Source organism: Pezoporus flaviventris, unplaced genomic scaffold (genome assembly GCF_033815535.1).
Source record: "Pezoporus flaviventris isolate CSIRO_AGI_PZ_B2104156 unplaced genomic scaffold, CSIRO_AGI_Pfla_v1 ptg000081l, whole genome shotgun sequence".
NCBI lineage: Eukaryota > Metazoa > Chordata > Aves > Psittaciformes > Psittacidae > Pezoporus > Pezoporus flaviventris.
Genome location: NW_026892629.1, coordinates 1,629,706 through 1,700,937, shown reverse-complemented (window position 1 = coordinate 1,700,937; position 71,232 = coordinate 1,629,706). Strand labels below are relative to the sequence as shown.

Here is a 71,232-nt window from a genome sequence, read left to right as displayed (position 1 = left end):
TGTCTTAAAGCCACAAAAATGCAAAGGATTAGCCAACAAAGGAACAGCACAGAAAGAGATATTCAAAATAAAACAGTTATGTCTGCACTTGAATCCTTCAGTGATAATTTTGCATAAGCTATATTAGTTTTTTTGCATATTTCTCTTTTGACCACTTCATAAAAGAGTCTTCAGTTTACAGTGTCAACTATTTAGCAATATTTCAGAGATGCATCCTGGAAGCAGTGGATAGCAATAGTGCCCGCATGAGAGAGGAGGAGGGTATCTCTCCTCACTGTCTTTGAGTCTCCTTTTGTATAGGAATAAATGTGCATTATAAAACAAACATGACTCAGCCACTTAGGTTTGCTTCCTACAAGCATCCAGGAAAAGAAGATCCCCTTACATTTCTTTGAAAAGTTAACTGAAAGCTTGGGCTCAGTGCTCATGTTGAGGATGAGCTCTCTTGTTTCTGCTTTGATAACTTCTACAGCTTACGTGCTTCATGTTTCTGGTGTACTCAGCTTGTAGCTGACATATCCTTCACAAGACATTGCTTAACACAGCAGCAGTACCAGAAACCCTCACCTGAGATCTGGTATAGGAGGCAGAAGTGAGTCACACTAGGGTTTGATGCAACCTTCATGATTAGGACACTGACCGCTTTGTCGGTATCTCTCTTAGCTGTTAGGATACTTAATCATGACTTTGTTTCTGCAGAGGCAGCTTTTGCCATTCTTATTCATACAGTCTGGTTTACTCTGTGGACAGCCCTCCTGATTTTTGTGAAGCTATGCAAAGGAAAAGGTATCAGATGGCATAACTCAGGGTGGTAGAAGACATCTAGTTATTACACGTATAGGTGCTCCCTGAGATAGACAAGAGCACTAATTATATGTGTCACAGATTTTGTCATCAATGTGATAAAAGGGTTAAAACATTAAAATCTGGGATTAAATAGTTTTATTTTCATAAAATATGTTTTCGAATAATTTTTTTTTGGAACTCCATTTCCAGAGTTTCTATGTTTTGGGGTTTGTGATATTTCAGGGTTTAAAAAGTCACATGAAATAGAATTGTGGGTGCAGTATAACTTTATACATAAATTTTTTGAAACTGCAGTTTATTTCCTTTTAAATTTTCAAATTTGTAATCAGCAATACTGAATATTTTCCATCCTCGGTATCAGCAAAACCATCATATATTTCTAAATGAGAATAGAAGGAAATATTGCTGGGTTTTTTTTGCCACATTCTAGAGAACAGATTCTGAAAAAGCTCTGATTTCTCAGGGCTTTGAAGCAAGACATTGGGATTTCTTGGGGAAGGGTAATAATGCTGGTATCACATACCTGTTCTGGAGAACATAGGCCTCTCAGGCCAGTTCTCCAGAACAGTCTTTTTATTGTCTTGGCAACGGCATTATTTTTTCTCTTTGTGCTTTTTGTTATTTATCACAATGTCTTTTACTTTTCAAACCATAACTGTGACCAGAAACAGACACACAGCAATGGAAAGGAACCGTGGGAGGGTTTCAGTGCCCTGGCCCGTCAGAAAAGCCATCCCACTCTTACAAACTTCGATCTATTTCCCCAGCACTGTTCATCCTCTAGAATATACAAGTCAGAATCGTATCACAAAAATATCACCGGATTATTATATTAGTTGTTATATCATTAGTATTACTTGTATATAGTAGTATATTACTAGTTATTATTTTATTTCAGGTTTGTACAATATGCTTCTGAAGTCCCTCCACTATTTTACTTAGCTTCCAGGTGATACAAAGAGTGAACAGGAGAAATCTCAGCACAATCAGATTTTTTTTTTTTTTTTAATTGCAATTTGAAAACACTAATCTGGCTGTGCTTTTATTCCTGATTATTCTCGAACCTGACGGAACACGACTCATGATCAGCTGCCTGCCTGTGGGTGACTTCCTTGGTTACTCTTCAAACACAGGAAAACACCTGTATTATACATGGGTGAAGAGTTTTAAAACCAGTTACTAATTGCGTTTTCCTCAGCTATGAGTGAATTGAGGTTTTTCTTGGGTGACAACTGTTGCCGTGAAAGTGGTACCTTGATAAATGACACAGAACATTAAAAACAAAACAAAAGCAATCCATGCCACACATGAGGTGTCATGAGACACTTGCGGAAATCTTGGCCTGAAGTTCCAAAGCTTTTCTCAAACTACTGTGTTATTCCAGCCCAGGGGAGAGAAGGTCAGAGACATAAAAAGTGGGGCTTTTTTTTTTCCAGGGGAAAATCTGTAGCCTGCCACAGACCAGCATAAGCTTATGTGTGACATGTCACCCATCTGACACCCTTCAGACCAGGGATCCTGAATCTCTGACCCCAGCATGCCTGGGATGTCCTAGACAACCTTATGGCTTAGTGGGTCTCAGTTAGAAGTAAAAGCGAGATGCACTTTCCTGTGTAGCCAGAGCCATGTAGATGACTAAGACAACTACAGGGAAATCCAGATTTGTATTGACGTTCCCCATGCCACTATTTCAACTTCCTCTTTAAAACATGAATGAAGAAGTGAATGTACTGGAAAGGCCAAAAGGACTTTAGCTCCATCTGTCTTTCCCAGCCGGTTATTGACCCATTCTCTGATCTGTGGTCCCAGTCATTTAATTGGAGAAGTAAGTGGCCATCACCATGGTGACTGCAGCCATCCTAGCTTTACCCTTCCCACAGCACTGGGCTGGTCCGCACCTCGTTGGTCTCTACCCCAAACCAGGGTTACAATTCAGAATGAGAGCCAGAAGGACTCAGTAAGGCAACAGAGGTGAGGGGAGAAGGACTGAAACCAGGAGCCAGATTAGGGGTATAGGCCCTGGGCTTGCCACTAGGGACATAAGGAGCAGGAAGGTCAGAAAAGGAGAGGTTCAACCTGTATAACAAACAAATGAGGAACCAAGAGATACTTGGAGATGAAATGATGCATTCTTTTTAGGTCTGCCCGTGCTGGACCCTTTGGAGAGGGAAAAAGGGACAATTATGTTGTTAAAAGAATGTCTAATAGTCTGTACGCATAAAGGACTCAAAGTACATTATGTTACATGTATGTGTATACATGTGTATACACTGTACACACAAAATAATCTCCACAAAATGAATACAAAATGTGTCCTGCGTCTCCACCAAATTGCGTCGTCTGTATTATATCAATTTTACTGTTTCTGAGGACTGAAAATATATGTAAGTCAGTAAATGCTACAAATGTGTGGCAATAGCAAAGGCTCATAACACACATGTATACATTCCTTGATTTTCAGAATGCACATGTAGCACCATACTAAGGGCATTTTCATTCCTTCTGCTTTTTACCCTAAATTTAGAAATTACTGAAATGAAGTAAAAATAAGAAATAGAAAGGATGTGAGTATATACCTATTTTGTTGTTTCGCTCTGCTGGGAGCTTCTGATGCTGAAATTTGGATGGGATTTTGTGCTCCATGGTCATTCACGCCTAGAGACATGAGCAACTTCAACTTGGTTTTCTGTCATCCTTCCTCAAGGAAGAGCCCTGTAGCTCATTTCTAACATCAATCACTTGGACTATAAATCTCTGCAATGGATATGGCCATTTAAATCTCCACCTGCACAAACAGCAATCAGGCCTAGAAAACAAGGAGGCTCATAAATCTCTGCGCTGGTAATTAGTAATATTTTGGATCTGCAATGAGGATGTTATAAAGACAAAAAGAAACAAAAAAAAACTCACAACAAAACAAAGCTAACCCATTAATTAGGACTGATGATATGCTGACAATCTGTTTACTTTCTACACAGAGAAAACACAAACAGGGCACATTTAACGTAACATGACATTAGAAGTTCATGAATTCCCAAGAGCCTAGGCTTAGAGATACGATATCTTAATGTACTTATCCTATTGTGAGTAGGAAGGTGTTATCTTCCAGCCAAATGCTAAATAGGTGGTTTAAAGTTTAGATCTGCCCTTTTTCTTCTGACTTACATGAGTCAAAGAACCAAGATGGATCAAGAGATAGCTTCCTTGCTAGCTATCAGAAATGACACTGCCTTCTACTGAAACTTTACTCTGCAGGCAGCTCACAGCGCTTGTCAGACACACCAGTTCTGCCCTCCACGATTTTTGTTTACTTGACTGGGTTTTGTTTAGTGCATGCAGAAAAGCTGATATGATGCTCACACAGATCAGTGAGAGACTGTCCTGTGGCTCCAGTGACCTTGGACTAACTCCAAAGGCCTGCCATGGACAAAAATGTACACCTCAGCTGTACATTTTTGTCCAGAGCTATGTGAATCCTCAGGTAAGCAGCTGAATAAGTGGGGTCAATCCTGCAATCAGATCAGTCACTGTATCCAGAAAGGCCTCATGTGCAAATCACGCCCAGTTCTTTAGTCCCCTGTGTTCAAAGCCCAGGATGCTCGGGGATCTGTGAGGTTTCAGGAAACATGTGAGGAGGGAAGGAGCTACAGGAGCAAAGTCATGCTTTAGTGGCCTCTTTAGCCTCCACATGGAGACTTAGGAGAAGATTTTACACTGAGAAGAAGAGCCAAGCCAAGCTCAACTGCTTTTAAAAGCCTGCTCTGCAGAGACTGAATACACATCTGCATAAAGATCGTAACTGCAGCATACATCTACTCATTCAGACTACACAGCAACCCACTCCTTGGCACTAGTGGTAAAACGATTGGGAATGTTTGGCTCCAGTGGTTGCGCAGTACGGCCTAATGCCCTCATTCCCACCACTCCCACAGAAAGGTCCTTATCTTGCCTCTTGATTCAGCCCAAACTCCCTGACTTGGAGTCAAGGAACATGCATGAATCAGCAGACAAAACGCTCCACAGGTACAGCAGAATGAACCACTGACGTCTGCTCTGCAACAACACACTGAGAAATGGGGATTTTTCTGCACAATCTCTGATATCCAATAAACGCCCCCTTTTCCTTCGTTTCAGCATAATCCCTTGCTGTCCCAGTCACTCCCACACAGACCCTCTCCAGCCACACAGTGTTCTCTCTTGGCTCAGTGGAGCTCCACTGACTGCCGGGATCTCGGCCACCTGGCACACCTGCGGAATGGGCAACATCCAGGATGCTTACAGCTGGGAGGACTCAAAGAGTGAGAGGGGTCCGGAACTTGCCGAACATCACCCAGGAAGGCTGGAAGAAGCCAGATCCTCTTGCCTCCAGCCCTTGGGATGTGATGCCAAGGTCCACGCTGCTGGCCAGCCGGTGGAGCGCTCCCTTCCTGGAATACACTAGTAGCTGGACAGGATGCATTTGCAAATCATCCACAAATCTCCCCCAGATTAGGTTACAGGACAGCGTTTTGACGACACACATTACAAAGCTCCCTGGAAGGCATGGCTGGTGGATCTGCTGCTCTCTCTGCTCATGACCCATTTTGGCTTTCATCAAGAATCATGCCACCAGCTGCCTGGGTCATCTAGGAGGCTGGGAGGGTGAGAGCAACCCTGGGCTGGAAAGGGAGGTGGGGAAGGAGAAGAGGAGGAGAAGGAGGAGGAGGAGGAAAGGGGAGGATAGAAAGAGCGGGGGAACACAGTGAGTTGCTTTGCTTTAGTTGTGAAGATTTGAATCCCAGTTCTGAGCTCTCTGCAAAGGCTTGCTGGGATACCTCATCCCCTGTCCTGTGCAAAGGTCTGTGATTGGGGAGGTGGTGTGCTCGGCGGGCAGGGCCCCTCCCCTGGGCTGGATCCGCCTCTCATCCCCTAGATAAATTACTAGTGTCCTCACTAAATTCCTCGGCTTTCTCGCTCTCTCTCCCCCTCTCTCACACACGCTCACTCCCTCCCTCAAACACAGGCAAAGCGGGGCTGGGGGGCGGTATCGTGCCTTAGTGCTGGGGAGGGGGGGGGGGGGCGGGAAGAGGAGGAAAATACTGGCGCCCCTTCTCTCCTCCACCGCCTTGAAGTAGATTTGAGGAGCTGCTCTTCCTCCCCCCACCCCTTCCCCCATCCCACTGGTCCTTTGGCATCTTCCAGACCATGTCCACTGGGTCCCTCAGTGATGTGGAAGATCTGCAGGAGGTGGAGATGCTGGAGTGCAATGGCCTGAAAATGGATACTAACAAAGAGTTTGGGGCGTCCACCGAGAGCAACGAGGAGGGATCCAATGGCGAGAATGGCTCCCCTCAGAAAGGGAGAGGGGCCTCGGGCAAGAGGAAGAAAGCTCCCCCCAAGAAGAGCCCTTTAAATGGAGTGAGCCAAGAGGGAAAGCAGGTCCAGAGAAATGCTGCCAACGCCAGAGAGAGGGCAAGGATGAGAGTCCTTAGCAAAGCCTTCTCCAGGCTTAAGACCACTCTGCCCTGGGTGCCCCCAGACACCAAGCTTTCCAAACTGGACACCTTGAGGTTGGCCTCCAGCTACATTGCTCACCTGAGGCAGATCCTGGCCAATGACAAGTACGAAAATGGCTACATCCACCCAGTCAACCTGGTAAGTCACAGCCTGCCGGGAACGGGCACTCTATGCATGTGTGTGCCTAGGAAGAGGGATGGGGCATGTGCGGAGAGAAACCTTCCCTGGCCTTCTCACAGAAAGTCTGGTGCCAGTGGGGTGGCAAGGGGTACTGTGCAAGGGGACAGGCTTAACAGCTGCCCTCACACCCTGTGCCCTGAGAGTTGAACCGCTCCGGCCCCATCTGCTGCTCTAGCAATCCGCTCCAGAGGCAAGCAGGGGCCACTCTGGCCACAGCTAAGGCAGGGACAAGCTTTACTATCCCAGAAATGCCTGAAAAACCTCAGCAGATTGATGACAGCTTTCTACCTGCAAGTGGGCTGATGCAGGAATTTGGCTAGAGAAAGGCATGTTTTAGGAAGCACCCAAGCCAAGGACCTACATTTATTCTTATCCCTTCTTTCTACCCTAGCATTTCCTCCCGTAACAGTTCTCCCAAGCCCTAGTTTTTTAAAGTTTTTGGGGCTCTGCACTCAGCCGCTCAGATTTGCTGGGTCCAGGATGTTTCTCCTACCATGTAAACTGGCGAAGGAGAAATAAAGACCAAGAGGGGGTGTCTGGCCTGGACTCTGCAAAACCTCCCTGGGCTGTGCAGTGTCCCTCCTGCTGCTCCCACCACCCACAGAGAGTTTTCCCGAACAGCCCGGGGTCTCCCCACCATACCCAGCCACCAGAAACATCCAGTTTCCAGCTCTAAAAATACAGGTAAATTATGCAAACCGGGAGTGGGCAAGATCTGCCTCGGTTCTTTTTAGACATAAAGCCTTTACATTGCCCACACATGTGGACCCTCCCAGATAAAGGGATCACAGAGAGAACCTGGGGATGTTTCACTGGGGTCCAGCTCTGCCTTTTGAGCTCTGGACTCTAGGGGAAAGTACATTACCCGCTGTGTCATCTGATAAGGGCCTGAAAGCTATTTAAAAAAGAAAAAAAAATCCTCAGCACACCACCACCGGGAAAAAATTAAGTAAAACAAAACCAACACCCAGTTCAGACACAACACACACACACAGGCACCCCTGCACAGAGACACACCAAAACAAGCTCCCCGAGGGGCGGGAGGCCGGGGAGGGCTGCCGGGGGATGCATGGCGGCTCCCGCGGGGAAGAGCCCCCACACCGGTCACCACCAAGTGCCGGGAAAGGCGCGGCAGCCGAGGGGACGCGGACCTGCCGGACGCAGACGCCGCGGCTCCTTCCGCCCTTCGGCCGCTGATCAGACGTGCTCCGCCGCTCCGAGGATGCCTGCGGGGAGCCCGCCGGGGCCGGGAGGCGAAGCGGCAGCAGCCGCCGGCGAAAGGTGGACGGGTTCTCGCCGAAGCCGGCGGCGAGTGCCCCGGCCCTAGCCCCGCGGAGCGCTGCCAGATGCGGGCCCAAGCGGTGGATGCCGGGTTCGGTTCCCCGGGGCGCTCCAGGGCTGGACACAGGCGTTACAATGTGCATTTTTCCGCGTGTAACCCCCTTCCCACCCGTCTCTTTTCCTGGCTACAGACTTGGCCTTTTATGGTAGCTGGCAAACCCGAGAGTGACCTGAAAGAAGTGGTGAACACAAACCGCTTGTGCGGTCCGACGGCATCCTGAGCCCCGGCGGCCGGGCCAGAAGAGACCCGGCGCGGCCGCGGAACGGGCGGCGGGGCGGGCGGGAACAGGCCGTGGCCCCGCCGCTGTCCCGGGTCCCGCGCAGGACGACGGGGAGCGCCGCTCCCCGGCGCAGACGAGACCGAATGTACAAAGACTCCAACCCGAGATATGCCGACTCTATTTAACTTTATTAAATGCGTGTACAGTCGCGTGTCCTGCACCAACAGCCTTGCTGGTTCAAGCGCTACTAAAGACATAGTTCAAACAAAACCTACCACTCGTGTATCTTTAGTCTGAGACCTGTGAGATACGTGGATGCCTAGAAAAACTGACTTTGACAGTCATCTCTATGGAGTAATTCACCCTAAAGATATATAGATATATTTTCTTCAAGCAGGTTCTGCTCTGTTTCTGTGAATAAACCTTCTTTTTCACTGAACACAGAGCAGTGTAATGCTCGTTTCTGACTCTCGTCCTCGGCGGGGAAGGACCGCGCTGCAGGGAGCCCGCCTCTCCGCACCGGGACCCGGACGGGCTGCTGCGCTGGGGCTAAAGATTTGGAGAAAATCCCTGGGGTAGATGGGCCCGCAGCCCGTCCTCGCCTCGGGAGCCCGGCAGAGCCCCGGAGCCCGACAGGCCCCGCGCCGCTCCGCGGGGACGGGTGCAGCTACCTATGGATGAAGTACAGTCTGTCCTGGGCGCTGGGAAGTCTTAAACATCTCCTAGCTATCGATCAGCGCGCCCGTGGGAGATGAGGCCGAGATAAACAGGAGAGCGAGGCGCTCCCCCTGCACCGGCAGTGGCCGCCGGCAGCTGATGCGCCAGATCCCACCGCGCTGTTTAATGTTTCAGGGTTATGACCGCACTGTTTACAAGACGTCTTCGGTTATTTATACTGTTACTATTAGCAGAGGGGCTTTAAATTTCCGCTTCACTTGCTCTCTCAATACCGGCCCTCGGTTCCGTTTGATACCTGGGTCCCTTTCGGCCGAAAGCGGGAGAGGGGCAGCGCGCTGCCGGGGGGCAGCAGGAGTTGGAAGGGGGCTCGGACCCTCCCGGGAGCTGCCGCCCCCCGGAACCCAGCCGGCGGGCGAGGGCTCGGTTATGTTTATTCTCCCATCCGCTTTACCCCCTGAGATAACCGGGTGAAGCAGAGCGTTCTTCAGGCAACCCGAATTCACCAACCGGGTTCACGCGTGGGCTAGGCTTAATTAAAGCAGCTCACCGTGAGGAGAGGGATGTGCAAGCACTTCGGCCCTCGTTACAGAAAGGGCATGGGCCTGCTGTATCGTCCTAACGGTTTTGAGGGGGAGAGACGTTTAATTTCACTGTTTCGCAGCCTTATATCACCCACATAACTAAAAGCGGACCTCCTCGCCTGGGCTGGCCACGGGCACCTCCACTGCTGTGAGTGGGGTGTGCCAGCTGAGACACGCAGTTTGGCTGACTTTACTGCCAAAAACATAACCCTGAACAGCCACGGCTCTGGCTGAAGAGATGAGCAACTCCGTAAGCACAGCTGAAAGGGCTGATCTTTTCACCACGGGCATTGGGAAATTCAGTGGGAATCACTGTTCTCTTAAAATAGAGCCCTCTGACCTTAAGCTAAGTGCAAATGAAAGATTCATCACATGCACAAATATGATTTAAACCACTGAAATTAAATTGACTGTTGGATTTAACCACTAAAAATGTCGACTTAAATCCATACTAACTAATGCTTGCTTGAGACTCACAGCAAGGTGCTGTTTCCTTTCTAGAAGCTGATGGGAATCTGAGATATGCATAAAATTCAGAGTTAAACTCCTAATATTCTCACAGGTGCTTCTTTTGCCACCCTGCTTTGTGATGCTTACTAACTGCACTCAGCATCCTTCCCACCCTTTTGAGTTAGCCACAGTCAATGCTCATTTGCCACCTGAAACCCAGCATGGAGAAAGAGAAGGAAGAAATGCAATAGTCCCCCACGAAATGTGAGGAACACAGCTGCAACCGCATGCCAAAAGCTGCCATGTAAGCGGATCTGTAAGAGGAGGCTGTAGACACCATTATTCCTTGTGCCACTCTTCACTTTATCTAGCAGTCTAGCTTGCAAGCTTCTTGGGGACTAAACTATTCCTCAAGCATCCTCCACTTTCCTCAGTCCTTGCTTCTGAGCAATGGCTCAGCAACAAATAAAAAGGCAAAAAGCAACAAGCAATAAACAAAAGCAACCAGCAGTACACAGAAAGGTAAATATAATGGCTTTAGTCTGGCGATAAAACGATCAGTGGCTTTATCTCCATTTTGAAAACAACCAATGTATTTTCCAGAGGTGTTTGTGTGGCTGGGAACTCTTGGTCCACTGACTTCTTGTGTACAGGCGCAGCACTGATGGTATCGGCAGTTGGCTTCAATGGCCAAGTTTCTTAGATGAATCAAGAGCCCTGCCACGTATCTCAGGAGAACAATGAGTGAAATCATTCATTCCTGCTGCTAAGTGCAATTTTAGAGAAAAATATTTGCAAACAGAAAATGTGTGTTTAGTCTGCCTGAAGCAAATGATGATTTTAAAGGAAATGTGCTAAGGGAAAACAGTTTAAATATCAATTATTTTAAAAAAATATGTTGTTTGTTTTCTTGCTTTTCTGTACAAAGTGATGCATTTCAGTATTTACCAAAATATACCTCTATTCCTTATTCATGTGGAAACAAAACTGACTTATCTTTCTGCATCTACGTGAATGTAGATGCAGCTGCATGAGTGTCTGTATACATTCCCTCCTAATAATGTTTGAATTCATTGCCTGATTTCAACTGAACTTGACAAAGGTCTCAAAGATAACTAAATCGACCCTTTTTTTTTTTTTTTTTGGTGAGCTGAGTAGAGAAAATAATAATAAAAAAAAATCTTTAAATTCTGCAACTAAAGGGAAGGTTTCAACATGAACTCAGCCCTTATCAGACACCAGAGCATACAGAGCAGGGTGCCAGCTGTAAATGAAGCTTCAAACGCTGCTTCAGTGCCAGTTCACAAGTTCATAGAAAACCTGCTTATGGACCTGTGTTTTTAAGATAAGAACTCTGTAAAAATAGCTCAGTCCCATCTGATTTTAATTTTTTTTTTTCTTTTTCTGGAAGGAAACCCAGTTCCACCCAGCTACTTCTCAACCACTTTTCAGGTCAGCTAGAGACAGGAAAAACACTTTATTTGCAGAGCTACACTCAGTGTTTGGGCTCCTGGGTTTGGTGCTCCTCTTGTATTGCTTAGAAGTTTTCACAGTCCATAAGGTCTTTAGGAGCAAGCATTTTTCCATCCCTTACAGAAGATTTTAGGCTTATCTTATCCTTTCACTGGGATGGAAATCTGCCAGCCTGAAGTATTAGCAGAGCAAAAATGTCACTTTGCAGACACCTGCACAATGCCTTCCTGTCCTGGGTGCTGCCTGAGGCAGTGAGGCCACAGGGAAGGTCAAGCTCCCAAGCTGCAAGGTGCACAAGAACATACACTAATAGCTTATTCTTTAAGTGCCTCCAACATCAACATTCTCAGCTCATGTCAAAAATTAAGAGAGAGAAAATCTGTGTGGTTCCCTCTGCAGGGAAGCTGGTTTGAATTCTGGATATAATTACCAGATCACAAGCACAGGTTTGTTTGAAGCATTTGTACAGGTAATCCCACAGTCGTGTTTGCCCAGAAAAACATGCTTCTCTGGAAAATGAACCACATATGTTTTTCAAAAGGTAATCTTTCCTGGCACCCCATTGTCACTGCTGTTCATTATTATATGTAGTAAAGAAAAACAAAACACAAAAAAAAATAAAAAAAAAAAACAAAGCAAAAGACCTTAGCTAATTGCAGGAAATAAGATGTGTGAAAATGAAAAAAACCCTCAGATACATCAGTTGTACAAATGGAGGGTATAATCTAATAAAACTGCATGATATTTCTAATTTCTGTCTGGATATCTGACTGTAGATTTTCCCTCATGGTCTCCCTAAAAGGACAGTTTTTCAAAAGAAATTTCAATGACCTTGAAATGAAATTCAGTTTCAATGAAACTGAAATTTGTGGCAGCAAACAAAAGAGCATTTTGTAATTTCCATGTATGTACACACCTAGAAAAACCTCCATACAGAGGCTCTCCCAACAGGCAGCAATTCAAATTGTCCCATGTTCACTGCTGGTCCATGTTGCACTGACTATTCCCGTATTAAGGCTGTGCTGCCAAATGCAGGCCCACAGGGTAAATATAACTTTGTGCTCGCTATTTTGCTGCACACTGCTTCGTGCTCCTTAGCCCAGCGTGCTTTATGGATGGGAAGTGGCACAACCAGTAATAATAGTGCACCAGTAAAGCTACTGGTGTGTTATGGCTTGGTGAATTTCTGCAACCCTGAGGCCACAGGGAAGGTCAAGCTCCCGAGCTGCAAGGTGCACAAGAACATACGCTAATAGCTTATTCTTTAAGTGACTCCAACATCAAAATTCCAAGCTCATGTCAAAAATTAAGAGAGAAAATCTGTGTGGTTCCCTCTGCAGAGAAGCTGGTTTGAATTGTCATAGGTCTGATCTAAAACTTATGCTCCAGGGTGGATGGGGAAAAAAAGTGTTACATTTGGTAGGACTGCTGCTGGCAGATTCCAAACTCAGCAAAGTTCTTCAAGTAACTGATTTTTCTTCAGTTCACTTCAGATGCTGGTGTATCTATCTGAGCTAGCTGTATAAAAACAACTTTGAGTAGGCCTAGGCATGCAGTCATTGCATTTCCCAGACACGGCACGGACATACCCTAGGGTCACAACAGTTCTGAGATGACGCATTTTCTTGCCTTAGGGTTTTGCCCTTAACCGAAACTCGTAAACAGATGAGATGTGTTTTCAAGCCAGTGCGCATGCGTGCACACAGCTACACCATCCTTGCATGGGGAGTGGAAAGATCAAAACATTCTTGTAAGGCAAAAAATAAAAGATCGTAACAAAAATAGGAGAATAAAAATCAATGCAAATCCTTTCTTCACTTTAAATTCTTAGAGCCTGTTTTCCTTAAGTAAGAAAAAAAAAACAGCCCTTATTTACATCTCAGGCTGCTGTGTAAACTAGAAGACCATATCCAACTGTAAATATGGATTATCTACACACACAAGTCTTCTCTCTTGTTTACATGCTCTTTAAGAAACGGGGATCACACACACTAAGGAAAAAAGGGAAGGGTGCAGCTACACAGCCTGGAGACAAGGGGGGAAAAGGCATAGAATAACTCCTCTTCCTCTGACTACTACTGCTTAGTGCTTGTGAAGGGACCCACCGGGGAAGGAAGCAACTATCAGCAGCTCCATCAGAGATTGGTAGAGCCAGGCCACGGCAGAGTTGGAAACTGGGAGGTTGAGAGCTGCAGCTGCCTCCTCTGGGAGGAACATCTGCGAAATCCTGCACAGCAGCAGCAGGGGAGGAGGAGCAGGCACAGGCAGCGAGCATTCCCAGGGATGCACTCACAGATAACTGTTCTGCTGGATGGCTTCCCAGACTGCTGCAGCAGCACGTCCCTCCCCCGTCAGGGACGAGGTAAAGACCACTGACTGCAACAAGCAAACCAAGTGTTAGCGTGGCCTCTTGCTTCGGCATCCTGTGATGCTTTTTGATGGCCGAGCTGACCAGAATGGGAACAGTTCTTCCTCAGCAGTAACATGTTGTTTTGCTCTGATGTATGTAAGACTTCATACAGCTGGCACCTCTAAGTCAATGCACAAATTAAACAGAAAATGGCAGTTACCCTGGCACATTTGCAATCACCTCGTGGCCAAATGTTTTCCCATAGGAGGTTGCTGTCATTCTGATGGGAAGAAAAAGAGGTACAGAGCTGGTAAGTGACTGGCTGAAGGTTCACACATGAGCTTGGTATGGGCTTAGGACACCGGCTCTTCTGGTTTACAAACTTACAAACTCATTTCCTAGGTATGGTGAGATCATCAGGGATCTATGCTCTTTGATGCAGTACAGAGATAGGAATGAGAAGGGTTTAGGGAAGGATCCTCTCAGGCTGTACATCTCTATCTATATCTGTACTTGCTAGTGTTGATAAAACAATCTATGGACCATTCTCTGGCTCCAACAGCCAGTGCTGTGGCCAGGGTCTGGCTGTGGCTCTCAATTACTGCCAACAAAGCTCAGCACACATAGTCTGTAAATACCATTCAGCTGCAGGGGCCGAAACTACAGACGTGTTAAATTATTGTAAATTTTACTAAAAAAATGCCTCATCCTGATCATTTGACTTTATTCTGGGGTACTTTGCTGCCATTTTCTTCATATGCTTGTATTATATTAAATAATATATCTTACTATATGCATTACACAATATATACATACAAGCACTACATAATATATCTACACTATATAAAATATGGCATATTTACTATATGATAACTATTTTAATTTTTATACAAAAATATATAAAATAATATATAAAATTATACAGAATGTCTGAGTATCATGGAGCTGGCTTAAGTACCATTTGTGGCAGGGAGGTAACAGTTTTAACGGTGCTAGCATGAGTTACCGTGCTGCACATCATCAGAGAAGTGTGAGAAGGCACAGTTGAGTTTACACTTTCAGCTGATAAACTAAGCCCTACAGCAAAGGATTCCCTCCCTGACTGATCTCCTGCCAAAGGTTTAAGCTCATTTGCTGCTGGCTGCCAGCTTGGGAGATGTCTTGTAATTAGCCTGCAGTATCATATGTGCACAGCTGACGACCATTCCCCGGTGTCACTTCTATGGAACGTGTGAGATACAGGTTGCTCTGGGGTACCTCCTTGCCAAACACAAATACTTCAATATAGTCTTCTGCACAGAGCCTGCAGGATTTAAAATGCAGCTGTATTAAACTCTCTCCTAGCCTTCCCCATGGTCTGCTTCAAGGGGCCATCCAGCTTTTTTCTCTCCCCCTTACACTTTCCCATAGCCTACCTTACACTGGGTGTTATCTGATTGAAAAAATTAATCCTGTAAAAATAGAAAAATTCAGATAACCAAGCATTTGCTTTAGTTTCATGCGTGATTTTTATTTTTTTTTACAGAAACCTGCAGTTACAGCTGAATAACAACATAATGAAATTGCATCTTTGCTCACTCTCACTGATGTAATTACAGAACAAAAATATGTGCAGTGTCCTAAAGTTCAGTGATCCTTATTTTTACTTTGCTAGTATTCTGATGGTCCCAAGCAGCACACAATTCCATACTGCAGAATGTCCAGCACAGGAAACTGCCCTCCCAAATCTCCATCTCCTCTTCATTTCCTAAACAAAGGATTGAGAACCAGAGGCACAGGAAAATGAAATCACATAATAAGGAAGTGGCAGTGTCAGAAATGGTCTTTGTGCCTTCCTTGTTTGATGTCAGTACAGCATCTGGTAAGTTAAAACAAGGAATAGCAAGAGGAAGATGAAGACAGAGTTCCTGCACATGGGAAATCCTTAGCATCTTGGTCATACTACTGAAGGAAGCCATGGGGGTACATTAGGGTTGTACGGAGGAACGGAGACCAGGAGGGGGACAACATAAGGACAGGATAGTCAGTTTTGCAAATACATAAGTGTAGAATAAAATTGCAGGCACAGCTGATATTCTTACATGTCAAATGAGGCAGGTGCTCAATCACCTTATTTGCATTCCATGTTAATGTGATCACAATGACTTGCATGCATGTGCACGTTTTCTAAATATATATTTAAAGATGCAATCTTCAGTACATGTCCTAGTCTAAACAGGAAAAAGCTCAGGCTGAAAAGCAGCCAAAACTTTGAAACTGTATGTATGGGTTCATCCCTACATAGTAAAAAAGCCCACCATGATTCTTAATGTCCAGTGATGACTGCACATTCCTGTGGAACACCTGCTAGAAAAAAGTTATATCCTGAAATGGCAAGCATGTGGAGACAGAAAATAGATGTGTATTCGCTAGAAGGCATTTTGTGTTCAATTCATGCAGACCTTTATAAGTGTGCTAAAAAAAATAGAAGCTTAGAATTCAAGCAAAATCAGAGTTTATAAAGCTTTTCTTCATAACTTGCCTATGCAATCAGCTATTCAGAAAAAAAAAGCAAAACAAAAAAACCCACCCCCCCACCCCCCCAAAAAAAAACAAAACCAAAACCAAATCAGAATCTGTAGTGACACAGCTATACAGAACCTTGAAAGAACCGTCAGGGAGAAGAAGACACTGCAACGATCTATCCCACAATGACAGTGTTAATTATAATGACTCAGAGCTTTTAGGCTGAAGCCCGTAAAGAATTAAAACAGCCTTAAGGCACTCCATAGAAATGCTGGAGATCCCGTGCAAAGTTGCAGAACTGCGGTAACAGTTGCTCTAAACTCAGAATCCCCGTCTCTAGCGGCTCGCATCTTTTGACTATCTCCACCTGAAGGTGGCGGATCCGTTCCCGTAACAGGCCGCGGGGTGGCAGCGCTGCCGCGCACTGGTCCCTCCTCCTAACGGGAAAGCATTAACAAGCGGCATTAACAAGCAACACTGTCACTGGTACACTTGGAGCCGATTTGGAAAATCTGAAACACATTTTTGACAAGTGAACCTAGTAATTTCAAGGATTAAACTGAATCTGGGAGAGGAAAACATCCTAACTCTGAAGACTTCCATATTTCTATTTCATATTGTTTCCTCTAATGAAAGCTATTCTGCTATCACTTCACGCACAGAAGTACGTAATTACAGAACCTTGATTTCAGAAAATTTTCAATACAATGAATACTCTGCACTACATACATATAAATATACAAATATATACTTTTCACTAAAAATTGATGCGTCTTCATAATCCTAAAGTCAACCCAACTTTATTTCCCAAGTGAAGCACAACAAATGGATCTTCCAAGAGAAAATACAAGAGTAGTGGAAAGGCAGTTCAGCACAGGCTCTGCTCCCTACAGACAGCATAGGTGGGACAGTGCCAAATTTGGAGGACTGTCCTGCACAGAGAACCAGTACCATTCCAAACACAACCACTGTGTCCTACTGCCCCATTTCAGCCCTCCTCAGTGTGCCACACACAGTCACCTGCTCATAGAATCACAAACTGGTTTGTTTGGAAGGGACTTTAAAGAAAAGCTCCAACCCCCTGCCATGGGCAGGGACACCTGCCATTACACCAGATTGCTCCAAGCCCCATCCAGCCTGGCCTTGAACACTGCCAGGGATGCGGCAGGTACAGCTTCTCTGGGCAAACCGTTCTGTATGTTTCCTATCTCTGTTTCACTTGGGGTCAGTAGTCTGCTCACACACCAAGGTCCCACAGTTTACTGGTGTGGACTATCCCTTCAGTACCAAACGAGATTGCTTCAAATAAATAAAAAAATATCTTTAAAGCATTTTTAAGATAAGAGTCAGTGACCAGAATACTGCTGTAGTAGCAACAGCAGCAACATGCTGTTGCTGTGAATCTTAAGGACTGCTGTGCCAGACCCAGCACTGACCACTTAGTTTGGTAAGCAAGCACACATGGAAAGGCAAGCCAGCGATCGAGGTATGTGTAGGAAGCTGAAGAGGTCTGTGAGCAAGTACCCTCCCAGCAACGCAAGCTATGTGCCATGAGCGTTCACACCATCCAATCTGCCAAATGGATCTGATCTCCCGCCTGTTTGCTGGCAAAGATGCTACCTCAGACAATGTGGCTGTGACCAAGCACTATCAGTGGGCCAGCAGCCGCGTACCACGGACTCACTGGCAACAGCCGTGTGGGCAGGGGCTCCCCAGGGCGGCCCACAGCGAGGTTCACAACCGGAAACTCCTCGCCCGCTGCGCGGCCTCCGCAGCGCCCTATCGAGGGCGGCCTCGCTGCGCCGGGCTTGGGGCGTGAGGCAGCACCATCACCCCGGCAAGCGAGAACGGGCCCCGTGGCACTGACTTCCCGAGCAGGCCGCAGAGAGGCACGCCGGGGCCACCCTCCGCCCCACCACCTACACCGCCCCAGGCGGCGCCACTGCCCCCCAGGAGCTCAGGGGGCGGCAGACGAAAGCGGAAGTGCGCTACTAGCGCGGCCCCCTTTCTCCCCTCCCGCCGCCGTGACTTCCGGCGGCCGCTCTAGCCGTCGCCGCGTCTATGCCCGCGGCGCTGGGGGATGTTTATTGTCGTGAGGAGTCGGCCCAGGACCCGGAACGCCGCCGGGCGCCAGCGGCGGGGCGCCTAGCAGCAGCCGGCACCACACTCCTCCCCGGCCCGACCGCCAACCGCCCGCCCGCACGGTAAAGACTGCCGCACGCCGACGGGCCCCTCCTAGCCACCGCCTCGAGGGGCCGCGGGTCGGCGGGCCTGGCCGCCCCTGCCCGGGGAAGGGGATGCGGCCTCTCTTACTCCCGGCTGAGGTGAAGGGGGCAGCGTGGGCCTCCCCCGTTCCACGCTTCGCCGCCCGGCCCTGGCGGCTCCTCCCGCCGCGGTACCATGGTTCCCCCCTGAGGCGGGCGGACGCCGCGTCGGGGAGGGGAAGGAGTTAAAACGTCCTCCAGGGAAAACGGCCCGTTCCCCTGCAACCGACGAGGTTTCTCCGGAGGTCACCAGCTGCCCTGTGCCCGAGTTCCCGAAGCAGCGTGCCAGGCCCTGGGGGCTTTGTAACGGCCCCGCGGCCGGCGCTGCTCCGGGTAGCGAAGCGCAGAGGAATCGCCCGGCGCTGCTAGGCTGCCGAGAGCGGCGTGGCTAGGCCGCTTGCTGCCGCCGCTTTGTTTCCGCTGCTCTGGCCGGAGAAGTTCTCGGTTGGGGTTGGAGGAGAGAAAAATAATTGTTAGCCTGAGTCATGACGCTGGTACATGCAGGGCTTGCAGTGAGGTGCCCAGCAATGTGAATTGGAAGCATACGTCTGTTTTCTTAGTCTGGATGTGCGGACGGTAAATGTTGGGCTGGGAGGGGGATGAGAGGCTTACCTGTTCTGTTAAAATACTTTGTAGCGGCAAAATGGATTTTTATTTTTCTTACAATGTCTTATCAGATTGGGGTGGCCATTTATCCTCTCGGTTCAAACTTTCATCATGATCATGACAATTTTCAATGTGTCATACCGATCTTTTGGAACGCTCTTAATGCTTGCCATTCGACTATTATTGAATGTGATAAGGGAAAGGTGACACAAAATTGGAGTCGAGCGGATCTTGCTTTGAATATGAGCGGACCTTTTTGATGAGACAGATTTGAGGAAAATGGCCTGTTATGAATGTTATGAACACACTTCCTAGTCTTGTTCTGTGAACTGTTTGGCTTTATTCCTGCAACGGGGTTTGTGTTGCAAGACCCCAGATCCACGTGGATGCAAGTAGGCTTAGCCAAGAGAATTTTTGCGGTGGGATTGGGCATTTGAGCCCTACATGCTTATATCATAGCTGGTGTCATCATTCTATGCATTGGTCTAATTGGATAAATCCCTACTTTGATGCTGGGTTTATGCGTATTTGGAAATTTTCTTCCTCTCCAAAATATATTTGTTTTATTCTGTAGGAAATAATCATGACTGCAAATCCTGAAAAGTGAGAACATTAGCTTCAGGATGGCCTTTTGCTTCAGAGAGAATTTAACTTGCCATTAGAGACAACAGAAAAGTAAAAGCGTGCCCCACTAGCTAAGTGCCTATAAGAGAGTTGTTTGGACCAGAGTATTTTCTGTACAGATAGTAGTATCTGTGTTGTTCTTGGTTCATCTGCCACCGTGACTCTATCAAATCTAGGAATTCAAGCAGATTTCAGAGGTCTGTCACCTTGAGCTTTTGATACAGACCTGTTTCCTGAGGGACTGAATACAAAAATGCATCTTCAGTGGAATGATGTAACTGACTGTCCTCATTCCTGATGGGCTTTTTGTGTGTTCGCTGTTCTGATACGGAAACTTCATATGGAAGTTCCTTAAAAATGTTTTCAAGCATTAGTTTGATGAATGCCTACTGGCACAGTGGTGATAGGTATCTTTTCAGCTGGACTGTTGGAACTGTTTGTGGGATTGGTCAGTTGCTGAACTGCTTTGGAGCAGTTAAAAATAACCAATAGAAGTTGCTTATACTCAGGCTGCTAGTAGAAAAGGTGTTTATTAAACCATTCTGACACTAAAGTAACCATTGTTAGTTACCCCCCATCTACCTTCATGGCTCAAGAGTTCTTGGATCAAAGGTAGCCAAGAGCTTAAAATAATACTTTGTTTACATACTCCATCCCAAGTGCCTTTCCTCTCTCTTTGATGATGATGATGTGGTTGGGTTGGTTTGGAACATTTTGAAGGCAGCACTGGCTTTCTCTAGATTGCAAGATTTTGGTGCAGGGTGTTTGTCTTCATGTGTGTTTATATAATATCTAAAATAGTATGGCCATGGTCCTTACAGGGGATGTATGGGTAATGCTTTGTTTAAGAACTTGAGTGTTCATTCCTCCTCCTGTTTATTATTCTGGGAAGTTTCTGTAGTTTCTGTGTAGAATATGTTACTTTACACTGTCAAGTATCCTTGACACCTTTTGTTGGTGTTTTGTTTTTTTTTTTTGTATGTGTGTGTGTGTGTTCATGATTTACCCATCTACATTTTTATTTTTTTTCCCTTCCTCATTTTATTTTTTTTCATTAGGGTAATATTCGAGATGTATCCCCAAAGTCTATGTTAAAAAGAAAGAACAGTCTTTTTAAATGTCCAATAATAAAAACTTATGCAGAGACATATTAAAGCTTTTTTTTTTTCTCTGTTGGGGTCCATTGTGTTACTCTGAAGCAAGAGAAAAAATCAAAGTTGACTAGTTTCTTGTGCTGGAGAAATCTCGGTGAAGTATGTAATTTAAGACAAATTCTGTACATACAGAGAAGTAAATGATGTTGTTTTCAAGGCTATTATTAAATGAGCATTAAATGACAAAACATAATTTTAGAAATGAGATTTAAGCTGCCAGAAGTCTAAGGTTCAGATGAGTGAACCTTTGGGCAAAATTAATCAAAAAAACCTAAGCTCAATAAAATCAACTTAGGTTTTTGCAAATCCAGAACAGGAAAGAACCAGATGTTTGGTTTCTTCTTCTGCACTCTACTCTGCAAGTGTAACTGCCTGAGTATGGAATAGTAACAGGCTGATATGTTGCTTGATCTCAAAATGTATTTGTAAAAGCATGAAAGTATTATTTTCCCCATTTTGCAGATAAGAGACAGAAATGCAGGTTTTGGGAAATAACGTGATGGGTCAGGGTTACACAGCAGAGATACAGTAGTGTATATCAGTAGCAGGGAAGATGAGAAAACTGGGGAAGAGGAGGGTCAGAATATTGTTTAGGACTCCTGTGTTCCACCTATCCATGCTGCTGCAGATAGGTATAAAGAGTAACTTCCTTTTTTTAAGGTAACAGTGTTACAACTTTTTTATAAACATGTTCTTCAGAAGTTATATAGTGCATGTATTACTATTTTCAGAAAACATTTAGCTTTTTTCAGTTCACATGGCTCCTATGAATCTGGATTTCTGTGAGACTTCCCGAAGAAAGGCAGCAGGCTGCCTCTTCTCTAGAATCTTTTCTTTGTTGTCTGTACAATGTGAGACATTAAAATGAATGCTTAAGGCAGAGGTTGTAGTGGGTTATGCTCATTCACTGCTTGGACAGAAGTATCATTTTGGTTTACCTGATATTTCTCAAACACGGAAGAGGTTAACATTGTATACTAAATGAGAATGGATGTATTCAAAATTGTTGACACAGTTTCAGATTCTTAAAGAACAGGGGCAAGAGCAAATAAGAGTTTCCTTAATACAAATGAGGAAAACCTGGTAATTAATATTTGAATAGCTCAATATTTGAGGGAAAAGCTTAACAAAGGAATACTTCTGTAGATCAAGTACTGTTAAAGGAGAATAAAGGCAGTTTTCAGTATTTTTACATTTTGTTCAGGTACTGCTTCTGTAGCAAATTGTATTCCTTTTAACTGAATGTCATAAAACATGTCTAGAATATTAGCTATAGCTCAAATTGAATTTCAAATTAAAAAGCTCCTCTATAAATACCTGTTGTCTTGAACTTTCAGAACGTGGCTAATGAAAATGGGAGCGCATTAATGTGTAATTTTTCTCCCCTTTAAAATCTATGCAAGTGGATTGGATGTCTAAACAAGCTACACCATAATGCTGAAAACATTCTTACTGACAGCTCCACAGCATCTTAATGTTCTTTTCTCCTATAGATCCCCCTTTAATGATAGGTCTTTTCCTTTTAAATTGTAATTTACCTCTCTTTCAACCATTTTTTTCCTTTGTTCTAATCGAACATGTGACTTTTCTCCCCCTGTTTAAGACAAGCCATCAGATTTTTATGGGGGCATTATCATACAGTATTATGGCTTGCTTAGAGGTTATCAGCCTTTCAAGGATGTTATGCATGATGATGGTATTCTTTCAGAATGTAGAGGTAGAGGGTGCCAATAGAAACTTGCTGGTAATTGGGAGACTCTGCTGACTGGAGTTATCTTGTTTTCTTACATGGCAGTCATTCCTGGGTTCCAGTAAGTGAACTTGGCAAGAACCAGGATTAAAGCCAGTGTGAATCCAAATGCCTCTCTGAAGATGCCATGGATTCTGGCTCCTTGCTCTGTGCTTGCCCTGCCTGTGTGTCATTTGAAATCTGCACATGTGCTATCTTTGGATCTGGTGCCATAAATTACTAACCCAATCTGTAGTAGTCCATCAAAACCAGATGGAATAAGTAATTTCTAACTTTGAGGATTCATATAATTTTTTTCATTTTCTTAAAAAGGGATCTGGGAATACTGATTAGTTACTGTTTGTTCTCTTGGCTGCTTCCCCCCCCCCCCACCTCACCCCCACACGTAGCCTGTTTTTTCTGTTTTTCTCTTGCTGTTTCTGCATTTCTTTCCTGGTATCACCCATCTTGCCTTTTCTTCTGTTGGAAAAGCTGACAAGTACAGAATAATTCTTTCAGCTGGGAGCAAGCTGCCCAGTAGAAGCAGCCACCAATGCAGCAGTTGACCCAGTATATTATGCACATCTACCCTGTAGTTTATTACTTCTGTATTGTCAGTGAGTTGTAGTCAAAGATGTACCTTGAATGAGTTCTCGATTAGAGACTATGGCATGGTGTTTGGGAAGTGATAGTCAGATGAAAGTACTGTTAATAATGCTAATTTTGTATCTTGAATATTTCTAATATAGAACATAAGGCCAAAACATTTGAAGTGATATAAGTGCATTATTACAGTCTGATATTGTTGTGGTTTAAACCCAGACAGCAACTAAGTACCACACAGCTGCTCACTTACATGCCCAGTTACATGTATTGTTCTTGATGCATAGTCTCCTGCTTCATCCATGGCAATAACCATGTAAAGCATTTTGTATATCTGACTCTTTTTCTTTGTTTTTCCTCTTTGTTTTCTGTTGTGTTCATTTTGGGTTGGGCTGAACCAGCCCAGGTCAGAGATGGAGCAGGTCAAAGCTCCTGTGCTGGTCATTAGCGGGATTGCGCCTGTGAATAGCCACTGCAGCGTAGCCTGGGCAACACAGAGAGATGTGGGTTCCTTATGTTGTCCTGGGTTCAGCTGTAACAGTCATTTTTCTCCTTCTTAGTAGCTGGTGCAGTGCTGTTTTTCAGCTTTAGTCTGAGAACAATGCTGATAACACACCGATGTTTTAGTTGTTGCTAAGTAGCGCTTACCCTGATCAAGGACTTCTCAGTCTCTCATGCTCTGCCAGTGAGGAGGGGCACAAGAAACTGGGAGGAAGCAGAGACAGGACACCTGACCCAGACTAGCCAAAGGGCTGCTCCCTACCACAGCATGTCACGCCCAGTATATAAACTGGGGGAGTCACCTGGAAGGCCCACATTGCTGCTCAGGTCGGGCTGAGTATCTGTCGGCGCGTGGTAAGCAATTGTGTTGTGTATCACTTGTGTGTGGGGTTGTTTTTTTTTTTATTCCCTTCTCTTTTTAGTTTTATATTCTCTCCTCTTGTTATTTCCCTGATTATTATTATTAGTAGTAATAGTAGTAGTAGTTTCGTATTATGCTTTAGTTATTTGACTGTTCTTATTGCAGCCTGTGGGGTTTACATTCTTTTGATTCTCCTCCCCATCCTGCCTGGAGAGAGAGGGGAACAAAGAAGAGAGTGAGCAAGTGACTGTGTGGTTGAGTTACCGGCTGAGCTTAAACCACAACCAAAATTTTAGATTAATGGATCAAGATAATATTGTCTCTCTCTGTTAGACTATGCTCTACCTTCAGCTACTTCTCCTGGAGTAAAACTAAGATTTTTACATTCTTCTACAAAGAAAAAATCCTTAATGAGCTACAGGATTTTGATACAAGTCCTTTTCACTATATACGAATGTTCTTTTCCTCTCTCCTTCCCCCAAATACTTCACCTGGGATTTGAGAGGTCTGCTATCTGGGCTTTGGCATACTTGCAGAATAGGTGTTGGGCAGTCTGGAGCTGGGCTGCCTGTAGCCAGACTCACTGTTTATGATGCTTCTCCCTCAGTTGAAGTACTTGTTATGAATGTCACTTTCAGCATGCACCAGCAGACTGGATGCTTCCTGTGTGTGCACTGGGTGGCCATCCTGTGTCTTCACAGTTACTCATGCTTTTCCCTGGAAACACTCAGTTTTACTCGGCACATGGAGTACTTCCATTCTACATGGTTCCTGTGGGCAGTGCAGGAGGGGCTGAGAGGCTACTGAGACTCAGCCCATGCTGTTGCTGCTACCAGGATGTCTTGTACAGTTCCCATTATGCTGTTATGTTGGGAGAGGTAGGCCAAGAGTGCTGGATGAAGATAGGAAAGCTGTAGTAGCAGGCTGTCTACAGGCTGCAGTTTGTGTAAGCTATGTTAGTTCAGAGTTATTAAGCAGGCTTATCCATTCCAACACAAATGTCAAGCTGTTGAGAATTACCACCTTCAGCAGTCAAGAGAAGTACATTTTCCTGAGGTGTCTATTGACATCCTCAAATGAGCTGGGGAAAGATTATCCACTGGAGCTATGGAAAAAAACTCAGTAATCTTTACTGCATCCTAATATAGTTGGTGAAAGTTGTAATATAATTAAGTGGCAAGTTTAAATATATTATATATATGTATACACACTTTATTTCTGTTGAGTCTGGCGACATGGCTTCAAACCTCCAAAGTAACCTTCTGTTTTCTAGCATACGGGATGCAGACACTCTGCCTCCCCACACACAGTTAAATGAACCAGAGTATAGTCATTTTAGTCACTTCTGCTTCTTGTCTCATTTATGGGACAGGTGTGTACAATAGCATTTATAGGCAGTTTTTTATTGATATGTTCTAATTTTATCATTTTTGTTTCTCAGGATGTGATCTTCATGGTGAGCTGGTGGGAAAACTGAGTTGTAAATCACCCCAATGGATGCGGACAGTGATGTTGCACTGGACATTTTAATCACAAATGTAGTGTGTGTTTTTAGAACAAGATGTCATTTAAACTTGAGGAAGATCGCATTAGAGGGAGCAAATGTGATATACAAGCGTGATGTTGGGGTAAGAGGTTCAACATAGCTCGGTTATCTTTTTTTATGAATGTTCCTTAAACTAAACGTTCTTGTGTATGGTGGATAGAATAGCATAGCTAGAATACAGATAGCATAGTTTTATTTCTTGATAGGCATTTAGTCTATCAAACACTAAAAGGGGAGTGGGTAAATATTGGCTCAGAAGACTGAAACTAGTGAGGTGAATGCTTGGTGCAAGGTATGTGATGAGCCCTTTTGCACTTCAGGGTTCCAAAATTGTCTCCCAAAATTTGGTGTCTTTGTCAGGAAGATATATCTGGATAAGGAGTCAGCAATGTGGGAGTCACTGTAATAAGGAAGAAAAGAAAGCACAATGCTTGTGGGTTTCAGCTTTTTATTCAGAAGAAAATACTTTCATTTAATCTGTTTTGTGAACACTGAATGACTGGCTGAGATATTCCACACTTACTTTGCTCTTCTCAGGAGCAGGGTTGTTTTTAGTTACTGAAAGAGGTGAAGGAACAGTTCAAGGCTATCAAAAATAAAGGAAGTGTTATTAGTGTAACTGTTGATTTCTCTAACAGTTGATGTAATTTTTTTTTCCCAGTGTGAATTGAACTACCACTAATTCCAAAATCTTCCACTTTTTCTTTTTCTTTTTAGAAGGTATTGATGAAGCTTAGAAAACCTAGGATTACGGCCACAATTTGGTCCTCAGGAAAAGTTATTTGCACAGGAGCCACAAGGTGAGTTGATGAAGATTCTTTCTCTAGCTTAAGTTCTTGTGCATTTTAAAATAGTGTTGTAATGAAGATGGCAGCAAGAGGCAGTACTTGACACTGTTAAGATTCACTTACAGTGGATCTTGTGTTGATCCTTGCCAAGATACATATCTGGAAGGAAGTTTTCTATGTGAGTGTCTGCCTCAGACTGAGTCGGAATTTTAAGCAACATCATTTCAGCCTTCTGCGAGAGCAGCAGGCAAAATACTTTATGAAGAAGACCCTAGAGATCTCATTTGAGAACTTCAAGCTATGTTTTTAGCCAGGACTTGAAACTTGGGAAAGGATGACCTTCTTTGAGGGGTATCTCTTATTCTTTTATGAAACCCCACCAAAATTTAATCGAATTATACAGTGTTGAGGGAGTGAAAAGAAGCGAAAGCAGACTCTCAGTTCAGATGTATCTGAGGCTTGCTAAACTCCTAACAGCTGAATTACTTTTAAGATATGTCTGCATTGTGGAGTAAGCGTAAGGTATAATAGTTCATTTTGTAGTCTGAATAGCTGTTGTGGTATGTGTGCACACAAATATATACTCTATTTCTGTTAATGCTAGATTCTTTTCTTTCTCCTTTGTAGTGAAGAAGAAGCTAAATTTGGTGCCAGACGATTAGCTCGTAGTCTACAGAAACTAGGTTTTCAGGTAAATCTAATGAAAAAGGACTTGCATGACTCACGCAATGTTGGTAGTTCATTTTTTAGAAAGAAACAAAAATGAGGGAGCATTATAATTTAGCAGTGAGCATGTTTTCACTCAGATGCCCCTTTTGTGTTGGCATATATTTTCCAGATGCTGGTTAAAGAGAAGCTGTTTTATTTTGTGGTTTTGAGTTTGGTTTGGCAGCTCACAGCAGTGCTTCTTCACTAGCTAATGAACAACAAAATTTGTTTAATGAACGAACCACCCACAGATATTTCTTGGATAGCATTACAATATCTTGAAATATTTATTTGGAAGGAATGACAAAGGGTATAAGCCTAACTGTCATTTAAACATAATTTTACCTTGTTTCTGGTGGAATAGCAGATACATGTCCATCTTGTTAAGGGGAAGTTTGAGCCTCTTTTATTAAAGAGGAGGGGCCAAAAAAGCACTTCTGCACTATGAGGTTGCACAGGAGGAAATAAGCCAAATAAAACATTTAGGACATGAACACACACCCCACCCCACCCCCCCACCCCTTTTCTTTTTTTTCCCCGGGTTTGTGTTAAGATTACCAGTCAAAAACACCACTTACATTTCATAGTAAAGGTTGAAGAAAAGCAATATGAGTGACTTAAAATGACACAGGTTAGTATTCTAAAATTTCCTGGCAGTCAGTTGTGATGTTTACCTGCAGTTTCAGTTTACAGGCAGACAAATACACACAATGGCCGTCCTTTGGCGTTGAGAGGCTCCCTTTGATTGTAGTGCATAAAAGCAGTTGTGACAGGCTATCCAGGTAACACTGCATCAGACCCAAGCAGAAGTTAGACACACTACTGTTACGAATATACATGTTAGACGCAGCCTCTAAAAGTTTGACTGGAACATTAAATCAGTGAGGTGAACTGTGTGTGCTTCAAGGATGGATGCACCAAGTTTTAATAAAAAGTAAGCAGTTTAAGTGGAATATATTTTGAAGATTAAATTAATAATTGACCTTTTATATTGGTAGCACCCTGCTAAAAAGTTTTGACTAAGGAATAGTCATTTTAAGTTTAGGCAATCTCGGGACATGAACAAAAGTTTTTTCAGTGATACTGCCAACAGTGACTTCTCAGCAGTGCGTTTGTTTCTTTAGGAATTGTCTGCTGGCTGTTTTGTTGTCATCTAAAATGGCTGTGGTAAAGAATAACTGAAGGCCAATAGTTTGAGCAGGATTTCAGAAAGTAACAGCAGAAAAACAGCCTGCCAAACCGGCACTGGAGATTTGAAACAAAACAATTTTCACCTTTTTACTTATTCTTAGCTGAAACATAAAGTAAGTGATTTGAGTCCATTAAGTACGGTTTATATCCCTATTAGAAATGCATCAATCACAAGGTTTTAATTTTGAATTCTCATAAATATATTCTAATTACTAATCCTGTAACTTTTTTTTGCGACCCATTCATCTGTCTCACTGAAAACTGAATTTCTAATGTGTTTTTTTTTCTTCCCTTTTGAAAAGGTAATTTTCACAGATTTTAAAGTTGTGAATGTTTTAGCAGTGTGCAACATGCCCTTTGAGATCAGATTGCCAGAATTTACGAAGAATAACAGACCTCATGCGAGGTACAGTAGGATTTTTTAGAACAATAGTCTTGGCGTACTACTTAAGCTTTTATTTTTCAGCTCTAGATCTCTCTTTTTTACTTTTTATTTTGTTTTCTAGTTATGAACCAGAACTTCATCCTGCCGTGTGTTACAGAATAAAAACTCTCAGAGCTACTTTACAGATTTTTTCCACAGGCAGTATCACAGTTACAGGTATTTTGATGTCAAAAATGATTATTTACCTTGTTGGGAATATTTAACTTTAGGCCCAGTAGGATTAGAAAAGGAAGACATTTAAGAGAGTCAAAAAATACATTGAAGGGATTTTGTTCTCCAGTGCTAGCATCTGGTTTGGTTTTGAGTGGAAGTGCCAGAGGACTTGTGGAGAAAGCGTTATTGTTGGTAGGCTGAAAAATTGCCTTGAATGTATGTAGTCTGGTCTTTATAAAACCAAAAGTGACATATGATTTGAGAATGCAGATACTTGTTTAAATATTTGAATTTTCTTCCTTGTTTTCATAGTGCTGTAAACTACACTGCATATAGCATTAACATCCTTTTCATAAATACACGTTTCCAAGCTGGAGATTCATGAAAACCTGTAGGATACATAGTATAGTCTGAAGTGAGGTAAAAGATCCCTGAGTTCACAGTAAGAAAGTACGTGAGAAATTGCTGTTTTCATTTATCTGCATCACCAAACTTCTGTCCAGGATGAATTTCTTCTGGCATGTTACTGCTTGCTTATTTGCAGTCTTAGTTATTCATTGTGTAAAATGGTCTAGTGCCTTTAGAAAGCATTGCTACTTCATTCTTCCTTTTCTTTGCCCAAATGCTCATAGATGATGTTAGCTAACTTTCATATGCTTCATCCTGAGACAGTAAGCATTCCCTGGCTTGCAGGTTTTGTCTGAGATCAGTGGTGGAGCTCTTAGCAAAATCCAGGCTAGAAAGCAATAGTCCACAATTTTCAAATACCTTGCTTGAAACATCCTTGGGTTAAATTCAGTATTATTTAGCAGTAGCTTATGTTGGTAGGTTTTTAAAAGAAGAGATAAAAATGGTTAGGCTTTGAATAATACAGATTCCTAGAAGATTAGCAGAAGAAAATTATTTTTTACCTCTGCTAATCAGCTTCTGCCTTCTTCTGTAGGCTGACTGTAAATTGAAAAGCACCCAAGTTGTTATGAAATTAAATGGCAGTATTACTTATTTGTAGTCTAGCCATTGACCAGATTTCAATTTTCTTGTGAATGAAAGTGATCAGAGGAACACCTTCTTAAGTTGGGAGAAATTATTTCTGTCTACAGTATAAAGTTGTGATAGCCAAAAATACTGTTATTTTCAAGATGCTTTTGTTATTTTAACTTCTGGTTCCCTGATCTTTCTCTTCCTACTGCCTTCTCTTTTTTAATATGTCTCAGGGCCAAATGTAAAGGCTGTTGCCAGTGCTGTGGAACAGATTTACCCATTCGTGTTTGAAAGCAGGAAATAAGTTTTATAACTCACCACTTGATGGTTAGGTTCCCTAACCAAGCACCTTTAAAGACTGCTGCACATTGGACTAAAAGCAAAAAGGAAAACTGGACCAACCATAGCAGAAGAATACAGACTCTTTTACTTGCTCGTGGCCACAGTATAAACTCCAGTTGTTTTGGATTTTACTCTTAACAGTGCTGTATTGTAAAAACGGAAGTTTACAAGATATGAAATTGCTGCTTTTAAAAAGACATTCTATTTATTTTTGCAGTAATTTCTGTGTATTCATAAGCAAAGCTGTCACGATGTGCACTACCTTAAAAACTTTTTTTTTTTTTTTTTTAGTTTGAGCTTGTGTTTTATTTGTGAATAGTCTTTTACATTTTTGTATGCTGAATATTGGGCACCAAAGAAGCTGTAAAAGTTATCTTTTTCACCTGATGAATGTGCACAAATAAAGGTTTGGAAAATATTTCTCTTCATAGCTGTTCTGTTATATTCCTTTCCCTTTTTCTATTACAGTTAAAATTGTATAGTTGCAAGTTAATTTGAAACAATGTAAGAATAGTCTTTTGCTGATACCTTCTGTTTCTATTTGTAGTAGTATGTGTAAAACTTTGTGCGTGGGTTAGACTGAAATCTCTAGTAGTTACGTATGTTTATCCGAGGATGAAATTTGGTTTGTTCCCAGTTCTCTTGACTACATGCCAGATGTCAAGTACTTTTCTTGCTATTACATGCAAAGAAGGCATTTCTAAATATAAAGGTCTACAGCAAGTGTTTTCCTGTAGATGAGGAAATCTTGTCAAATAAAGAAGCTGCTGTAGAAAAACCAACTGCCCTGTCTACCTACTGGATGCAGAAGGAAAAATTTCTGTGTGAGCTTCGGTTTTCAGGAAAGTGGTGGTGTGCTTCAGCATGAGAAGATGGTGTGGTCGAGCTAATCCAGCCCCAGCCTATTGCTGAGTGATTAACACAGACCTTTTCTACGCTCTTCTTACTGTATAGTATTTTCATGACAGAAGCTGCCAACAAGCAATGAAGCTTGATTCTGGCATGTGTTATTCTTGGTATTAATCTTGGACTTGGAAGCCAGTAGATGTTTTTCTCAGTAAGTGCACATTTGAAGCAGAAGAGGTGAATGCTTAAAAGTAACTGCAAATGCTACTTTTAAAAAGATACAATAAATATGTATAAATGTATGTATGTCTTTTTTCCCTATCTCATTGAAGAGAAATGTAATGCTGCTATTGTGTGCTGCAGGTAACACAGTGGGTGCTAAAAACAGTAAACCATGAGCTGTTACTGTACCAGAAGTCACAGCTGCAAAAGAAAGATGGAAGAACATAACATGAAGAAGCAAAGGCTTAGGATAACGTATTTCATCTGTTTAAGGGGATAGTATAGAAGTTGGGGTGTCCGTAGTGACTTCATGCAGAAATTACGGAAAGGAAAAAAGGGTATGGGAAATGCTCAGCCAAACCCCTCGGAACAAAAAGAAGCGACAATTTGCCATAAGCCTTAAGTGATATATTCATAAAAGCCCTTTTAAGCTCAGTGTAAGTAGGAAAGAAAGGCCTTATAACCATAAAATTACTAAGTTGAGTTTGCCGGTCACAGAATTCATGGTAAAGAGTGGGGAAAAGGATGCTTGCTGTATGCAAGCTTTCCAGTCTGTGTAGAGGATAATGTGGACCTCAGCACTCCTGATGCTAATGTGGATTTTGTGAAAAGTCCGAGCAACAGACAAACCACCATTAGGGAACACTAGTGTATTATTATTACAGTTTAAAAAGGAAAAAGCAGAAGGTATTTGAACAATGAACAAAATTGTAATGGGTTTTCCAGGAAAAAAATGTAGCCCTAAATGGACAAATGAGGAATTGGCCATTATAACAACAATAGCTGGTTTAGATTAGGCTTGCCTCTTTTTTTCTTTTGGGTCAAATTACAAAGCACTTGAGTGCCACCAGTGACATTCTGGAGCTTTTATGAAGCGTATGTGTCTCCTAAATTTATCTGTGGAGAAAGTGGTTTTTTTGTTAGCACCATCATGTAGTATGAAATCTGACTGTTAGAACAAAAATGAAAGATAATAACAAGCTGCTATGTATTAAAATGGGAACTGTTTCTTTTGAAATGCTGCTCAGATCCATGCTAGCAGTTTGAGGCCTTTGTAGCAATCCGTAAGGGGGCCAGAATGCACACTACTAAACTTGCAGGGTAGTACTGGGAAAGAGAATAATAGCAAATAAAAGATTCCTTGAGATGCGTGCTTACCTATCCTAGCTCCAAGGGAGCCTCAAACCATTTGTGACAAGTAGGCAGCATATGCTTACAGTTGGGGATATTGTTTTATTTCCCATTCCTGCTCTAAAGCAGTATGTCCCTGCCTCAGTCTGGAATAACCCTTGCTGCTGCATGTTTCTACACGCATGTGAATACACACCCACCCCTTCCCCATCTTCATAAGTTTCCTTCACTCTGTTGTGGTGCCTCCACCTAGGCTGTTGCTACTGACTCCTGCAGCCATGGTGTGGACCCCAGACAGGGCAGCATGCCCCAGCATGCTAGGTTCTCACCTCCCGTGCGTGGAGCTGTGCTTTGGATTAAATTTACGTGTCATTCAATCAGCTCTTCCTCAATGGCCAGGTTTTCTAGAGCACAGCTCATCTCTCCCTGGAATCTTCAGATGGATTCTATGCAAAACTCTGCACGGTGCTCAGCTATAGTGCTAGCAGCACCATAAAAACTCGTTTCGTATTCCTTAGAGAGCAGGGTTGGTTCTATTTATACAACCAGTTGAGGGCTCCTTTTTGGACTGGAATGATAACTGACTCATTGCTAGCTTGTGAGTTGTCATAACCACTAGATCTTTCCCTGCGCTTTCTAGCACCATTTTATCATTCTCTGACTTGCAATTAGCATTACCCGAGAAATTTGCACTTAGGCTGTCAGCTTTATTCAGATCCTTCTCACAGATTTGCAAAGCTCTGACTTCCAACCCAGTCTCTCCTAGTTTAACATTGCCTGCAAATTTAATAAGCATATTCTGTTCTGTAATCCAGTCTGCTAATGAAGATACTGAGTCATTTTAGATCTGAGACAAATTTTTTTGTGGAGTGCTTCAGAAATCTGGGGATGTGATTTTCAAGACACGTCCCTTTTTTCCCTTGTATTTTCATAGGTGATGAGGTTGTGGCTGCCATGTCCTCAGATGTGCAGGCTTTGTTATAAGACAAGTGCAATTAGGGCTGCATTTATAGGGCTATATAGGACTACAATTAAGACTATAATGATTTTAAAAGACCTTGGCTACAGCATCATCATCTGTTAGAGATATCTGAAGTTGTTAGGGTCACTGCAGTTAAACCGGTGTTGGAACTATTACAGAATCATAGAATGCCTTCTTCAGAAAATGGTGTGTTTACTTATTTGCGTCTGCACTTCATCAGTATGCATGTGGGAAACTTAGAAGAGCTCACAATTATCCCCAAACCTGTAAGGTAGGGAGACAATTTCGATGATATTTTCTGAGGTAAATTTACTTCTGTAAGAACACTCACAAAATGTATTACAGCAAAGGTTGGTTTGGGATGCTGTAATGGTGAGAAAGGTGTTATAGAAGAACCTTTCACTAAATGTGGTGTAATAGAAATTATAAGCTGGTATGGGCTTAGATCACATGTGCAGGTCTGCTACCTAGAGGCAGTTATCAGAAAACAGTACCAGCCAGAGCAAATGGGGATGCTTCTGGAAACACAGGTAATCCACTACCTGGTAAAGTCACAGATCAGGAAATGGGTTCATTTCCTGCAATAGTCTTACTAAAAATGCATTATGTTACTCCATTTAATCTTAGGTACTTGTTAGTATAAAAATTATGTACATGATCATTTTACGTGCGTTCAGAACTGATAGTGGAATTTGTAGGTTTTATAAAAAGAAAATATCACTGCTGATCTAAGAAAAAAGCTTTACAGTACTAGCAGGTACAGCCTGCAGCCTTTGCTGGTACTTGAGAAGTTCTTCTACATCTTTTGCTTTTCTTCAAGAGCTTGCCAAGCTTCCAGGCTTGACACATACTCATTAGGCAACGTATGATACCAACCATGTATCCCATATTTTATTATTCTTTTAATATCAGTAATAGAATGTTGTTTTCTCTAGCAAGAAGGCATTAATATCTTTCAAAAACTATTCTTTTAGTATGCTTGAACATACTATGGTTAAAAAAAAACCATAAATTCATGCTGTTTATGACAATACGCACCGATAACAGAAGTGCAAAGATCAGGATGCTGTTAACTAAGCATTAACAAACAAACAAACCTCCCACCAAATCTTGTAGGTTTTGGCCACGTTCTGGTTCTTTAATTCCTCACACCTCCAAGTGCAAAAATTTAAGGTAAAAAATTCAACCTCATGATGTGTCTATGCTTAAAGCCTTCAGCTGCCGCTTTCCCTTCCACCATCAGTCAATCTCTGACTTTACCCCTCCTTGCCATTTCATGTGCCCTCCTCATCCACAGCTTCTCTCCCACTGCTTCAACCCCAGCTCTCCAGCTCTCCTTGTTTCACACTGCTGTGAAACTTTTATGTGGCTGAGCTCTAATGCATTTTACATCCTTTTTGTGACTATTTGCAGAAGTTACAGGAACACTCTTACCTTTGCCAATTCCTACTGCTTCAGTGCAGAGTAAACTCTTAACTGCTGAGGTCAGGAGGCCCTCCCCCATGCAGGGGCAGGGGGACCTCTTCTAGCAACACCACAGGGACCTCCTCTTGTGGTCACTATCGGAACTGTAGTCCTCAAACAACATTCTAAACAGGTCTTCAACTTTTATTGGAAAATTCAAAGTAATAGGACCCAAAGTTTTCCATGTTTGTGGAGAAGGTGGAAGCACCTGAGACACAGGGTGGAATTTTAGCTTGGGATGGAACCTGCTGATTCCCCATAGGAAACGAGAGCAAAGGAATTTCAAGCTTACTGCTTCTGATGGGGCCTTTGGTCTGAGTCGCCTACATCTTGGGTACACAGCACCAGTCTGTCCACATGTCCTGGCTGTGCTCAGTCTCATGTTCCTTATAGATTATGTCAGAATTGCTCACATGGACCCTTATGAGAAGATCGGACTCTTATGATGTGATTTTACTCTATTTTTGGTAGGTTGTATATGCCAAAACCATCATCTTTCTGAGCCTTATGCATTCTACCATAAGCACCCCTGAAAGCATCTTGGTCTCATGGCACCTGTGATCTTGTGAGGTCTGCTGGCTCTAGGATCAGGACAAAAAAGGCAGCCATAAGCTGGTCAGCTAGCTAGTGGGCTACCCATTCAGAGTTTCACTTGGTTTAAATGACATGGGATCTGCACAGTTAAAAATCCTGTGTTGTGGTAACTACTTACCTGACCTTTGTACTGAAAGTCCAACAGGGTCTTGATATTAGTTTGTTTAAAGTTTACAATGCAGGAAAGTTGTGGTATATATTTGGCCTGTAGGTTCCCACTCTGAGGTACCTCTGGCAAATCATGTCCTTGGCTTCAGTAGTTTCTTTTCAGGTTTCAAACACATGCTCACTGTATGAGTAGACATGTGCCTATAAATTTACAATGTCGGTAAATGTAAAAAGCGTGACCATGTGAGAATCTGATCAGAACTGATCTACCCTGCTCAGAAGTAAAACTTTACGTGGATCAGTAAGTCACTGTTCTTTCAGTGCAGGACACAGCCAGATGGGTTTAATGCTATGAGACAGCAAATAAGGTGGGATCATGTGCTTAGCTCAGAGCAGTATATACACTCCAGCTGACAGTGTCAGTCTTGATTCCTCAGTTAAATGCTGGAAGAAATGCCACTGTGTGGCTGCTTAGACAAGCGGCATGCTTTTAATGCATGTTTTTTTAATTCAAAGAACCATTTATTTATCTGATAATAAATTTTTATCTTCTGATCATTCTAACAAAATCTGTTAACCTAAGAAACATTTTTTTATGGGACCCATATAGATAACCCTTTATAGAGTTTTGTTGAGTACTTCAGGATACACTTGGTAAGAAATAACCAAGAATTTTACATGATTTATGATTTGCAGTGATTATGGTTTCCAAACTCCCTTTGTGCTGTCTTGTACTGCACAAGTCTTACTTTCAGAATCCAAAAGTCAAAGTCTAGTGTGCCCTGTGTTGAGAAATAAAACCATTTTGGCATAAACTCTGGTACCTCCAGCTTCCAACTTTCCTGGGACAGAGAAGCCAAAGAAATCCTATTGCCTCTTCTGTAAGGCTGTCCTTGATCTAGAGTAAGTTACTGTGCAAATGTCCCCCCATTAAACAATTTGATTGTTTTCTGAGCAGTATTTCCTGGGTCACTGAATCCTGTCGCTCCCAGGAAACTGTAGGGAAAGTTCCTTTGATAAGCTGAGCATGCTCTGTGATATAAATAAGTTCTGATGAACAAGATCCCTTTTCCAGTTTTCTTACTCCAAAGCTTAAAGTAATTCATAAACAGTTCATACCCAGTAGTCCTGCACCATCCTTTACATGCCATAGTTTTCTGTTTTTGTTTTTGTTCTATAGTGTTGTCTTCCCTAACATTGACACAGTTGTTAACCTTTCTCAGTCCCTTGTTTGCTGGGCTAAACAGACCTGTCTTTGATGGGCTCCTCCTGTGAGATTCCTTCCTTCACCTTAGTACCCCAGTAATTCTTTGCACCTCTTCCACGCTGAGCTCCTGTTGAATAAGTGTAGCTAGAATTGTGCACATTACTACAATTTACATTCATCTCCTATAGGTAAGAGGTGAGTAACCTGAGGGAAGGTGAGGGATGGTGGTGTAAAGGAGACAGAGCCTAGATTTCTGGTAAGTTACAAACTACAACAATCTTTAATGTTGGCTGTAAACTGCCACTGAAAGAAGCTCTACTGAGAAATTAAAGAGATAATATCATGTGTATAATAAAGATACCATGTGTCCCATCAGTGTGGGCACCACTGAGGGGTGTTTTTATCAGTCTTTTGGTAAAGGCTGCTTTGATTGCCCTGGGTCTAGTAGAGCTGCTCTTTCTCTCTTGTGGCAAGTTCCACCGGCACCAGTTTCTCTCTGCGCTGGCTCATCCAGCACCATGGGGTCTTCACATATTTCCTGGAGAAGGAGAAAAACACACCAAGGTTTGCCATCAAATACAGCTGACATGCTCTCCCTGCATTGCCCTGTCGAGCCTGGGTGTGGGGATGAACATACAGGATGCTTCTGCCTGGGCAGTATGAGCATGTCACACACCAAAGAGGCCTGACTCTCACCCTAAGGCATCAGCCTTGCAAATATTCTGCCCACTGAACTAACTGTTTCCCTTATCATTTCTTTATTCTTTTAATCATTATGCTGGTAAGTCAGTTGTGAGTCCAAAAAAGCAAATGGCTGCTGTAAAGCAGCTCTTTGAACAGATCAGGAGAGTGCAACATTTTAAAAAGCAGGGCTGCTTACTTTTTCTATTATTTTTTATGGCCAAAACCAACTGAAAAGAATGGTGGAAGCAGTAAATTGATAGCAAAAATTGCCAGTCAATTTACAGACAATGACATCTACATTTGGAGGTTGTAAGGAAATAGCATGTGTATCAGCAAACCATTTAATTCTGTTCTTCAAATTGATGTACTCTTTTTGTTGAACGCATATAATTCCAAGGACCAATCTACTTCTAAGGAACGAGAAAAGACTGATAGGGTCAGAATAGGTCATATTAAATGAGTGGGAACATGGCATTCATGTCACCAGCACTCTCTTCTTCTCATTGCTATTCTCTTTTTACGTGGTGATGTGGGGACACATAACTCATACTGAAAGAAGCTTTTATAGGTACGAGCTCATAGAGTCTACAGAGCCACAGGGCTCAGTAAATGCACAAAAAATGCCAGCTAGAAGAGCTATTAAAACTAACATGGAGCCTTGAAGTATTTGAAGTAGTGTCTCTCTCCTGCCCTTTTTCTGCCTGCAGGCTGAGATACACAGCCCTAAATGTCAGATCACAGTTGCCCTTCTCTCTACAAATGCCAGTAAGCAAAAGTTCTGGGGAGCCAGGCCTGGCTGCAGGTGTTCCTCACAGGGATGCTAGATAGAAACCACCATCCTTTTAAGGCCAGTCCCTCAGCAGCAACTAAATGTCTGCTTGGCTGCTAATATCAACTCATGCAAGCTCAAGCCTTGAGAAAACCTGTTTTCTCCAGAAAAAAAAAAAAAACAAACCACGCAGTTTCCTTTTTTTTGTTAGCATGTGGCATTGGAAGGCTTTGTCCCTCTGGCACCTGGCAGATGCGATCACAGTATTAGTACTTACTGTTCAGCTAGTTCCATGGATATTTGTTCCAAAGAGCATCCTTTCGTCTCTGGTATAAAGACAGCCACAAAAGCCATGGATGCTAGGCTCATGATTGTGTAAATGAAGCACACCCAGGACAAGCCAATGAGCTCTGTGAAGAAAGAAAACATGTCTTTTGTTTTAAATTTTCAAATAGAACAATTTATTTCTGTTGTTGCATTTTGTAAGATACAGCTCCTAATGCACAGGAGAGAACTTAGAAGCTAGGCTCTTATCCTTAGCTCACTTATTTGTGCCTGGCCATAATTTGGAAAAGAAGAGTGGTTTTGCTTTTTCTACTACTTCTTATGAAAGAAAATATATGGTTCCTGTTAATCCATATTAACAGGAACCTATTAATTTATTTTGCTTGCAGTCATTCTGGAACACGTAATTGATGTAGTTACACTTTCATAAATCCAGATTAGAGACAGTTAAGCCAATAGAGTTACTGCAGCTTTACATTAATTGCAACTGAGACCAGAATAACAGCTAGGCGGGCATTAACAAGTCAAGCTCCGTGACAGGAGGGGACTTTCAGGTGAAACAGTTGATGCTCAGCACCCGAAGTGTGCACTCTCTACTTTGGGGGATATTTCCTTAGGATTAACTCTAATCCAGTCCAAGGACTGAGCAAGTGTTGGCAGCTGGAGTGCATCTGCTGTGCATTTTCTGGCTTGTTTTTGTCCAAAAGCTTGTGTAGTTCAGCAGTGCAGTTCTGTGCTGCAAACCAAAATGCAGTGAGGGGAGGAGGGGCAACTGCATTATTTGCTTCTGGAGATGACCCTTGATCTGACTAGTGCTAGTATGGACATAATGATTTTGACCTGGCATATTTTTCACAGTGTCAACCAAGATAGTACTCAGGTTTTTTTTACACATTTTAGTCACAGATCGTGCTTATTTTCAAATCCATCTCAAAATGCATATAACAGGATGAAAACCACCTCGACTTCTTGTGTGTTGATTGCCTGCAAGTAACGTAGAGTTAAAGGAAACCTGGAATTTCTGTTCCCTTATAAATTTTGATTTTCAGCATGTATTTTCTTCAAAATAAGACTGAAACCTAAAATTTACAAAACTTCTTATGAAATAAAATCAGGAAAAAATATTTTGAATCAATTCATTTTAACCCTTCCCCTTGTTTATCATCACTTTATAAGTTGCTATATGGTAGTCTGTTTTCTTGCATTAAAACATGAAATAATTTTCCCTTACAAAGACACCTTTTTCAAAAGGAAATTTTCTCAAAGCCAGGCCATTAGTGTAAAAAGGAATGATTTCAACAGGATTGTCTTTAAACATATTTGATCAGAAAAGCTGTGATCTGATCTTGATCAGAACTTCCACTGACTTCAGAAGATGTATGACTAAATCATACATTTTCAACCTACTGCTAAGGCAAGGGTGTTTTTAAGAGCTGGGGTTTACAGCCTGTGGAGTAGATATGCAAGGTGCTCTGATGGCTAGCACCATGAGGCTTCGAAGGGTGTGCTAGAAACAGTGACATTACACTAACAAACTAAATGGAATCTGAATCTGCTTCCTGAGGCACCACAACTGCAATTTTAGCAATGATGTTCATATAGGAAACATTCATTTTGCCCACTAGGAGAATATCAACTTGGAAGGACACAGGGAAATCTTACCAGTTACAGTCAAAAATGTCAAGGAGATGAGGAGATTTATACCCCAGTTCATGCTAGATGTCAAAGCCATGGCCCGTCCTCTGATGCCACCAGGGAAAATTTCACTCAGGACCAGCCAGGCCACTGAAACAGAAGGAGCAAAACATCAAACAAACAAACAAACTAACAAAAAGTGTTGTCTTCAAAGGGGTGGCTTTCCTTGCTGTACAGTTAGGCAATCCATTCTCTATGAGGGTGGCAAGGCACTGGAACAGGTTGCCTAGAGAAGTTGTGGCTGCCCCATCCCTGGCAGTGTTCAAGTCCAGGCTGGATGAAGCTTTGAGCAACCTGGTCTAGCAGAAGGTGTCCCTGCCCATGGCAGGGGGTGTTGGAACTGTATGAGCTTTAAGGTCTCTTCCAATCGAAACCATTCTATGGTTCTATGATTCAGGTGAGGCCACCTGAAAGAATAAGGTGATTTTCCAGGGCGAGCAGCAGGTGGCACTGGGGCAGCACCAGCGCACACAGAACCAGGGAAGTGAGCTCTGACTGCACACCTGTGTGGGAAAAGGAGCTGTCACTAAATAATTCTCAAGTGACATAATGCTAATGGAAATGGGGCAGCAAACCGAAGTAATCCTCAGCCTCAGAATGGCACTGTGTGTTTATGCCACCTTATAAATCAACTGGCCACACTGGAGCAGGTTTGCTATTCCAGCTCTCTGCTCCATATAAATGACATTCCTGTGATATAAATTAAGAGATAGGGTCTGATTTTTGGCTCCTTCATATCACACCACACCATAGCGCAGGTGATCTAAATGCTGGTGTTGCTAGCCCACAAAACCAAATACAGACATGAAGAGCTGTCTGTGTAACCACCTAGATAGCAAAAGAAAAAAATGACAGCACATTTCTGTACTATTCCTGGTTATTAGAACAGCAAATAAAACAAAATAAAACAAAACTAGGAAGAAACCTCCATCATCTTTTTGTTCATAAGCAAGATGCATTCGCAAGAGGAAGCTTCTTGAAGAGACTGTGTGTTAGAAGATGACCAGCAAAAGAGCAGAGAGGTACTTGTAGATGAGTTGTGTCTTCAGACCTTTGGACATCATAAATTGCTCCTCTGTTATACTGTTTCTGTAAAATGACAGATGGGATTTTCTTCAAGACATTTGCATTGGGCAGTCTTAAAGATATATTTTAAAAATAGGTTCCCTGTCTGCGTCACACTGTCCTATCCCTCTGGACTCTTGTAGCATTCCTGTGTGGCAGTACTGGTAAAGGCAGAAAACAAAAATGTGCTGTGTAAAGAGACTAGAAAGTGCCAAATGAAAGGGGAAATAAAAGGGCCCTGAGCCTTGAGTCATCAGAACAGGTTGGGGCAATCTCTAGGTTTCTTTGCACCACAGATTTTAATTCAATAACCTTTTCTGGAGCTGGCCCAGACTTTACTTTTTTTAAAAAAGAAAAATACAAAGAACTTCACTCCTGCAGTGGGCATGACCTGGCAGAGTGGTTATTTTATTCCAGGGTATCACACTGTGTAATAGCCTAACGCTGTTATGCATAGTCAAGTGGCATACAGTCATACCACAGCTGCCATGTCCAACAGCAGCCATAGAGAGCAGTTTTTCTTTTTTTTACTGAATTGGATCACAGTAAAGTTTAATTCTGCTGCTGACAAGACAAACACTGCTCTAAAGTAATGCCCTGGGTATGTTTTGTGCAGTGTCTACACATGATGGGGGAGCAAAGAACAGAACTCGCTTCTCTAGCCCGTTGTTTTTCCTGCAGGCCGGCTAGCCCTGTGCCTGAGCACAGTCAGGCCTGGCAAGGCATGGGGATCTCAGGATTGTATTTTGCCCCTTCTCAGCATCAGGACTGTTGAAACCAGTATCATTAGTCACAGCATGTCATGACAGGGAGTGCTAGCCGAAATGTAAAGCAGCAAGCAAGCAAGATTCAAAAGAGCCCTTCTGAGCAGTGTGTGCACAGCCTGTGGAGTTTGTCTCCGTGGGATGGCCTGGCAGCCAGCAGCCAAGCTCGGCTGGAGGAATTGCTATACACTGAGACTGGCAAACGGGATATTCACAGTAACGTTAGGCAGGATTTCAATAAAGTTTGAAATAATTCAATCCCACTTTCTGCACAGCATAAACCACCCTCCAGGAGCAAACTTCTTCTGTGGGAACTTTAGTCTGCATTTACTTCTAGAATCTTCTTGCATTCAAGCAACTGACAGTGGCTGCTCAGACAGGTAACGAGTGAGGAGGACCAAGTCCCATGAACTGGCATGGCAGCCCCACCAGGCTGGGTGAGCCCTGACCTAGATGGGCTTCATCAGCATCTAGGGCACTGGGGTACAGCTCATGCCACAGCTGAAATGTGTGGCGCTGTGGCAGCTCCAGTAACATGCATTTTTCCAAGGACAGACTGGCTCTTTCAGACTAACTACTGCAGTGCCTTGTCTGGGGGTTTGAAACATATTGTTTTTCTCTTAAGAAACCAAAATGCTTGAGGAGCTGCATCAGCTGCAATAGTGGTTAGCTGCTCTTATTTCAACCAGTTATTTAGTTCAGACAGATCCCACTGACACATCTGATCTATTTTTCATTCTGCTAATGGTAGCTACTTCCTCTGGCACAGCCCTGACCTCGGCTTAGCTGGCAAGGAGTGGACAGGCTTATTCCCTGCAGGGAAAGAGCAGTTGTAAAATTCTGGCACTTATTACAGTCTGTTTATCCCTTTCCCTAAGCTTGAAGCAGCAATAACGATCGATTCTTTGCTTTTAGCACCTCTCTGGGATTGTTTCTGCTATTTGTACTTTTGCCAAAAAACAGCAGCTGCTGTAGGTACAGAGGGGTTGTGGCCTTCTCTTGGGGAGCCGGTAACTAGGTTTGGGCTCCCATTCATGATTGCTGCTACCTTGTGCACTGTGTGCATGCAGCACTGCAGAAATTTAACCCGTACGCTCCCAAAGTCCCTGCAGAGTCAACTATGTGCTCTGCCTTCACCAGTCTAAGCAGTGGTATGTTACAGTGGAAATCATCTTATCTTTAAAAGACAGTCCAAATCCTCCTACTTCTCACACACATCTCCATCTGATGTGTAATTTAATGTGATTGCTGTGATAGCAACCACATTGCACACACAGTAGTTTTCATTGTCTGTTCTTGTCACCCTTAGCTAGCGTTAGTGGATAGATGTGAAAAGAGCTGGTGCTCTCCCTGTGAGATGTGGATACGGGATGAGGCTAAGAGCTCAGCATCAGCCTCTGCTAGATTCAACAACTGCAGGATTTGTTCATGCAGTGGCTGCAGGTAATAACTCACCCTTGCTGACCTGCAGTGCCTTGTATGTTGACAGCAATTAAGAAAAATTGTGCAGATGAATGGTCTTTTATTATGGTATAAGCTATAGACTGCCTACTGCAAATGCAGAAGAAAATATTGCACTGGATTTGAACTGTTTCATTAAGTGCCACAGAAATTCGATGACCGGACATTCCTTGCTCAAGTGGGAAGGGCAGAGGATTCAGGTATACAAACAACCTCTTGACCGAATGGTGACATTCACTTCTAAACAAAGTCACAAGGGCTGTAGTGGCAGAAAACAGAGTAATAATGGAAGATTTCAGCTGCTTCCATTAGGGCTAAATAAATTGCATAATGGAACACAGTGCTGGGACTACATTTTAGGTAGCATAGATGATGGTTTCTTCCAGGAATTTGCCTGATACTTAATAAGAGAAAAAAAGGCAAATCTTGCTTCAGTGCTGAGCATGGGTTCAAGTAGTTCAAGATGTTAACTGTCACAAAGATGCTCTGTTATATTGGTTATAACATTTCAAATTCAATATCCTTGTAGCAGTGGAAGAGCCAAGAGCCTACCACATTTTGTTTCAAAAGAAGAATATTGGAATAAGCCTGCTTTCTATGAAGATATTAAAAGGACCATCAGGGTAAATACATCAGGATGTTATGAAGAATGTTTGAATTAACTTATTAGAGGCTTAAAATACATCTACAACCAAATAAAATAGAATAGCTCAGCAGAGATAAGAAACTGAATGAAGAAAACTGTTAGAAATGTGTCTTCATAAAGTTGTACACTGCATCCAGACAAAGAAAACACAGTAGAATTGCTGAAAAATTACTTGCAATATCATCCTTGGGCATTTTGAGTTTGCTGGCTACAAGGACGAGAAGCCAGGGATGGAGGATGTGACACTTGCCAGCACTGAAGAAAACATTCCTTGGGAATACAGGAAGTGGTCACTCCGGCAGAATTCTGTACCAAGCTGCAGGCTGGAGCTGGGATAAAGCTGAGTGATCTCAGCTGGAAGAAGGAAAGGAGGATATGTACAGTGTCTTGAGGAAGAGTTGTCTAGTTTTTTTTGCTGAGGAAAATGATGTCTCTTTGAAAGAGTTAAGGAACATGGGGATTCAAACGAATGAGCCACTGTGCTTTTCAGTTTCAAAGAGCTTTGGTAAAGTGCCAAGGGCAAAAGAGAAGGTATTCACATTGATCAGTAGCTGTTTATAACAAGAAACCAAGCACAAGGCCAGTCTTCACAGTGGAAGATTACTGGATCTGCTCAGTATATTTCCAGGACTTTCAAGTGAGGTTTGAATGCACATGAAGAAGTACTGATAGTACAAAATTATTAAGGCTAATAAAAATAAAGAGCATAAAGAATTGCAAAAGGATCTGAAAATATTGACTAATTTGGAAAAAAAAAAAAAAGACCCATAAAATCCATTATCAATTCATCTGAAGTCAGGAGAAAGCCAGCCAGCAGTACCCACACCAGCATGCCAGCATTGCTCAGGGCAGAAGTGCTAGAGCCTCCATGGGCAGTCCAGACACAGCATCAACTCCTGTGAGGCAGAGGTAATGGGTGCAGACAGAGGCTTGGCAGTTATTAGGAAGTGGACACTGAATGTTGTACTGAGAACACTATGCCTCTGTATTTGTCACATTACATGCAGATCTGGTCAACTCAAATGAGGTAGATGACGTAAGGGGCTCTGAAAAGAGCAATTAGACAAGTACCCTTCATCTTAGATAACATACAGCAGAGGGTAGCAGAGTTGCAGTGGAGATGAAGAGAGGTTTTTGTTGCATTTTTAAAGACAGAAACCAAGAGAATCCAAATGAAGTTACCAGGGACAGCAGTTAGGAGAGGCTTTAGGGAGGACATGCTTTTTCAGACAAAGTGTATTTCAACTGTGGAACTCATTTTGACAGGGTGCTTCAGATGTGAAAAATATTAGTGAGATAAAATGATTAAATGCTGGGTGTTAAAGCACCATTTCTCCATATGTGTGGAAAAAGATCCATCAGGAATTATTGCTCACAATAGCAAAAATAAATCCCCAACATTTTTCTTGAAGTTCCCTAAATTACACATAAGCAGAAGGACACGTTGTGCATGCTGCATGAGCCTTTTCTGATGTATTTTCCTGCAGCATCTGCTGCTGGCTATTGTTGGAGGCAGGGTAAGAGATTGACTGAGTGTCCCTTTTGTTTGAGTCAACATGTCAAACTTAATGAGCTTTGTATTTGGGCCATAAGCAAAGAGATGTCTCAACCCTTCTCATGATGCTTTTCTTACTTCCTTACTTTACAGCTGCGCAGTAAATAAAACATGTCTTTAGAAAATAATCGACTTACATCAGAAAAACTGAAATATCTGATAATATCTGATAATATCTGAGCAATACTGTGAGCTCGAGGGTACTCAGCAGTCAAGTGAGGTACATGAATGAAGAATGTCTTTGTTTTGACCTTATTCTTGTCAGGAGGCAGAAGCAAATTGGAAGCTGCTCAGCAGCTCTTGTTAATGAAATTTTAGATTTCCTTAGTATCCATTTGCTGCTTAGCATTTTTTCCTTTCGTATTGTGTGAGATCCTTTCCTTTGTATTGTGTGAGATCAAGTTCTTTATGGTGAGATTTATAAAGCAGCCATTGCAATACTTCAAAGAATTCAAGTTTCTGAGTTATAAACTCTGGAAAAAGATTAAGTGGACTTACAGCTTAGGAGGGAAGTGGGCAAAAGTATGTGAGACTTTGAAAGGGGGGATTGGGTTGTTAGGAACACGAGGTCCAAGGGAAGATAAGGAAGGGATTATCCCACCAGTAATGCAGGCAGACCTTCTAGGAATGTGCAACAAATGATCAGCACTGGGGAAGGATGCAAGCAAGCCACTGATTAGCTTCCATTAGGGAAAGGAAGTCAAACAACATGTCTAATGACTGCCTTCGCCAAGACCAGGGTTTTTTCCAAGCTTATGAAACCCCACAGCTTTTTTATTTGACTGTTTTTTACCTGTGCTGGGTATTGACACAAATAGCCAGATGGCCCATCACTTCTCACAGCTTCAGCCCTGGTTCTCCTTGATTTCAAAGGGGGATGGCACAAGCCTTCATGATGTGCATGGTGATGATGGCATACAGAATGGGAGCACAGCTGGGATTTGGGGCAGGAGGTACCTGCTGCTGTAATGTACCAGCACTGTCCCAGCGCTGCTCCCAGCGTTCACACAATGCAATCCCTGCAGAGGCTTTTGTCTTTGGGAAGGAAATCTGGGGGGCTGGCAAATGCAAGGGATGCTTAGACTGGAAAGAAGAGAGGGTGAGAGGGAGTCTGTGCTTTTCCAAAGCAGGTAAAAGAGATATGGCACACAAAAAGTGAATTGAAACTCTGGCCTTACTTTTGTGCAAGAGGCCAAAACAGACTATCATGACCAGCATTAAAAATCAGTGACTGCTCAATGAGAGACATTTGTCTGGCTGGCTCTGCCCCATAATGTGAGACTGAAGTGGCACACACAAAATGAATGAGTGGCTATATTGCTCTGGAGTGCATATAAGCTGCCAGCAGAGTGCCAACCTGCAAAGGGCCAAGACAAGCTCTGTGTGTGCCCATTTAAAGGAATGGAATTGTTCTATTGCTGAGAGATAAGGGAGTCAGCAGAAGCCTCTGCTAATCTCACACCTTTGGCTGCATCTCTGTGGGAGAAGGTAATAGGTAGCACATTCTGTGGCTTCCAAGGTGCTTCTCTCTGAGCAGCTTTGTGACTATTGGTTGCAAGATGATATCACTGATGATCCAAAAGGAGCTGGTGTGGCAAATCTGAAACTGTTTTAGTTTTCTTCTGGCACACTACATTTCTCTTTCTAATGGCTAATCTTTTAGGCTGACTCCTTAAAGTAACATACTTTAGGACAAGTGGGATTTAATCCTCGAGTCTCTGAGGGTGAGAGTACATAAAAATATGTACTCTATACAGTGCTTGTACTATTTGCATCACTATCTAATAGACGGCTGAACATTTGCTTTTTTAAGGAACCTTGCACGGGATCAAGTGAATCACCCCTCACTCTCACTTCCTCCAGTTTACATTAGAGCAGCAGAAGAGCTTCGGAGAAAGAGACTGTGAGAACAATGTGTTACCTCCTTCCCTTGTTTTCTGGGCCACTTGGCAAGGAGGGCAGTGAGATGTACTTCCCCTCTGATTTCCTCAGCCATCCTTCCTCCCATAACCTTCTCACTACTGTGAGCCTGCATTTTAACATTTTTGGGGGTTTTTACTGTTGGAATTTTCATCCCCGTGAACTTGAAAAAAACTCTGTAATGCCTGGTATGGGTTTTCCTAATTCATGCAAGCTATTCAATATATTTTTTAATATATTTTCAGTGATTTTCAGTTACCATCCATTTTCAGCTTGAAAGAACGGTCACAAACAAATAGAACTTTCGTAGAGACAGTGATTCCTATCTAAAGGATACTGGGCAGCAAGCGGTACATGGATAAGGATCAAGGAATGGCATAATTGTCTTAGTTAATGTGTTTCATGGCCTATCTGCCAATAATACTACTCAGTAGCAAAATATATCAGTAGGATACATTATGGCTTTACTGTATGGAGATGTGCAATAGTCTTTTGTCAGGTCTCCTAACAGAAGTTGATTTGAATTGATGTATGAGATGACAATTCTGTTTTTAACTGAATTTCACGGCCATTCTCTCTCTTTCTCTCATCCTTTGTTATGTAGACACTCAAACTGTCCCATGAGGACAGAACAACGTGCAGAGCAATCAGAAAGAGAAAAAGAGAGAGGGGAAAAAAACATAAAGCTTTTGAGGAAGAATGTGCTTATTATAATAAACCACATACTGCCATCAAAAAAAAAAACAAAACAAAAAACAAACCACATTTTAATTAAAACCTGAAATGTGTTTTCCTGTTTGTAGGTGTTTGTTTGTTCAGAATATTGAATCCAGGATAATCCTTTGAGGCATTTGCAGAGGAATGACTGCAGAAGCCAGTCTGGGAAGTTGTGTCTGAATTACTTCAGATTATCGCGTATTTCACTTATAAAATGTATGGAAAGGAGAAATCATCCAGATGGGTGCTGTAAATGAACCTGTTTTTCCAGTATCCAAGGCTAATGTTGGTCCTTGTAAAGGGACACACCAGAAAAGAGCAGTTGGCACACAGTAATTGGGGGCAATTTAAGCCTTTGTTCATGCAAAATAGAGATTTCATAGAATAAGAGAACAGTTTGGGTTGGAGCAGACCTTAAAAATCATCTAATTCCAGCCCCTCTCTAGACCAGGTTGCTCAAAGCCCCATCCAACCTGACCTTGAGCACTCCCAGGGATGGGGACTTTTGTGTATGTTTTACAAACTCCAAGTGGAAAGGATAAACTATTACAGCAGTGATTTATTTAGTGAGAGGCCTGCAGCGACCCATTTTTTAAGTCCCTCACTTGTCACTGCTGGTCCTGCTTTCCTTTGGTTGCTGCTGGAGGAAGGCAGCCAGAAGGAAGATGAGAAGGCTCTAGGTCTGCCCACCACAAAGTATCTTTTAGTGCTCCTTTCATAAGAGTTTCTGTACTTAGGGTTGATTTCCAAAGGCAACAGAAGCTGGGACCCCCCTGTGTTTCCATTACCTCTGAGAAAAGCTTTCTGGCTTTCCTCCTCGGGCTCAGTGTGACATAGAAACTCAGATGCCATGAGGAGAAACCATCTCCTGATTTCATGTGCTGACATAACATTGGGCCATGCTCTCTGCACTTTGGCTGCTAGTCTACATAGTCCTCAGCAGTGCCAGTAATTTACCTGATTGTACATTTTAATCTCTCTGGTATAATTATTTTTTCGTAGTTTACAATACATATTTTATTTTGATGATCTTTACAAGTGAAAAAAAATACTGTTTATGCTTCTGAAGTCCTACTCACAGTTCAAGTTTCTGCACAAAGCTGGCCTAAGATCAACTTGCCTCTAAAAAACTCCCAGTCCTCTCTCCCAAAGGAAACTATATTTTATGAAGCTTGACATATTTTTTCACAGATTTCAGTGTCACAAGCATCTTCATTCCCAGAACATGGTCAAGGAAACAAATGTAAAATTTTTCATTTGCTTTGATATGGCTATCAAAGACTGCTATTATTTACTGAATGCTTAAATGCAACACAACCTACAAAGGAAGAAGGGCAAATCTGGCTAATGATAGGCAGCCTTTATTATTGTATGGAAGTTAGTACAGAACGGTATGCTAGATTCACTTGACAGTGCATCCATTTAAAAAAGACAATGTCCTTGTGGAAGAAAACAGGATTGTTAGGCCCAATTACTAGTTACAGTCACAGCAATATTAGTTCTCTAGAGTGAGTCTGGAGGGAAAATGCTTCATTTTGGACAGCAGGTGCTAACTAACCCAGGTGAAACTTAAAAACTATGCCTAATTTCAAACACAGGAGCCATTGCTCTTAAGCAGTGTCTCTGTGTCAATAAGTTTATAAACATACAATTATTAGTAGAGACATATTTACATAATCCAGAGCACCAAGATCGGAATATTGACTCAAATCGCTGTTTAAGTGGAGCATAGTATGCCAAAGTACAGGTAGTCCCCTACCTTTTTTAGGTGGTACTTGGAGGGACAAATTGTATGCTCAGCAACAGCAAATTGAAACACCATCATAGTGGAGGCACAGGAATATTGGCTTGGGCATGATATTGTCACTTCCTCTTTTCACAGTACCAAAGGCTCCATCTTTCAGAAGGCAAAACGCTTGGCCTGATACAAGACTTGTCCTCATTCACATACTGAAAATTAAAGTTACAAACAGGAGCACAGATGTCACTGAAAACGATGCTCCACATTTCAGGTGTGCACCTCTGTATGTAGTTTAAGTTCAGTCTCAGGCTTGAGCAATGCTATTCTGCTTTTTGCATAATGAAGTCCTAAAATAATTAAAGAGAAGCTCCCACTGACATGGTCATATCTCATTACCGTAAAAGCCTTTTTTTCCTTTTAATGTTCTTTTTCACACTTGAAGAAGCCTTACAAACTTGGATGTTCTATAAAGGTGGATAAGATTAAACTATTTGGCTGGTATTTTAGAGAATATTTTCTGCAATTCAAAATCCTGTAATTCAGCATCCAACTATCCAAAAATGTCTTAAATTACCTTGTACTTCACTACTACTAATTAGCCTGTGGAAAGGCAAACCGATTCCTGGGTTGGCTGATATGTTAACAAGGATCTTCAGATAAACCTTGTTTGGGGCAAGGAAACGGGGAGCACTAGGCAATTCAGAGTCCTTGCTTTATATTTCATTTTGGCATGCCTTGTATTCCTACTGCACAGTGTGAAATAAAGGCCACATGAGGCACCATTTGAAGAGCAGAGGAATAATGAACTAGATAAATACTAGGAGTGTCATATTCAAACCACATAGATGCATGCATAAAAAGATGATTCAGTACAAAAGAACAGTGCTAGGAATCTTGTAATAAAATAAAGAATTCAAGATAATTTTCTAATTAACTAAAATAGGACTTTCTGTACTGACCTTTAGTGAAATATGAACATTTCCAATGTTTATTATTCTGGTTCAGATCCAACAAAAGATTTAAGCACTTGCTTTTTTTTGAGCACTTGATTTAATCCCCGCCACTATCTCCTTCTCCCAGTGTAAACCACAAAACGACATAAAATTGATGCTGCTCATTCCTGTGAAATTTAAGGCCAGGCTGCAGCTGCTCTAAAAAATGTAGAAGCTCAAAAATAAAACATTATAAACAAGTGTCATGCAAGGCAATGTTGAGCATGAATGCCTGTTAACAGCAAATTCATGCACACTATAAATTAATACAATTATCATGTTCTGTAAAAGCCTGCAATGCTGCTCCAACATCAAAGATACTGATATGAATTCTAGACATCCCTATCTTTTACCTGTCTTTTCCATGCTAGTGCAAGGCCATACAGCTTATGATGTTTCAAAACACAGGAACAACTACATGGGGGGATGGTGTCAGAATTTCCACACTGACAGTTCTCTTTCCCACTGGATTTTCCAGTTTCTAGCAGAACATTTGGTGGCCAAGAGCAAGAGCATTTTGGGGCAGAGAAAAAGCAGTCCTATGCAGCCTGGGTCATATGTCTCTGGCAAGAGATATGACCACTGTGATCGAGTCCCTGGGCTGTTCACTGTCTTCTGCCTTTAGTGACTGAAGTGAAAGAAACATAAAAGGTTCTGCATTTAACTGTGCTAATGATTCATGCTTTAACTCAGGTAGACAGTTTATCTAAGAATCACAGCAGCAAAATTAAGGGAACTAAATCTATTTCTATTGAAATTCTCTGGGCTTTAGGGTAACGTTCCAGCTCTGGGCTTTTGCTTGCTTAACCCAACAAAATACACAAAGAAACACTGCCACAGACCCCATAAAATGGCATAAGAAGGACGATGATGGATTGAAAGAGGGACTTATTTCCTTCCTCACCTCCATGGATTTCACTTTTCTTGTGAACCCTTGAACTTTTTTCTATCTATCTTCCTTGATCCTTCTTGCCCGATCCTTCTTCCATCTTCCCCACTGTCCCCAGCATGGTTTTAAAGCTGCATTTAATGCTTCAACAGCTCAAATCAGATGTAAAGAAAACAAGGGCGGGGGGGGGAAACAGAATAGAAAAGAACAGACCAGAGTAGAACAGAATAGAGCACAGCAGAACAGAACAGAGCACAGCAGAACAGAACAGAGCAGAACAGAATAGAGCAGGGCAGAACAGAGTAGAGCAGGGCAGAACGGAGCAGAACAGAACACAGCAGAACAGAGCAGAACAGAACAGAATAGAACAAGAATGGGAGTAGGAATAGTTCAGTTGGAAGGGACATACAATGTTCACCTAGACCAACTGTGTGACTACTTCAGGGCTGATAAAAAGTTAATGCATGTTATATGTGAAATGGTATCACACAGTCTAGCTTAAGTTCCTGGTCTCCCTAAACTTCCTCAATAGCTAGTGAGGAAAAGAGGGCTGCTCCAAAGCAGAGGTCAGAGAACATGGGTCTGAAAGCCCCCCTTAGGTGGGGAGAATATTTCCCTTTGTCAATTATCTGACGAATCTGGCTCCTACATCAGCTAAATTTCCAAATATGTTGAAACATCTGTTCCATTTTATGAATAAATTAGCTCAGTAGTAAAGCATCAATTCAAGCTGATATACTCAATATGGCAAATCTGCCCACATTTAAATTAGAAATGGATATTCTCATCCCAAACTAGTCTTTCATCAGAAAAAATTGCTCCTAAGATTTTCCCCCACTAGGGGTTTGCCTTCATTGACTTCCATGCACAAGTTTTGTTCCTTACACGGCCACTGAGGCCCACAGAGAGTTTCCACAGCAGTGATATGGTGCATCACAGCAGGGCTTGCTGGGGATCATAGTCACTGCCCCTTGTCAGGGGACTCTATGCTGGGGCACATGAAGCCGCAATCTCAGGTCCCTCATGTGAGAGGAATTTCATCAGCGTGAAACTAAAAACCCAAGGGCAGCTTGGTGGCCTGCCACCCTTTCAAGCACTAGCATCAAACCTGGGACCCAAGCATCTGGGTTAAAGCTGAATGGAAAGTCTTTAGCAACAGGCAATTCAGAAGAGAAGCCATTCCTTTCCCATGAACTGTCACAATGTCAGCAGAGCTGATGTGATTTGCACCAACAGATTATCCCAAAGTTTATTGACCAACTGCCTAAATGCCTTTGCAGTTGTACAGAAACATCTCCAGAGGACTGACAGAGGAGGAAGAGATCTTTTGTGCAAGGCACCAATGCCATACACGCAGTCCAAATGCACACATTTGCCATCCCCCTCTCAATGTGTTCTCCAGTCCACAGCAAAATATCCCCATGATGTTCATGGATCCCCTTGAACTGCACTCCTGCAATATGCGTGAAGAGGTATTGCCCAACTCCTGTTTTGCTCACTTGCTTTTTATTTACTGGAACCAATTCAGACAGGGAAAACAGATGCAACAGATGCTCCGTTGTGTCCAGACTGAGTTTGCATTTCCTACTTCTCAGCCAAGGGCTGTTGGAGCCCCTTTGATTTTTATTCAGTGAAGAGGATTGCCTCCAGACCACACTGTATCCCTTTACTAATGTGTGTGGTGCTACTGCCTCTCTTCTGGCTACTTACTGGTGAGATCGCCCGGTGAGACCTTGTCACTCAGGGGATATACAGAAACACATGGAAAGAAGTTGTCCCTATTTAGTCCTAGATCTCAAATGGCATCAAAGGAGATGATCAAGGCAGAGAAGGAGACCTTTGGTAACAGGTGCCACCTGACAAAAACACCTGAATTTTGTTTGTCAGGTCTGTGGGGAAAGCAGCAGGGCTCTGGGTTGGACCCACTCTGTTTCAGAAAGGCTACAGCTGCCCTACAGGTGTTAACCATGAGAACTCTCTTGCACATGCTTTATCCGTCTCCAAGAGTTCCACATTTACAGCCTCATTTTGAAAAATAAGCCTGATAAGGAGTTTGTCTTTCCTGGCTCCTGCATCTCAATACATTGTATCACACAACAGTGATAAATGAAGGAGGTGAACCCTCATTATAAGAACGGACAACTATTTTTTCCCTGTCAAGTGGTTTGCAAAGGGCATCTGGCAAAGGAGATGCTCTGCAACTATTTCAGTTAACCCTGTGCCATTTAGTAACTGGTCATGCATGGCCGTGGCCCTGACTAGACTTGCTCTGAGTGTCCTTTGTGCTAAATTAATTTCCAGGGTCACACTGAACTTTTAGAGCCCCTCTCACACTCTTCACTCTTCACATGGCAGCCAGAGAGCAGTTTTTCTTTGGCTGTGCAGGCATATTTCCCTGGTGAGACTGGTTGATCCTCATTTGGATATACAAACAAAGGTAACTCAAGGCAAGATGGGTGTCAAGTGAGTCTCCTTAGTTAATAACTGCTTTGAAATACCTCTACAAACATCTCTGGAGAGACAGCATGTGCTGTTCTGCAACGTGATGTAACACTGATCTGTTGCACCTACAAAACGTCCTCATAATTGTGTGAAATTAAGTGTGAACAAACAGTTGAATCACAGTTTATCAAACATAATTAGTCTGAAACAGAGCAGCAGAAATACTCATTTTATCTTGCCTAAGGGCAGATGATATAAATGCAGAGCACCCCAGAATCAAAAACATAACTAAGTAGATGCTTGCTAGTCTGTGAATTCTTTTATAATGCAAAAATGGCTTTTATCTCTGTCTATTTTTTGAGTACTCATCACTCAAAATGAGGAGTGATGAGCACTCAATTGAGTGCTGCCTGGATGCTTTGATAAATGGCAGTAAATATATTTAGCATATGTTTAGTTCATTAAAAAAAAAAAAAATCCATCTACTTTATGTAATTTGGAGACAAAAGAGAAATCATGGAAAAATACATTCATAAATATCTGCTATGCAAATCTAGACTGTAAGTAGTTCTTTAGCCAGGGTCCCCCAGAAGGAAGGGGGGCTGGGGAAAGCCATCAAGTAGTTAAAAAAAAGAAGATGATAGAACTCAGGCTGCATGATCTGAAGTTGCATGGAGAGTGTACCATGTGTATCAAGAATGTACCATTTTCCTAACAGCAATAAATGGACTGTCCTTTATCCCCACAGAACAGGATTTAGCACAGGCTCAAAATAAACTGAGTGATTTGTTTTTTTTTTTCCAGGAATAGCCTTATGGGGTGGAGAGAAAAGATCAAGATTCTCTTTGCTCTTTGTCCAAAAGAGGCTGATTTAATCTGTAGGTTACAAGCAGACACATTCCCAGCAGTGCCTTGTCTCAGCCAGCAGGATGGGCAGACATCACACCGATTATGAGATTTTCCCACTGAAAATACAGTTGTATGGGGGTTACAGTGCTTCTGTCCCCTGGTGTCCAGGCATCGCTTGGCAACAGCAGCCAGTGAGTACAGCCTTAATGCCTCCCTCTCTGCAGAGTAGACAATGTCTAACAGTCTGGTCCAGGCCACAGACCAGATTTAGAGATTAACAACCTAAACATGTTAAAATTGTTTATATAAGCAGAAGTGCTCTGACTGTTTTTCTTTACACTAAGAAAGGCACACTGAGCTAGGCTTTTAACATACATTCAAGGATCTGGGCTCCAAGAAGCAGATGTTGAAGGCTGCATATGAGACGCAAATCATAACTTTGGATTCCAGCCCTGATTATTTAACCACAATAGATCCTTTGCAGATTCAAACAATCTCTTGATTTTCAGGCTCCTGCATTTTCTAGACATTGTCAGTTTTAACTTTTAAAGGCATGAAAATGTTTTGAGAGTACTTTCCTTGAAATACCTATATCTCTCCTTGACCAGGCCTTCATTTCTATGCAAATATATTTGTCTGCATAAATTGCCTCAATGTGGTTTTATCAAACATGATTTTAACATGGTGGAGCTGAGTCTGGGCCTGTTCTTTCATTTTTGCTGTTTGAGAGCATATGTGCTCATGGTCAAAAAAAGAGATCAGAAAAAAGACAACATCCTCAAAGATTTTTCGGATTATCCTGGCAAATATACATCAGTCTCTGTAGCCCTCAAGGAAGCAGTCGTTATCCTTAACTTCCCATTAAGGCAACTCAAATGACTGGGGACCCATTCACAGCCAGGTCAACAGGAAAGCACCTTTCAACAAGACACCAAGCCTGAATGTGTGCCCCTGCCTTGAGGGTCATTAAATCTTGTGTTTGAAACAAGGAGTAAAAGCTCAAGTAACGTTTTCTTTTCAGGGCTGCACCCCTGGTTTTGAACCTGTGTCACTGAAAGCAGAATCCACCCTCAGGATGATCTGTAAGGAAAGGAATAATTCTGCAATAACACAGTCAAGCTTGCTGCCCTGGCAATGAATGCTTATCTCAAGCTGCTCACGCAGTGTGTAATGTTTAAAATAAATAAATACTGCAGGGGAGTTGCTGTTAGTGCAATTGTTGGATTGTATTCTTGTGTCAAGCTTTTTATCATAATAGTACAGTGGGAGTACACTATGTTTGCGGGGCAAGTTTGAGCCAGGGCAAAAAAGTACATAAAGGCTGTTAATGAATAATGGACTCCGAGCATGGGGGTTTTGCAGTGTGGCTTAAAAAATCAACCCTTTCAAAGAACAGTAATATGTTAGTGCTATTGGAACACAACAGAATAAAACAAAATGTAGAGATGTAATTGCTAGTATCTGGGAATGGCAGACATGTTGTCTGTAGAGAGTGTAAACTGTGCAAATGTGATGGTAGCCACAGCAGTACCTCGATTGTTTAGTGATGTGCCTTTGTGTTTTTCCACTTGTGCTGTTCAGCACCAGTAGCAGTGATGATACTACAGTTTGCTCATGAACTATGATATCTTGAATGTCTTTTCTATATTTGAAGACTATTATATAGTCAAGGGGCCAGATCCTCAGCAGGACTCAGGCATGCTGTCATTTCATGGATATGATGGTATCACACTAGGCTGAGATTTATGTTGGGTTTACGACTTAGCAGCAGCAAATGCCTGTATCTTAACCTTCCTAATGTAAGGACACAATAGACTAGGAAAAGGAAAGATATGGATGGGCCCCCAAATTTTGTTGTACAAAGCTCAGAGCAGTTTTTAACTTCATTGAATTGAAGAGAGATTAGGCCATTGGCCTTACTGGGCAGGACCTCTTCCTAAAACGTACACCCAGGCCCCCCAGGACTGTCTCTGACAATGCCAGTGCATATTAGCAGGAAATGTTGCTTTGCCTAACTTGGGAATTGCCTGATGCCAAGGCAGGCATGTCAACCCAGCACTTAATCCACATGCAAGTAAATCATTACAAAGAGTTAGAAAAATGAACACTTACTTGGTCCAAGACCTATGGAAAATGCAGCAACATAAACAAGCAGACTGACCAGCGAGAGCCATTTCAGGACAACAGGAACTTCCTCACTTTCCACGTGAAAACCTGTTGTGCTTTTGCCTCCTGCAAGGGCAGTACTGTTCAGTTCTCCTGTCTTGGCAACATCTGGGCTTCTCTGCGCATCAAATAACAATCTTTCTGGCAAACCTGCACTAGCAAAGAGGTCCTTGAGGCTACCATTGGTGACACCAGTGGGGTTTCCTGGTCTCTGGTGAAATAAATCCTCTGGAGACTGGCTTCTGCAGATGCTAGTGAAATTCATATTTATGTTACGGTTCACTAAGCCCATTGTGACCAAAGATACTGCCATAACAGAAGAGCCAATACATAGAAAAGTTTTACTTCCAACTTGATCCACAAAAGCTATGGCTGGGACTGTGCTGACCACTTTAACTACTCCAACTCCAGTAGAAGCCAAGCTGGCAGCTTCATTGCTCTGGAACCCCACTGACTTCAAAACAGTTGATGCATAAAATAGAATGTTGGGTTGCCCAGTTGTTTGCACAAAAAAGACTAGGGTGAGTCCTACCAACATTCGAGCTCTCATGTTGTTTTTTGAACGAAACAGGTCCAAGAAACTATACTGATCTTCATCTTTCAGGGAAGACTTGACTGCAGTAAGTTCTTTAGTAGCATCTGATGTTTCCCGTAACCTCTCCAGTACTTTTCTCGCAGCTTCATCATTGTTTTTCATTACAAGAAACCGAGGACTTGGAGGAAGGAAATACATGCCAATAGCCTGCAAAACACCTAATGGAATCACAAGGCCAAACATATACTTCCAGCCATGAGATACACTAGCAAAAGCATAATTTGAAATATAGGCAAAGAGAATGCCCATCACTATCATGAGTTCATTTAATGATACTAGGAGGCCTCTTCTGTGCTTTGGCGCGATCTCAGCAATATACACACATGTTGCAATTGATGATAATGATATGGAAATACCTATGGCAATCCGTCCCACAATAAGTAGCCCATATGATTCATAGGGCAGTATAATCAAACTCCCCAACACAAGTAAAGAAGATGCAATAATAATAGCAAGTCTCCTTCCAAATCGGTCTATCAGGAATCCACCAATAAGGGATGCGAATAAGGCCCCAAAAAGCAGGGAACTCACAACGATTTCCTGTTCTTTGCAAGAGAGCTCTAATATGCTGCTCATTTGAAGAAGAGCTCCAGAGATAACGCCCATCTCATAGCCCATCAGAAGTCCACTCACAGCAGCAACGGCAGAAGATAAAAAGGTAAATGTTCCACAGCCTGAAATTGGAGAAAAAAAAACACAATAAATTAGAAGTGCGACTTCTGCAACGTTCTGACAACTAATAATAACTTTATATTTGGACTGATATACCAGTCCAAAAAATCTTTTAATAATTTTTAGGTGAAGCTGTTAGGTGACATAAAATGATACTGGGGGGGGGAAGGGGGGGGGGGGCGGGGGGAATTATTTCTTATAAACACCTCTTTAATATTAAAGCTTTTAGGTTTCTTATCTTCCTGATCAGAAGTTGATAAGATTTTGATCTGGCCCTAAATATTAAAAATTCTCTCTCAGAGTGACATTACAAAAAGCAACGCTGACAATACAATCTTTTCTTAAGAAAACAGTTTTTGCCTTTGACATGTTCTCAGTGTTTTTGCTGTACTGAACTGAGAAAGTCTTGTTTACCTAACTAGTGTACCATGTGCAAGGAAAACAATAATTTCCAAGTGAAATTGCTTCAACCCTGACTTGAATAACTAACAAGTTACACTGTTCCTACCACTTACCGATTCTTTTGATTCACCTGAGGATACCATGAAGGCTGCTGGTACCAGTGTTTTTATTTTGCAAAATGAAAACTTATCCAGCAAGCACCAGGCTGATTCAGATAGCTGGGATATTGTAGGGAAACCTGGCTTTGAGGTACAAATTCAGGAACTTTCTGGGTTTTGTTCATCACTAATCTCAGATACTTCAGAATATCAGGATCTAATATTTTGCGTATATAAATTGTAGCTTATGATGGCCACAATGTCAGGAATAAAAAACAGATGGTGAAAGCATAAACCAAGTGGAGATTATATGCTTTTGAATGTCCACTTTAAATTTTATACAACTGTGATTCATTGTTTATTTTTACAAGATAGATTTGACTGATTGTATTCTAGTAACTGTGAGGCCTTTTACACCCAAAACCTTGAAAAATATATCAGTTTGTTATTGTTGGTCTTATTCTTTTTCCCAGCATGACTTTCCTCTCATCATGATGTTGGCTGCCACACAAGTAGGAAAATTGACTTCTAATTTTCTGGTTAGTTGAAGAGATAGGATGTATCTGAGGAGAGGTAGCTTTTGCATCATAACTGAGTCAGTCTTTCAGTTAATTCTCCTGCAACAAGCTGGAAAGTGGTGTATGGTCTAATTGAAAATGATACATATACTTTGTTTATTTTTAGCTTATTTTTCTAAGGCATTAAGGCTCTTTGATCACACTGACTGCCTGGAGTTCCTCGCCAATAACTTTTGAGCACATTTTGAGCACACAGAGGATATTACATTTCTAAAGCAAATCATGAAAAGAGAGGAGAAGGGCAGCCCTAGCAGTACGTATGCATTACCAAAATAAAGAGTGGCAGAGCCCAGGCCCAGACCCTGGCACATGGCCACATATCCTGCTAAATTGCTGTCATGGTCCCTGGCATGTTTGTGCCCCAAGCCAACTCTTACTCTCCTAACAATTCCTGAAGGCAGCTCAAGGTGTGAGCCTGCTGTCACACCCTACAGCTACTCCACAGAAGGCTGAATCATTTTGGAGGGTAGCAGAGTATACAGTGTGAATATAAACTGTGCCTCCAGGGTCAGGGGATATTAGTTAGACCATTAAGTCTATTAAGATAAGTATCACCACCTATTAGCTCTCTACTTGGCTCTCCCTTCCTTCCCTTTTAGTGAGGCAGAAGCCAAGTGGCAACAGCAGGAGCTATTGAGTGCACTCCACTCAGCCTACTCTGCCTCTGGGCTTGGGTGACTGAAAAACCAGAGATAGTATATGGTAAAAAAACACATGGTTTTGTCATGATGGGCCATAACAGCATGGGGGAAATGGGATATTGTGAGAAGTCTTTCATAAAGTGGGGGTAGATGGTAGATTCCTTGTGATGGAGTAGGACAGCTTGAAGAAAATGTCAGAAACAAATTTACAAAATGCTTCAGTGATGGAACTTTTTTTTTATATATATACTGTTGTTATCCATGTCTGTATTATGTCTAAAGCTTCTTCTTTCATATCTGCAGTATCCAAGGTCACTGCACTTACTTTAAGCAGAAGTTAGTGAATGGGTCAGGTTAGGGCAAGATCCTGCTGTACTCCCTTCATACACAGAACTGCACTGAACAGTACTGCAGTGGAAATCCTACTGTCTCCAGTTAAGCTGTTTTGTGCTTCCTGTGCTCCATCCTCCAATGCATGCATGCAATATACATGTTATAATTGTAAAACCTAATTTGTCCCTCCCCTTTATACTTTTAACTTGCCTTCTTGCTGCCTGTTACTAGATCTGGAAAATACAGCCTTCAATGAATCCGAGCTACAAATCAGGGCTGGTAATGGCAGAGTTGTGCTGAATTAATGAGCTTGGGTACCAGAAGTTACACTGCTAATTTGATCACAGTATCACAGTGCTCTGCCCAAACTACTGCTCAGTGCTGGTATTTATGTTGTCTTGGATATCTCTGTATTTTACATCATTGAGCCATGTAGATTTAACCTAGGATTTTGCCTTAATTTATACGTTATAAAGCCAAAAGAGACCATTGTGTTCATCCAATTTGCCACTTATGAACAGCACAGCATAACCCTTCAGACTCATTTAAATGATATTTTATTTGAACTGGGCCATTTAAAATATTCTGCTTTGATTTAAAAATTGCTAGTGGTTGAAAGCAAATGATTTTAAGTCATTATTTCTCCCAGTGGCTAATTTCTTTCACTGTAAATTATCTGTAAATTATTTCTAGGCTCAATTTCTGCAACTTCATCTTCCAGCCATCATATAACATTCCCTGTTTGCCTACATTTAGCTGTGTTCACCAAGTACAAAATTATGGCCTGTTATCTAGTCATCCCAAAGACCTCTCTTTGATAAGCTACTTAGCCTGTGAGGCTTTACAAGTTTACCAGTCCCTTAAGTATTCAAAGCTGTTTTCTCTGAATTCTATCCAGATTATCAACTTCTTCAGTAAATTATGAACTGGACCCAGTGCTCCTGCAGTGTTTGCACAATGCCAGATAGAAACTTCACAATTTTCCTCCTCTACTCATCTAAAGACTGTCACAGCATGTACAGGAGCTCATGTTCTGCTGGTTACCCTACAGGACAACCAACTCCTTTTCTGACAGGGTTCTTCTCAAGGCACTGCCTTTCTTTTAAATATGACCTGACTTTTTTGACCCTAGGAATGCAAATCACTTTATGTCTGTATTGAAATACATAGAATGGTTTCAACTTACCTAACTGTGAGAGATCTGCAGCATCTCTACATTTCTTCTGTAACCAGTTGTGAAAAATAGGCATGTCTAGATATTTGAAGTAGGTCAGATGCCTATTTCTCTCCATTGCCTATAAAAGGAGTCTGTGTGGCTTGCCCAGATGCAGAAGCCAAAAGTTAGCAGAGGGGAATCCCAGACAGTACTTTTACTTGCAGTCAGCAGGCCAAACCACCCAAACTGCATTCAGGCAGTAGCATATCCCATTGATTAATCACCCACAAATAATACATTATTATTTTCTTTCAAGCAACTGAGAAAAGATGTTAAGCAGCAGAGGGACAAAAACTGAGTGTAAGGCTTACCAGCAGAAATACAGCAGCTTGGGCAGTGTCTCCTATTGATACTTTGAGGTCTGTCCTGCACAGCTTTTAATTCTTTAAATGTGCAACTGCCAGTTTTGTATGGTTCCAGTTTTTGATTCAAAAGGAGAGTGCAGTCAAATATCTTGACAGAGTCCAGCACCAGCACTGTTCTTTACAATCCAGACTCTGCTTTCCTCAGCCTGTGGTCCTCAGAGAAACCAAGGTGAATATTTATTTCTAATCTGGGAGGCTGTACAGACTGGTTGTGAAGCTTGGACATTTAGGAAATTGATAGGGAAGCACTCAAGCCCATATATTTCTTGTCTCTCCAAGTACAGCAGCTTGAATAATGTCTGAATAACCAACTGGCATCGTTGTTCATGTGTCCAGTGACAGATACACACAGTCATATAGAAATAGAGGAGGGCTGTAACTAGAGCAGGCCCCTAAATGAAAAGCAGATTCTAATGTGATGCAAAGGGAGACATGTTGTCTTTCTGAGTTAGCAGCAGCAAACTCAGCAGTTAACTTGGTGTCTCTTGTTCCTCACAGGCCCTGTTCTGCTGAGAAATACCCTTATATAGCTATGAGGTTTTGTTGTAACTGGTGTACCTAAGACTTGACTGCTCAGAGCTACCTGCTGAGTCAAGCCCTGAAATCTCTGCTTGGTTTTCCTTTACAGTCCTCCTCTGGTCAAAATTCCCCCTGACTTCAGTGTATGTTTTGCTTTAACATTTCCAGATAAAGCATGTTGCAGTAGCACTCACAATCCTTTTAAGTGTCACTTTTAATTATGTTGCTGGCAGTTCTTAGGCATTCTTTTTTTTTTTCTTTCCCCCTAAAAAAAGTTCTTAAAATTTATATTCCTCTTATTTTCATGAGAAGCCTGAAAATTCCATGGCACTGTGCATCCCAGGGGAATAAAATATTTTAATGATATCCTCCAGAGAAATTTGTCTTTCTGTTTGCAACAGACACCATGGGTAATGAGTGTGTGGCTGGTATGTGACAAATGATTGGAAAGTCTATTCTAGAGTTTCTGCATGTAAACAAACTGGTTTCTCACAACTGTTACTCAGGTCAAAAGCAGCATTACTTGGCAAACAAACTCATATTTAAGAACATTTGCTGGAAGTGTGCATGCTAGGTTCCTGAAAAGGAGACAAAGCACAGCTGTGGTATAGCCCAGAGTACTGATGGTGAGACTGCATAGGGTCAAGTAATAAGGATGTGACCTTATTTTCAAGCACATGTTTGGGAAAATAGAGTCCTTCCAAACACAAAATATTTGGCCTGTGCCTAAATTTTCTGGGCACTACAGATAAATGATCTGTGCCAGGGAAGACCTACAAGCAAGCTGAGCTGGGAAGCACCTCTCTTCCCCAACTTCATGTGCAGTAGAGCTATGGGATTGGTGCTCGGGAGCCCTTTGCAGCTCACCTTGACAGTACCACACACCATACTCCACATTAATCCAGACACTGAGGTTTCATTTATGTACATTTTCTTTCCTTTCTCCCAAGAGAACAAGCAGTGTGTGTACAGAAAACTAGTGGGATGGAATGGGATGTGGAGAGATTACTTTTTTTTGCGTGACCTGTGCAAATACATCTATTTTTGATAGGAGGGGATTTGACAGTCGCTTCCAACATGATGCTTTTTTCTGTTGACTTTGATTTAATCTGAGGTGAGAAATGTCTCAATTTGGGAGGGAAGGAAATTATTTTCCTGCAAGGTCAAATATATGCTCTTTAAATCTTTGGGGATACTTTGATCTATTTAGACATTTGGAAGGTGAAATCAAGCTCTGTCAATCCTTGGTTAACAAGCACAGGTTAGAAAATTAGAGTTAGTTGAGTGCATTGCATAGATATGAATCCACAGCATGGAATATCCCTTCAACAGAAAAAGGTACCTATATTTATCCATGATAAAACTACAGCATCTCTATCTGAAAATTTTAAGCTATCTTTAACAACATATTTCTTCTCTATGTGAATGCTGTCTGACATACAAAAAGTTTGCCATTAAAGGGAAATAGTGTTTACAATTCCCCAAGCTGTCTCTAGAGAAGCATTTTGCTAAAGCGTATAGCGCGTAGATCAGATGGTTTTGTAGGATAAATACTTAATGGCATGTGTTGGGAATTGCTGCATGATTGAATTATGGTTTTGCTTCTTGTAAAAGATGATTATCCTATTTTCATGCCATCATGATCTTTGCTGCACTGTCACTGTCACAATCCCTTCCTCTGTCTCATCCAGTTCCCTGTTGATCTATTCTAATGCCTGAGGTTTCTTTAGAGCCAATAGCTATTTAATAGCTGTGTTTCTCCTTTTAACTGGGATAAATCTGATCTAACTGCCCATCTAGAAGTCTGGCATGGGATCTTAATCAGTTACCCAACAAGACCCTATAGGAAGAAACAAATGGTAGCTTTGGGACAAAGTTATGTTGCAAGCAGAGCTGGAAAATCTCAGAATATATTAAATTTACCCAAAAATAGTGTCAGGGCCTTGTGGGATCCATGACCGTTTCACCAGTGTGACTCCTCTCACCCAAATGTGAAAGGCAAAACCAAAACAAATATTTTGTAAATTGACTAAAAAAGAAGGCAGAAGGAATTGTATATTTTCACACATCTAAATTCCTGCGATGGTGGGAAGCATTGTATGCTTTGTACAGTATAAGCTCAATTAAAGTATTGTGTAATATTTGAATTTCATGAAAAAAGGTCCCCTGGCACTGATGGAAAGACAGGGAATGCAGATCTTGAGCAGACCCACCCTCACCACCTCTCCATTTCTTAGTGCTCTTCCATGTATTTTCATTATGTCAACAGGCAGCCTGGCACGTGATTACATTGAATGGGTTTTGTTTTATTATTTTCCAGTAAGAATCAACAAGTTCTTTTAATTCCTAGCTAGGCAATTATAAATTCCTCAGGTTGCTGCTTTAATTTCTGAGGGTAAGGCCAAGTGTGTAACTTGCATGTACCCTTCTAGCCATAGCCCTTGTGCTGCAGTAACTTTGCTGTCTGTTTATTGTAATTGCTGTGCTTCCCTTTGATAATGTTATCCTAGATGCACCTGCTTTGCTCCCCCCATGCCCTCAGGTAATGTTAAATATGTCTGTACACCAACCGACCTTCTGTTCTTGATTGACCTCTGCATCCAGGTATCAGTAGATACTGCTAGATTGATCACTATTATACTCCAGCAAAGCATTTCTGCCTGCAGTATTTGTGGGTTTGTCAGTTCATTCATTTTTAAGTGAACAAAACCTGCTTGGGACATAGTAATTTCTGGCTTACAACTGTACTTTCCTCTTTGGATACAGCTGTCTTGTGGGTGAGAAATATCATGTTTGTGGGTCATTTTCCCTTTGACCTTATCATCAGTGAAAGTGACTCAAGGTGCAAAACCGTGCTGTAACTTAGACAAACTGTCTGGGCAGGACAGCAAAGGTGAAGAGCTACGAAATTCAGCTTCAGTACTCAAAAGAAGAAATTCTGCAGTTGATTTTTCAGGGTGTCAGCACAGAAACCCTATTTCTTCCTGAAATGCTAGGGGAGAAAAGAGGAGGGAGTCCCCATGTCCCCACCCTGCACTTTCCCTCTATGTGAGCAGGTGCAGTGCTTGACTGGCCTCCCTCCACTTCCGTGAAAAGGGCTGGATTGCTTCCGAGCATGAAAGAGCCAGAGCACGGCTATCTTGGGCACCAGAGGGTTTTCCAATTTTTCAGGTGACTGATCTATGTAAAGGGAAGGCCTCTACAATAACAAACAACACATGCACAGAGAGTAGGACCGAGGCCTTTTGGGAAAAGTATAGCATAAAGCTTCATTCAAATTTCAAGCTGACATTTCTCTTCCTTACTCATGTTTTCCCCTCTCTCACTGTTAGACATAGAGAGTCCCATGCCCTGGGATGCCCCTTGGCTTTGCAGTGCTGCTTTCACAGCCCCAAGCATTAGCTCCACGGGCACGCTGCTGCTCTGCTGACAAGCTGACAGCTGGCGTTCAGCTCCGGCCACTTTACCTGTTGCAGCCGGGAGCTCATGGAGGTGGCGGCGGCTGCTGCGGTGGCTGCCCCGGCTGCTCTCCTCATCCTCCCCTGCTTTCATCATCTGGCTCTGCTGGCTGAGGTCCTCCTTGCTCTGCCCAGGTACCATTGCTAGCCCCTCTGCACCTTGGAGCAGGAGCATTTCACAGGGCGGCAGTCCTTCCCTGGACGGAGGGCAAGGCGCAGGTTATTTTCCTCATGGCAACAAGTTTCTGAAGCTGTCTGAAACCAAATGCAAACCACAAAGTGGTTTGTGAACAACTTTGTTACTATTTCAGAAGGCTTTGCCCTTTGCAGTGACACAGGCTGTTGCTATTCTTGGGAGCCTATTGCAGGCGAGGGGAGGGCCGTTTGTCGGAAGTATTGCTTTTGCCTGTTAACAAATAGTTGGAGACATTAGACATCCACACGCAACTCGATGCACATTCCTTAGCCATTAGCTTAAAGTGTCTCTCTCTCTCTCTTTTCCTCCTCTCTCTGGTGTTCATATGCACAGGTTTTTTTAAGAGAAGGCACACTTAAGGGGAGGTTTCGAAGTTTTTGCTGTGTCAGCTAAAGTTAGGGCACTGAGCGCACACACACAGCATTGCTTAGTTCTTGTAAACTGAGCAAGTTGTGGTGAGAAATAGCAGAGAGGAAAGAAAAGCCATGGCAGCCCTCTGCAGTCTGCGATGGCTTTCACAGTGTAAATGCTCATGCTGTTTTACAAGCAAATGAAGAGCAAGTCACCCTCTTCCTGTGAAAATTATTTCTGGAAAAACTGTCTCAGTTATATTGAGTCAAAGGCTTGATTCTGAGAGCTGCTAGGAGTCACTCCACCCCTGCTAGCTTTGGGGGAAGCAGTGGCCAGAGGCTGCACCACAGCGAAAGCTACATGGGTGCAGGAAAGCTGCCTACATGGGCTGCCTGACTCATCCTAGTCCTGGTCCTGGTGTGGGATCCCCAAAGTGTTCTCAGCAGACCTGCTGGCCTCAGTGAGGAAAGTTGTCCCAGCTATCCCTGGTGGGAATCACTGTTGTATAATTTGGCAGTGCTGCAGGCTCCTTGTTTGTGCTTTTCTTCTCTTTCACCGAGTGCTGTTTTGTCTTGGCTGTTTTTGTTTTAATACACTAATGCCTGCAGATAGCATTGGAGGGAAGGCAGAGGTGGAATGTTGGTAGCTTTTGCAAAATTTCCAGGAAGGAGAATTCCTAAACATTTTTTCCTTAAGTAGAATAGGCATGATACACCCTTTATCAGTGTTTGCTTAACAAGGAGATTTGACAAAGACACTGCGACTGCCCTGATAGCTGCCTCACTGTCGGCTTCAGAAGGTGGAGAGCTAAGGATGCCACAGGGGCACTGGTTCCAGCAGGAAGTTTGGCATTGGCAGTACCTTCAGTGTGGAGTTAAATAAGTCAGCCTAGCTCTGCTCTCATGTGTAACATATTTTCCATGCAAAATATCTACCTCTCAGGATGCTATCAGGGCTGTTAACAATTTTTTGCACATGGGCTATGTGCAAAAATTAATGTCAACTTTTAAAGACATTATTCAGATGTTTTGAAAAAAAAAAAGAGAGGCTGTTTAGGCTGGGAAGGAGCTGAAATCTTTTCAAAGTTTAAAATCGGCTATGATGAGATTCCTTTGCTATAACGTGGTGTGTAAACAACCTCCTCTAACAGCACACACCTCATATAACCCACAGCACTGCTCAAGCGCCTGCTGTTTGGAAACTGGGCTAACTCCACAGCTATACGCTTGTCCCCGCCTCCCAAATGTCTTTCTATGTAATGGCCCTAAAGAAGTCAGAGAACTGAAAAGCCCATGTGGCCCTGAGGTTCACTCCTCCTGCCTGTGGAGGGCTGGCCCAGAGTTAGTGACTCCACTGCCTGTTGAGAAGCCACGAAGAGCTCAGCTCAGTCTGCCATTCAATGGCATGTTCAGCTTCATGGAGAATTTATGAGAGGGTCTCCAGGCTCCTGGTGAGGTCTGGCAGAAAAGGGGGGATGTTTGTAAGGGGGAAAGCCCAGTGGGAAGTGAGGCATCCTGAACAGCATGAACTGATGCCAGACTCCCCCATTCTATGCCCTCTTTGCACTAGGGTTATTCAGCTTCCCAACTGTTAAGTTTGCACATGTGGAGTTATAGAAAGTTCCACGTAGAAAATCTGTCCCATCCTTAGGTAATCAGATATACAAGAATTGACTACTTAATTTTACTATTAGCTTTTGCCATCCCACTGACAAAGGAGTGCTTTGCTGAAATAGGGACTGCTGTGTGAAATTATTGAGACAAGCTTGCAGTACATTGGTGAGACTGGAAGTATCCATCAGCCTTTCTAGCATTTGTGAAGATCTTCTGCACCCTTTCTTTGTCCCTTCATTCCCCCTGTTCTACACAAAACTAATTCTGCCAATCTCTACAAAGACAGTGTGGGCAGGCACCTCCACTACCATCACACTTAGAGTGTCCTTCAGCTGTGAGCTATTACTAATTTTGATGGAAGTAAGAGATGTAATGCAACTGCAGGCCTTTCTGTTCAAACCCCTAAACTAAAAGTATTCTTCCAACTAAATATACTGATTATGTATAGCTGCTGGCACCTATATACTTTGGGATATAGCTTACTAGGATATGCATCTTCCCTCAACAAGAAGCATACTACCTCCAGGAGTAAGTACTAAAAAAAAAGGCTGCTTTTCATTGAGTTCCCAAATCTTCTGATGAACAGATTTGAAATGATGAATTTTAAGTGAATACAACAATGAGTTTTATTCTTTTTGAATAAAAATAAAAAGATATTTTAGACCAAAGGAGATTTCTTTTAACTGCGTTTAAAACTGGAATTCAGTGCTACTTACATTATCCTCAGAAGCCAGAGCCTGGACTGATTTTTAAATGTTTACCTACTTGCTTACTTAGAAATCCAGCAGGCTAATCTTCTCCTGAAAATAAAGGCCAAACAACCTACTTTTCCTCCCTAGTTCTGCCTTTATTTCATGGTATCTATGCCAGCTGCAACACAGCAATGTCTTAACTTTGCCTCCTCTAGTAACCTCAGGAGGTAACCAGCTTTCATGGATGGTAAAGCAGCCAGTACACAGCACAAACCATAATGGCAAGATAAAAAAAATGAAGGGGCATTGTTACTCTGGGGATTTGTGTTTAGGCTGCCCAGAGGGCAATGCACCCTTGTCATACTGAGCTGTGAGTGCTGCAGAGGTACTGGGGAGCTCCCTGGGCTTCAACCTGCTCCTTAAGTTACACCCTGTGCCAAAACCACTATATCATGGTGATAAGGTCTCAGGGAAAAATGTTCCCAGTAAGTGGAAACGTGAAATATTTTATCCTGAGGTCTGCTGCTTAGCATGGCATTGGTATGAGGGATGTTTTGCAGTGTTATCAGTAGCCAACTGATAGTGAAAAGCTCAGCAGGTGTGAGAACCTGTTTTCAGCTGAAAAGCTGAGGCACTGATGTTATTGGTGTTGACTGGCATTAACTGGCATACCAGGAAAGGAAGGAACTGAACTGGAAAAAAAACTGGTTACAGCCAATGGAAGCAAACAGAGCGAGGGAAAGCAAACAGCCTGTGCTGATTCTGCAGCCAAGGCAATCGTAAAGGGATCTCATGAAATGCAGTGACTGTGAAACCCTTGCTGGTGGCCACAAGGGTCATGGTCCCACAACCCTATACACCCTCAGTTTCCCAGCAGAAGTAAACAGGCAAGCAAACAAGCAAAACTCCAGTACAACAGACATGGACTAGATAAATTACAAAAGAAAATGGAGTGTGCTTTGCTACTTTTGAATGCTCTGTTCTTTTCCTGTTACTGCCTTGCCTGTGTATGCTGTTAAAACAAGCGCTTGGCTCATGCCATGTGCCCAAGAGCAAGAAGTATCAGTCAGAGCAGGGGCAGAGGGGCTGCCAGAGGATGTGCAAGGTGGGAAAGGATCACATCCACTCTGACACTCTCACTGCTGCCTGGGAGTGGAGTCATGCCTGAACGTGGGGAGTGGGGTGAAATGTTCCAGAAAGCAAGAAATGTCAAACGCCAGCATAGGCAAACAACTCAATGGCAGTGCAAATAGTACGATCCCAGACTCCACAACTGAGTTGCCTGAGGCTGAGCAGCAGGTCACACAATTCAGCAGAAAGAAGAGTGGAAAGCCTAAAGCAGGGGAAAGTCAGGAGACAAGCCAGGAGTATGAGGATAACACAGTCATGAGATTCCTCTGTAGTTTTGTCAATGTGCAGTTGGCAAGAAATCATCTTTTCTGATATTTTCTCAGTTTTTTGCTTTCAAAATGGACCAAACACTTTAAAGGCATGATTAGGCTAGAAAAAGAAGATAAGATACTCACATTGGATCGCTGAATAAGCTGCCTGGAAAATCTGTGAGGCTGAGGTGGGCATTTCTTCTGAAATCTCGGGTCATGATTGTTATCTGTTTGTGTTTCCAGCGATCTAATAACTTATATTTGGAACTGTGGAGAGACATGGAAGTTGGCATTAAGCCAACAAATAGGGATGAATTAAGAGCTGAAGGGCTTTCTGAGTAAGTTTTCTTAGTTTTCATTATTATCAACGTTGGAGTAAAAAAGTAAAAAATGTTTCCCTGTACATTTTATGACTTTCAGAAAGAAGATAGTGGAACTCTCCCAGTTTATTTTTTCTAAAATATGGAAATAAAGATTTTCAGCAAAACTGCAAAGAGGATTTTCTTGCCATATCAACTGAAGCTATGTTGCTTGCATCCGTGAGCCCTGAGCTTTGCTTTGAGAACTAATAGTTCAGCATTTGCAGAATTGGTTCATAAGATAGCCAGCATGGGGCAATATAAGGGAGGCTGGGAGATGAGAGACGGGAAGAGATATGGAGAGGAAAAAAAAAATAAAAAAATAAAAGGGAGTAAAAATCCCAAGAAAAATGTACCACTTATTCCAGAAAAAAAGTACCAATCTGAAAAAGCATGAGTAGCCTTTGCCATTAGTGTTGATGCATTGACACCACACATAAGGGGGAAAATGTGCCAAAATTGCAGTCACAGAACAATGAGAACTAGATAG

General features: G+C 42.5%; 3 protein-coding genes across 3 annotated transcripts; 2 read left to right on the top strand and 1 right to left on the bottom strand.

The window, feature by feature from the left end:
* The first annotated feature begins 5,760 nt into the window (after nt 1-5,760).
* On the top strand, nt 5,761-8,484 carry TCF21 (transcription factor 21). The gene is made up of 2 exons (XM_061474905.1): nt 5,761-6,441; nt 7,956-8,484. The coding sequence occupies exons 1-2, from the start codon at nt 5,992-5,994 to the stop codon at nt 8,043-8,045; spliced, it is 540 nt and encodes a 179-aa protein (XP_061330889.1). The 5' UTR covers nt 5,761-5,991; the 3' UTR covers nt 8,046-8,484.
* Nucleotides 8,485-18,487: 10,003 nt separating this feature from the next.
* On the top strand, nt 18,488-31,226 carry TBPL1 (TATA-box binding protein like 1). The gene is made up of 7 exons (XM_061474975.1): nt 18,488-18,840; nt 25,366-25,552; nt 26,188-26,270; nt 26,886-26,949; nt 28,460-28,563; nt 28,664-28,758; nt 29,970-31,226. The coding sequence occupies exons 2-7, from the start codon at nt 25,418-25,420 to the stop codon at nt 30,038-30,040; spliced, it is 552 nt and encodes a 183-aa protein (XP_061330959.1). The 5' UTR covers nt 18,488-18,840; nt 25,366-25,417; the 3' UTR covers nt 30,041-31,226.
* A 5,650-nt stretch (nt 31,227-36,876) lies between these two features.
* SLC2A12 (solute carrier family 2 member 12) lies at nt 36,877-66,493 on the bottom strand. Its single transcript, XM_061474974.1, has 5 exons — nt 66,159-66,493; nt 57,219-58,541; nt 40,033-40,155; nt 38,363-38,495; nt 36,877-37,170 (listed from the first exon to the last, which is right to left on the bottom strand). Exons 1-5 carry the CDS (start codon nt 66,322-66,324, stop codon nt 37,074-37,076), a joined length of 1,842 nt encoding a protein of 613 aa, XP_061330958.1. The 5' UTR covers nt 66,325-66,493; the 3' UTR covers nt 36,877-37,073.
* Between the last annotated feature and the right edge of the window lie 4,739 nt (nt 66,494-71,232).

Bases quoted from the DNA above. Each gene is read 5' to 3' on its own strand.
- TCF21 (XM_061474905.1), top strand. From the start codon at position 5,992: ATGTCCACTGGGTCCCTCAGTGATGTGGAAGATCTGCAGGAGGTGGAG. The intron at 6,442-7,955 runs GTAAGTCACAGC...TCCTGGCTACAG, and splicing joins ACATCCACCCAGTCAACCTG to ACTTGGCCTTTTATGGTAGC.
- TBPL1 (XM_061474975.1), top strand. From the start codon at position 25,418: ATGGATGCGGACAGTGATGTTGCACTGGACATTTTAATCACAAATGTA. The intron at 25,553-26,187 runs GTAAGAGGTTCA...TTTTCTTTTTAG, and splicing joins TATACAAGCGTGATGTTGGG to AAGGTATTGATGAAGCTTAG. The intron at 28,564-28,663 runs GTACAGTAGGAT...TTTGTTTTCTAG, and splicing joins AATAACAGACCTCATGCGAG to TTATGAACCAGAACTTCATC.
- SLC2A12 (XM_061474974.1), bottom strand. From the start codon at position 66,324: ATGCTCCTGCTCCAAGGTGCAGAGGGGCTAGCAATGGTACCTGGGCAG. The intron at 58,542-66,158 runs GTAAAGTGGCCG...CTCCAATTTCAG, and splicing joins TGAGCTCCCGGCTGCAACAG to GCTGTGGAACATTTACCTTT. The intron at 38,496-40,032 runs GTAAGATTTCCC...CTTTCTTCACAG, and splicing joins GACATTTTTGACTGTAACTG to AGCTCATTGGCTTGTCCTGG.